Consider the following 72,089-nt stretch of genomic DNA (forward strand, 5'->3'; position numbering starts at 1 on the left):
AACCAGCCAGCTGTAAGTTATTCATGTCATCGTTCAGCCACGACTCGGTGAAACATAAGATTTTAGTTTTTAATGTCCCGTTGGTAGGATATGTGATCGTAGTTCGTCATCCAATGATTACATCAGTGCTATTAGCCAACGTACAAAGGCAGATTACCCACTCGCCGTCGGATCCTTACAAGGCACCCCGACCTATGTCCCCGATAACTCAGTCTCTTTCTCCTGCATATGATTGAGATGAGGGCCTTATCGGATGTCTGAAGTAAATCCTTAGGGTCCGACTCGTTAAAGAACAAAAATCTTCCAGTACGAGGTGAGTAATCATTGTCCTGATATCTAGCTCTTTTCGGTCATAAGAGACAATGCCAGAAACATTATGCACAAAATAAGTTACAAATAACATAAAAACAAAATAGCACAATTGTTTAGGCTACCTTAAAAACGGCAGCCATTTCCTCTGGCGCCATTGTGATAGCACTGTGAAGGTGAGTGGTGCTGTGACGTGTGAGATAATGCCGGTTCCCACTGGTCGATTATCCAGGGCGTGGACGGGAAGAGGAGAGTGGGTATGAAGACATAATCATGGAGGAGACGAGGGCCTGGTCGATGAAATTCCCCACGGCACCGTGAATCCGTTAGAGCGGTAAAAAACACCACGAGAAGGACAGCCAAACAAGGAAATGGAAACCAGGAACGATTTGGCGGCAAAAGATGGAGTACTCACGCCTAGTGGATGATGAGTACTCCCAGGAGACAGATGTTCACAGGGCCACCCCTCTGCTCTCATGGATCCTGGTTTGGGACACAAGACATCGCGGAAGCCTCTACTGACCACAATAGGCGCAGAGCCCCAACTGTCTCTAGCGATGCCGGGGAGGTGTGTGGACCCCATCTCCATGGGTTCAGGCTCTGCCTCAGGATGGCCAAAGAGGGTGGCGAGGTGGATACCAGTGCTCCCGAAGAAGGTTTTCCAGACGGATGGCCATCGCGATGAGTGCGTCCAAGGAAAGGTTGTCATCCCGACACGCCAACTCCGTCTGGACCCCTTTGCTCTGTCCTCTCCGGAATAGGGTGCGGAGCGGCGGCTCATTCCATCCGCTGGAGGCTGCCACAGTCAGAAAAGGTGAGGGAGTATTCCACAGCAGTCTGGGCACCCTGATGGAGTTGGAGAAGTCACTCACCTCCCTCTCTGGAGGATAGCCAAAGACCGCCCTGAACAGAGCCATGAACCTCTCGTAGGAACCCAGCTCCTCGTCTCCCAGACTGCCGTAGGCCACTCCAACGCCCGCCCGGTCAGCAGGGAAATGACTGTGGCAACTTTGGACCTCTGTGGTGGGGGCTCCCATCTTTTGGGCGAGAGAGAGTAGGAAGCCACAGCATTTCGATGGAGTGCCATCATATTTCTATGGAAGGGACAGTCGGGCATTCCTGACCTGGGCAGACTGCTAGACTGGCTCACTGTGTGACAACCTGTGGTATGAAGATCTTTGGTGGTGTCGAGGTGGTGGAGAATGCGGAGGACCTCCTCCATAGCCGTACCCAGTTGCACCAGCTGGTCATGGTGTTGGTGGAGTAGATGACCCTGTTTGTTGACCGCCTGGAAGATGGTTTTATCTTCTGCTGCTTCCATACGTCGAGGTAGTATTCTGTTATGTATAGGCCGGGAGTCAGGAAGCAGGTGCAGAGGGTGAGTTTAATAAGGATAAATGCAGATAAACAAGAGAAGCATACGGAACGTGAATCAAGACAAAACTACCCAGTGACTGATGGCTATGGAGGGCTAAATAAAGGGAGAGTAATCAAGGAAATAATAATGTCCAGGTGTGAGTAATAATGGGCAGCAGATGTGCGTAATTATGGTTGCCAGGGCTGGTGGTTAGTAGACTAGCGACGTTGAGTGCCGGAGTGGGAGTAGGACAAAGTGACCCAAACACTTTGTGCTGTTGCTAGGCTAGCGGTTAGGGTTAAGTTTAGGAGTGAGGTTAAAGGCTTAATCGCTTAAATTCGGTTCTAAGTGGTGATAACATAAAATGGCAAGCAGGTGGCACAATAACCAAAATAAAATGGGGTTTCAATAAACAACATTTCCATTTCCCAAATAATGTTCTATATACAAAATCATTAGATAAAACGTTTTTATTGCATAGTTGACAGGACAGACAAAGCAGTTAGACAATAAATCAATCAAGACTGATGAAAACATCTTTATGAAAGACATCAGATCAGGTGACTCATTCACATACACTTGCAATCACATGAATATCTGTAGACAAATTCAATCTTTTACGGCTTCATTAGGCACTTTTAGCGACTTATCTTTTAACAATGGCGCAGCAGTGGGTGACGAACAACAACAAATGAAGAGGAATAGAAAGGAAATTGAGAAAATGCAGTGACACTTTCCAAATCCCCAGGAAAGAAGATATGTTGAAGGAAATGTTTTGCACAGCTCACCTAATATTACCGTATTCCATGAGAGATGGCATGATTGGTGACAGTAAATGTTCACATTTGACAATGCAGAAAATGCATTGACAGACCATTATTGCGTATGCATTACGACTCCATTAAGTTACTTTCAGCATGAGGTTATGTGTAAACAAACAAAGCAGAGGAAAGCATGTCGATAGCCTAATTCCAGTATCGCGCCATCTTTGTGCGAGCCATTGCTTACTAGCGCCAGAGATAAATAAACCCAGAGACTCAACATGTGGTCACTTCCTGCAAAAGCCACAATGTAAATTTAGACCACCTTTAATGTGAGAGAGGCTTATTGGTCCAGCTCTCAGTTTCAACCTCTCTGATGTTAGCAATCAGACTCACCCGGAGATGCAGCAACAGTGGAAACCTCGATCGTCTAAATTATAAAGACAACATGTCTCTCCCTTCTCGACCCCATCACCTCACCAAGGCCCTAAGGTTTTAAAATTCCATGTTCCCATCACATTATGAAATATATTACTTTTGTTAACAGATGTTAGGATAAAATGTGTAAAAATTGGAATGTACCCCCTACCAAGCTATTTATGTCCCACACACTGCAACCTCCGAACTCCCCACACCCCATGAGACAGCCCACTCCGAAGATGGCAATCAGTCAGAGTCTTCATCATCAAGGTACTCATCGGCGTTGCTGTGTGTACGTGTGATATCTGTAGTAAAACAAAATAGGAAGGAAGAGCTGAGGCCAGTAACACTTCTGGGAGATTCAATTACATTTAATGGAATTAAAACATTTCCTCTAATGACTGCAAAGAACAACTATGTTCCAGTGTGGAATGGACAGTTCTTTATTGGGGGTTCCTCGCGTTGGCATCTTGCATTCTTAGTAGTGTTACTGAAATACAGTGCAGTCGGAAAGTCAGACCCTTTCTCCACATTTTGTTACTGCCTTATTCTAAAATGGATTAAATAAAGCATTTTCCTCATCAATCTACACACAATGACTAAGCGAAAACAGGTTTAGAAATGTTTGCTAATAAAAAACAAATACCTTATTTGCATAAGTATTCAGACCCTTTGCTATGAGACAAATAATTGATCTCAGGTGCATCCTGTTTCCATTAATCATCATTGAGATGTTTCTACAAGTCCACCTCTGGTTAATTCAATTGATTGGACATGATTTGGAAAGGCACACACCTGTCTATGTAAGGTCCCACAGTTGACAGTGCATGTCAGAGCAAAAACCAAGCCATGAGGTCGAAGGAATTGTCCGTAGAGCTCCGAGACAGGATTGTGTCGAGGCACAGTTCTGTGGAAGAAAATGTCTGCAGCATTGAAGGTCCCCAAAAACACAGTGGGCTCAGTCTAAAAGAAGTTTGGAACCATCAAGACTCTTCCTAGAGCTGGCCGCCTGGCCAAACTGAGCAATTGGGGGAGAAGGGCCTTGGTCAGAGAGGTGACCAAGAACCTGATGATGGTCACTCTGACAGGGCTCCAGAGTTCCTTTGTGGAGATGGAAGAACCTTCCAGAAGGACAACCATCTCTGCAGCACTCCACCAATCAGGCCTTCATGGTAGAGTGGCCCGACCAGAAGCCACTCCTTAGTAAAAGGCACATGATAGTCTGCTTGGAGTGTGCATTAGGTGCCTTTTGGTACTCTCAAGACTATGAGAAACAAGATTCTCTGGTCTGATGAAACCAAGATTGAACTCTTTGGCATAAATGCCAAATGTCACATATGGAGGAAACTTGGCATCATCCCTACGGTGAAGCATGGTGGTGGCAGCATCATGGTGTTAGGATGGTTTTCAGCAGCAGGGACTGGGAGACTAGTCAGGATCGAGAGGAAGATGAACAGAGCAAAGTACAGAGATCCTTGATGAAAACCTACTCCAGTGCTCAGGACCTCAGACTGGGGCAAAGGTTCACCTTCCAACAGGACAACGACCCTAAACACACAGCCAAGACAATGCAGGAGTGGATTCGGGACAAGTCTCTGAATGTCCTTGAGTGGCCCAGCCAGAGCCCGGAGTTGAACCAGATCTAACATCTCTGGAGAGACCTGAAAATAGCTGTGCAGCGACGCTCCCCATCCAACCTGTCAGAGCTTGAGAGGATCTGCAGAGAATTGGAGAAACTCCCCAAGCTTGTAGCGTCCTACCCAAGAATACTGTGGGGCGGCAGGTAGCCTAGCGGTTAAGAGTGTTGGGCCAGTAACCGAAAGGTTGCTAGATCGAATCCCAGAGCTGACAAGGTAAAAATCTGTCGTTCTGCCCCTGAACAAGGCAGTTAACCCACTGTTCCTAGGCTGTCATTGTAAATAAGAATTTGTTTTTAACTGACTTGCCTAGTTAAATAAAGGTAAAATAAAAAAATAAAAATACTAGAGGCTGTAATTGCTGCCAAAAGTGCCTCAACAAAGTACTGAGCAAAGGGTCTGAAAACTTATGTAAATGTATTATTATTTTTGCTTTTCATTGTGGGGTATGTGTAGATTGAGGGAAAAAAATATTTAAATCAATTTTAGAATAAGGCTGTAACTTAATGTGGAAAAAGTCAAGGGGTCTGAATACTTTCCGAATGCACTGTATGTATGCATGTACAGTACCAGTCAAAAGTTTGGACACACCTACTTGTTCAAGGGTGTTTCTTTTTTACCATTTTCTACATTGTAGAATAGTTAAGACATCTCAACTATGAAATAATACATATGGAATCATGTAGTAACCAAAAAAAAAGTATATATTTTATATTTGAGATTCTTCAAAGTAACCACCCTTTGCCTGGATGATAGCTTCACTATTATTCTACAATGGAGAAAAAAGTAAAAATAAATTAAAACCCCTGAATGAGTAGGTGTGTCAAAACTTTCTACTGGTATTGTGTATATATAAACGTGTCTAAATGAGAAATGCTCATTAACAGTCAATGAACCTGATCAGTCGACTGAAAATAAGGGACAGTTTTCCGGAAAAAGATTAAGCCTGGTCCTGGACTAAGAAGCATGTGCAATAGAGATTCTCCATTGAAAGTGCTTTTGAGTTCTGGGACTAGGGCTTTTATCTGTGTCCGGGAAACCGACCAAAGATGGTGTAAGGCTTCCATCTTATGGCCTAAATGACTTACTGCCTCCTTGTTTCCTCTTAATGAGAGAGGCGCACTGGGCATTGGTGGCCATCTCCAGAGCCAGCTTCTTCTCATTGTTCTTAATATCCATCCTGGCATCTGAAACACAAAGAGAAATAAACAAAGACAAAAGATGAGAAACACACAAATAACCAGATATGCTCATACCAGGGTTGTGGTCAATTTGAAATGGAAGTCAGTCAATTCCGGGAGCAAAAAAATAAATTAAATTAAAAAAAATATACAATTATTTGTATTTCAATTCTCAATCAATTGAAAAAGGTATGTGTGTCATTTTAATATTTAAAATTCACATAATTTCCTTCATTGACTGACTTTTATGTGAATTTACCCCAACCCTGGCTCATACACACAGATGGGAAATGAAACTGGTAGAGCACGAAAAAGATAACTTGAAACAGAAAGTAGATGGACTCACTCTTATTCAGTAACATCTCTACTATGTCCGAGTATCCCTTCCAGGCGGCAGCATGCAATGCAGTGTCTCCCAGTTTATTCTGCAGTAGAACAAAACAGCCCACATGTTAATCAAAGACCATACCCACATCGTAGCATAATTCTCATCATATATGGACATTTTCCCAGACACAGATTAAGCATAGTCCTGGACATAAAATGATTGCTCAATATAAAATTTCCATTAAAATACTTTTTTAAAGAAGCCACTGCACCACTCAGGAGGTCCCTAAGGCACTGCATCAGTGCTAGCTGTGCCACCTAGAGATTCTGGGTTCGAGTCCAGGCTCTGTCGCAGCCGGCCGCGACCGGGATACCCATGGGGCGACACACAATTAGCCCAGCATCGTCCGGGTTAGGTGAGGGTTTGGCTGTCAGGGATATCCTTGTCCCAACACGCACTAGTGACTCCTGTGCCGGGCCGGGCGCAGTGCACGCTGACACGGTCACCAGGTGTACGGCGTTTCCTCCGACACATTGGTGCGGCTGGCTTCTTGGTTAAATGGGCATTGTGTCAAGAAGCAGCGTGGTTGGGTGTGTTTCGAAGGACGCATGACTCTCAACCTTCGCCTCTCCCGAGTCCGTACGGGAGTTGCAGTGATGGGACAAGACTAACTACCATTTGGATACAAGGAAATTGGGGAGAAAAAAGTGGTGAAAATACAAAAAAACAACAAAAAAAAACACTTAAAGTTCAGGACTAAACTTAATCTAGTCCTAGATTTAAATGTGACGTGATACTTCATCATGATACTGTTCTTGTCACTAGAGATAAACTAATGCTTTTAAAACAATTACCTGCACTCCAGATCGCCAAATAAGCCAATAGATGTTATGGGCATACTTGTCTAGAACACATCCATCTGTCCATGTAATCATGACAAAGTATAGATTTTGTTCAAATGTCCTCAAAGTGTGCTGTCAGATTAATATCCTTTGTTCTTTCAACTAGCATGGCGCAAAAGCATTTTTCTCCTCTGCTCACCCTGCTTGCAGTGCCCTTGCCCGTTGCCATATCAACCCGACTCACACAGCTTTGAGCTAGAAATGCGATCTCAACCGGGTTGAACATGGTGATATTGTAGGCTAACTCCTAAATTGATAGTGCAGTTTGTTTCAGGGCCTTGCCAACTACCTAATTACTTCAAATGCTGATATTGACTTTCGTAGTATAGTGTGTAGCTAAATTGTCTAACTAGCTAGCTAGCCAGCCACCTAGCCTTTCTAAAGAGCATTGTATTGTGGGGTTTGTAATCGACTTGAGCGCCACAGATTTCCACAACAACTTCCTAAATTTATTATAACGACAGAATGCAAACATTTTTCACAATATATATTGTTCTCACATATTTTCATTATTTAACAATGTAAATCGTAGGAATTTTCGGTTGAGTGGATTATTCCTTTAAGAGCCTAAATAGAGCCTAGCGGGGTTTAGACTCTAAATATGCTATCAATCGCATACAGCCCAATCAGGCTTTAAAAACATTGTATCAATGTTGGCCGGCAGGTAGCCAAGCGGATAAGAGCATTGGGCCAGAAACTGAAAACTAACCAAAACAACTTCTTTGCTCGCTTTGAGGACAATACAGTGCCACAGACACGGCTCGCTACCAAAACCTGCAGGCTCTCCTTCACCGCAGCCAACGTGAGTAAAACATTTAAACGTGTTAACCCTCGCAAGGCTGCCGGCCCAGACGGCATCCCTAGCCGCATCCTCAGAGCATGCACAGACCAGCTGGCTGGTGTGTTTACGGACATATTCAATCAATCCCTATCCCAGTCTGCTGTTCCCACATGCTTCAAGAGGGCCACCATTGTTCCTGTTCCCAAGAAAGCTAAGGTAACTGAGCTAAACAACTATCACCCTGTAGCACTCATTTCCGTCATCATGAAGTGCTTTGAGAGACTAGTCAAGGATCATATCACCTCCACCCTACCTGACACCCTTGACCCACTCCAATTTGCTTACCACCCCAATAGGTCCACAGACGACACAATCACACTGCCCTAACCCATCTGGACAAGAGGAATACCTATGTAAGAATGCTGTTCGTCGACTACAGCTCAGCATTTACCACCATAGTACCCTCCAAACTCGTCATTAAGCTCAAGATCCTGGGTCTCGACCCCGCCCTGTGCAACTGGGTCCTGGACTTCCTGATGGGACGCCCCCAGGTGGTGAGGGTAGGAAACATCTCCACCCCGCTGATCCGCAACACTGGGTCCCCACAAGGGTGCGTTCTCAGCCTTCTCCTGTACTCCCTGTTCACCCATGACTGCGTGGCCATGCACGCCTCCAACTCAATCATCAAGTTTGCAGACAACACTAGTGGTAGGCTTGATTACCAACAACGACGAGACGGCCTACAGGGAGGAGGTGAAGGCCCTCGGAGTGTGGTGTCAGGAAAATAACCTCACACTCAACGTCAACAAAACAAATTAGATGATCGTGGACTTCAGGAAACAGCAGAGGGAGCACCCCCCTATCCACATCGACGGGACAGTAGTGGAGAAGGTGGAAAGTTAAGTTCCTTGGCGTACACATCACGGACAAACTGAAATGGTCCACCCACACAGACAGAGTAGTGAAGAAGGCGCAACAGCGCCTCTTCAACCTCAGGAGGCTGAAGACATTTGGCTTGTCACCAAAAACACTCACAAACTTTTACAGATGCACAATCGAGAGCACCCTGTCGGGCTGTATCACCGCCTGGTACAGCAACTGCATCACCGCCTGGTACAGCAACTGCTACGCCCACAACCGTAAAGCTCTCCAGAGGGTAGTGAGGTCTGCACAATGCATCACCAGGGACAAGCTACCTGCCCTCCAGGACCCCTACACCACCCGATGTCACAGGAAGGCCAAAAAGATCATCAAGGACAACAACCACCCGAGCCACTGCCTGTTCACCCCGCTATCATCCAGAAGGCAAGGTCAGTACAGGTGCATCAAAGCTGGGACCGAGAGACTGAAAAACAGCTTCTATCAAGGCCATCAGACTGTTAAACAGCCATCACTAACATTGAGTGGCTGCTGCCAACATACTGACTTAAATCTCTAGCTACTTTAATAATTAAAAATTGGATGTAATAAATGTATCACTAGTCACTTTAAACAATGCCACTTTATATGATGTTTACATAACCTACATTACTCATCTCATATGTATATACAGTACTCTATACCGTCTACTGCATCTTGCCTATACCGTTCGGCCATCGCTCATCCATATATTTATATGTACATATTCTTATTCATTCCTTTACACCTGTGTGTAAAAGGTAGTTGTGAAAGATATTACTGCATGGTCAGAACTAAAAGCACAAGCATTTCGCTACACTCGCATTAACATCTGCTAACCATGTGTATGTGACCAATAAAATTTGATTTGAAAAGTTGCTGTTTGGAATACCCGAGCCGATTGGTGAAGAAAAAAATAAAATAAAAGTTGTTATGCCCTTGAGCTAGGTACGTAACCTTAATTGCTCCTGTGAGTCGTTCTGGATAAGACCGTCTGCTAAATAACTCAAATGTAACCATATTTGTTTGAAACAGCCTTTTACAAATGTTAAACTGTTCTTCTCACCTGCTGGTTCAATTCAACGTTAGATTGCCCCAGCAAGATCTCCACCACATCTGTCACAAAAATGACAACACAACATTGTCATACATCTCACTGCAGTGTGTGTGGGCTGACATGCATTTGCCCTGTCATTCAAGAAAAAAAGCTGAGTGTGTGATTTTGTTGAGGCACGTGTCTGTACATTCTGTATACAGTCAATGAGAGTAGTGGTATGTGTGTCGTAGATGATCTGTGACCTTTGTGTCCTCCATGACATCCCCAGTAGAGGGCAGTATTCCCAGCTTTGTCCAGTCCATTAATTCCCACTTTGTTCTCCAGACACTCCCTCAGCCAACTCAGATTCCCTGCGTCACAAACACACACAATAATGCAAATGAACACAAAAACACCCCAATGCAAATAAAGCTAGAGTCACACCATTCATATTCATACAGGTTACAGAAAGTGTAGAGCAAACAAACAATCAATATGAAGAAAAATGTAACGTTTGTTATCGGACTATTCCATAGTTTAAGATTATTGGTTGTGCAGTGCACAGTAGTTGCTAATGGGGAAGAGTGAGCGACGCAGCAGGCTTCTTTTGGTCCCTCACCTCGTTTCGCAGCTTCATGCATTGGGTTGTCAATGGACTCCGCCTGCTCGGCCACTGTAGGTTGAGGAAGTCAGAGCAGAATGGGATTTCAACAGAGCACCATAATTCTATGAAAGCCTTAGTAAGGAGATGGAGCTATTAAAAGAGAAACTTCAATTTTTCAACTTCATATTTATCTCCAGCACCACCAACATCAACATACAGTATGAGAAAATTGTGCATTTCTATGGTTTTGTAGTAAAATTGACCGATTAAGATGTGTGTGCATCGTGTGATTTTGACAAATTGTGAGTAGACACTGCCTTCTAATTGGCTGATGTCATTGGAAACACTTTTTTTTACTAAACTCAGCAAAAAAAGTAACGTACTCTCACTGTCAACTGCGTTTATTTTCAGCAAACTTAACATGTGTAAATATTTGTATGAACATAAGATTCAACAATTGAGACAAGCTGAACAAGTTCCACAAACATGTGACTAACAGAAATTGAATAATGCATACCTTAACAAAGGGGGTCAAAATCAAAAGTAAGTCAGTACCTGGTGTGGCCACCAGCTGCATTAAATATTGCAGTGCATCTCCTCCTCATGGACTGCACCAGATTTGCCTGTTCTTGCTGTGAGATGTTACCCTACTCTTCCACAAGGCACCTGCAAGTTCCCGGACATTTCTGGGGGGAATGGCCCTAGCCCTCACACTCTGATCCAACAGGTCCCAGACATGCTCAATGGGATTGAGATCCGGGCTCTTCGCTAGCCATGGCAGAACACTGGCATTCCTGTCTTGCAGGAAATCACGCACAGAACGAGCAGTATGGCTGGTGGCATTGTCATGCTGGAGGGTCATGTCAGGATGAGCCTGCAGGAAGGGTACCACATGAGGAGGATGTCTTCCCTGTAACACAGTGTTGAGATTGCCTGCAATGACAACAAGCTCAGTCCAATGACGATGTGACACACCTCCCCAGACCATGACGGACCCTCCACCTCCAAATCGATCACGCTCCAGAGTACAGGCCTCAGTGTAACGCTCATTCCTTCGACGATAGACGCGAATCACACCATCACCCCTGGTGAGACAAAACCGCGACACGTCAGTGAAGAGCACTTTTTGCCAGTCCTGTCTGGTCCAGCGACGGTGGGTTTGGTGAGCACCTGCCTTACAACAGGCCTACAAGCCCTCAGTCCAGCCTCTCTCAGCCTATTACGGACAGTCTGAGCACTGATGGATGGATTGTGCGTTCCTGGTGTAACTCAGGAAGTTGTTGTTGCCATCCTGTACCTGTCCCGCAGGTGTGATGTTCGGATGTACCAATCCTGTGCAGGTGTTGTTACACGTGGTCTCCACCGTGAGGACGATCAGCTGTCCGTCCTGTCTCTCTGTAGCGCTGTCTTAGGCGTCTCACACTACGGACATTGCAATTTATTGCTCTGGCCACAGCTGCAGTCTTCATGCCTCCTTGCAGCATGCCTAAGGCACGTTCACACAGATGAGCAGGGACCCTGGGCATCTTTCTTTTGGTGTTTTTCAGAGTCAGTAGAAAGGCCTCCTTAGTGTCCTAAGTTTTCATAACTGTGATCTTAATTGCCTACCATCTGTAAGCTGTTAGTGTCTTAACGACCGTTCCACAGGTGCATGTTCATTAATTGTTTATGGTTCATTGAACAAGTATGGGAAACAATGTTTAAACCCTTTACAATGAAGATCTGTGAAGTTATATTTGGATTTTTACAAATTATCTTTGAAAGACAGGGTCCTGAAAATGGGACGTTTCTTTTTTTGCTGAGTTTACAAATATATAGAAAAGCTCCGTTTTCACATATGTTGATGTTGGAGTGGTGCTGGAGATCATGAATATGAAGTTGAAAAATGTTGAAGTTTCCCTTTAAGGGTTGCCTACAATGCCTACAGAGGTGGTTATGGCAACATGATCAAACACAGAGAACCTGCTTTCTCAATCTAAAGACAAGTCAATGGAATAATGTATTTAGCAACATGGATGGGCACCTATATTTTGACACAACGTCCACCTTACTGTACCAGGCACTGACATTAAGGTCTGAAAGGCACTCACCCATCGGGCAAGTCAGGAGTATTTTTTTGGTTGCCCGAGAGATTAAAAGTTAAAGTAGCACTGGCTATTTTTCACCTACACACAGAGGTGGAACCAGAAAGATCAGACTACTGGAATTCTTTGCCTTTTGCTTGTTATCAGTAAATATAACTCACTTGCCCTATAGGGCAGCCACAGAGCAGGCTCAACTTGCGTGACCACTTGCGCAGGCCACTTACCCCGGGCAATAGGGTAACCCTTAAAATGTCAAATCCCTGCATGCCACTTGCAATATCATCACATGGAGTGTTATGGTTTAGTTACTCACCATAATTGCTTGGGATGAGGCCGTTCCTTCCCCTACAGGTCCCCTTCCACCAATTGCTGTCACTCTAAGGATGATAGACAGGCAGTGAGAGCCAGTGGAAATGAATTATTGCAGCAAGCATCTCTGAGGTGAGAGAAAAGACCGACAGAGAGAAAGAAAAAAAAAGAACAGGATACGGTAAAGACAAGAGAGAAAAATTGAGGGAGATGGATGAAGAGTAAAAAAACAACAGAAACAGAACAAAACAGAGAGAGGGCAACAGAGACAGAAAGAAGAAATGATACTAGGGACTAAAAGAGAGAAAGGGAGAAAAGTGGACAAGAGGAGGGAAAGGGATGTTAACAGTAACTGACCGTATCAGAGATATACAAGATGTCTCCTTCTTCAAAGTAGAGCTCATCTGGCTGAAAATCAAAACAAACACCAACTTTAATTTGGATTGGTGTGAGGTGGAGTGGAGGGACTAGACCAACCTATAGGACAAGAAACACTCACTGTTCGAGGGTCAAAGGTGAACATGGCTCGGAACACCTTGACCTGGCCTATGAGAGAACAGAGAGGGAAACGGGCATTAGTGTGAATGTATATAACTGTGCAGTGCATCAAACGTTGCCTGTTCATTGTTGGCTATAAAGCACAAAATGAACCCTGGGACCAGACTATCAAACATTCAATCAAATTAAAAAGTTTGTCGCATACACATGCTGGTTTCTACACTGAGCAAAAATATAAAAACCACAACATGCAACAATTTCAAAGATTTTACAGTTCATAAAGGATAATGTGTCTTCTGCATTTAACCCAACCCCTCTGAATCAGAGGTGTGGAGGGCTGCCTTAAACATTAGGCCCTAATCTATGGACTAGCACATCACTGGGAATATAGATCTGCATCGGTTGGTCATAGATACTTGAAAAGAAAAGTAGAGCCGTGGATCAGAAAACCAGTCAGTATCTGGTGTGACCACCATTTGCCACATGCAGCAAGACATCTCCTTTGCATAGAGTTGATCAGGCTGTTGATTGTGGCCTGTGGAATGTTGTCCCACTCCTCTTCAATAGGTGTGCGCAGTTGCTGAATATTGGCATGAACTGGAACACAATGTCTTACACGTCGACCCAGAGCATCCCAAACATGCTCAATGGGTGACATGTCTAGTGAGTATGCAGGCCATGGAACACCTGTCACGTGGATGGATTATCTTGGCAAAGGAGAAATGATCACTAACAGGGATATAAACTAATTTGGGCACAAAATTAAAGAAATAAGCTTTTTGTGTATAGAACATTTCTTGGTCATTTTATTTCAGCTCATGAAACATGGGACCAACACTTTACATGTGGCCTTTATATTTGTGATCAATGAAGCTCCAGCAGTGCAGTAAATAACAGTACAATACTAATACACAAACAAATCACCCAAAAAATAAAGAAGAAATGAACAAGCAATGTCAGAGTCCGGTATGACTTTTTTTTAAAGGTATGTACAGTATTTATATGGATGAGCTATGCCAATAATAGTATTTAAATATAAAGCGAGTAAACAATTAGCTTAATTTCTCAGATCAAATTTCATCAAAATGATGTTGCAGAAATGCTAATCTTATCGGTTTCTAACTTCAGAAACAATTGAATTATTCAACTTTTCAGATGTTGTTCTATCGGATCCATCCTCAGTGAACAGACATTGGGCCCTCGTCCATACACCCAAGGCTACAAGATCGGAGGGCCTCTGAAGAAATACTGTACTGCCTTGTCTCAATCCCAAGGGTTGAATGTGACCAGAGTGGTGTTGAGAGAAAGCTTAACTAGTTGATAGGCACAGAGAAACCAGGGTTATGAACATTAGGCAGAAAACTGAGTGTTACAGGGAGGGGCTCCATACCTGTAGGTCTACTTAACAAAACACAGAAAAGGCTTTGAATGGGAATCAGTTGGCTACTTAAAAACACTGGGGTATGCAAGCCTTGAGGGATTTCCTCTCTTTACATACACCCTGAGCCACACACTAGTCCAGTGTTCCAGTGAGTCAGTGCAGTTTAGTTAATAGACAAACCCTGCTCTGTTCTGTGACTGTGGTCCTACATGCCCCATCCTGCCCCTGTGAAAACTCTGGGGCCTGTACTGACTAGCTCACCCACACTACTCTTAGCTAGAGGTCTTCATGGATCCACCTGTACCCGAATACCCAATCCAGGACCTGAGCGGGTCCAGATCTAGAATTCTAAATAATGTCACAGATCTCAGTTGGATCTAATATGATTGTCACGGGTATGTGCAATTTTAACTAACTTGACCGGAAGGTCCCATGCATTTCCCGAACGCAACTGCTGCAGTAAAGAGAGAAATTGTATAATTGAGGCTGCTGCTCTTGCTTTTCATGACAGTGGAGCGGGCTCTGAATACAATATGTGTAGACCTTATGGTGAAATGCTTACTTACAAGCCTTTAACCAACAGTGCAGTTCAAGAATGAGTTAAGAAAATATTTACTAAATAAACTAAAAGTTAAAAATTACAAAAAGTAACAAAATAAAAATAACGAGAATAGCACCATTCTGCACTAACTAATTTTTATTCAGACATTTGGAACACCACAAATAAATAATAACATTTAAAACTATATAAAATATATACACAAATAACTCAGAAATATCAAAAAGTAGTAACAAAAACAAATAAACAGGTTGTAGTATAGATACAAATAAAAAAAAGAGAATTGAATTATTACGCCATTACCCTATTGCTAACAAAAATACACAAAACTAAATTGCACAAATAGAATAACACTTATAAAGAGAACCTGATTATTACACTATTGCACTTCAAACAAGAAAACACAAACTAAATTGCACAACTAATTGCATTACTGATTGCATTAGTACTGTACAAAGTTAGAGGTGCGCTATTTGATTCCCCCGCTCCACCTACCTCCGGCTTCCAGTGGAGAGTCCTGAGGTCAACCTACCCCCGCCCCATCTCGTACTTCTGAGTGGGAAACCTTATCAGCCTGCTTAACTCAAACTAGAATCAGGGCGCCCACTCCGACAAGGTTAATTGACCCACAGTCCCACACGGTGACATGATATCATTGAGGTGACGTGCAAATGAGCAATAGAAAACCGATCTCGCAAATGTCACCATTCCGATTTTTTTGTGTGCCGGCACCCAGTTCCTCCCATACATACATCCGCCACTGCAACCAGATTTCGTCAGCTACTCGAAATGGGGAAGTCACATTAGTTCGCTTGTAAATTCAGACCATCGCGGCCACATACTTGCACATAACGATCGACAACAACCGCGATAAGAAGAATGCAGAGACACTGACATTTGAAATGTCCAATTATTCAATGAGAACTGGTCCAGCATATTTGCTAGCAAACGTTTGATGACTAGCTGGGTCACTCACTAGGGGGTTAGTTGGTAAATTCGCTCTGGCTATCAACTCCGATTTCAGAACACCCTCCTCTGAATGTGCCAGAGCGAAGAATAACAGGAATTTACGAACGCTCAACACCCCTTGGATGTCAGGTGTCAGTAAACATCGGCGAAAAGGCATAATTAAATTGTTGCCAGCAGCACAGTTACAGTCACCAATGATCTGGATATCATGAAAACAGCCTAACCAGCTCTGATATCTAGGGCGAGCAAAATTGTCAGAGTGAGGTGTTCTCTCATGTGTCTGGAAGTAGCTAGCCAACGTTAGCCAGTTAGTTTGGGTGCTTGACTTCCGCTGTGAGGTCAGAAGGCTCGGATCAACCCAAATCCTCGGCCAGAGCGTCCAGTCAGTGTAGCTCCGCGAGCGAAACGCTCTAAATTTACGAACAGACAATCTGAATATAAGAACGCCCAGAGCACACTCCAGATTGAATTTACGGAACACACCTTAGGTGTTTAGGTTTCACTTGCTTGATGGGACGGGAGACTAGCTATCTAATGTTAGCTAATTATCATAAAATACTTACCTGGTTTGGCTGGCTTGGGAGGCGGTTTGGACATCTTCAGACTTTTAAACCGTAGCTACGCCTTCTCTTATTCTGAAAACGTTGCTTATTGTCAAAAAAATAAATTAGGCACTTTCTTACATCCAATGAGGAAGTACTGACAGAACCAGCTAGGCGGAAAACTAGCAACGCGCATGCCTCCATACTATTTCTTGACCTTCTTCTTCGGAGTTTAACGGCGGTTGGCATCCAATATGTAGCATTACCGCCCCCAACTGGACTATAATATAAATCCATCATACTTTGTGATACAAAATGGGAAAAATAATAATAAATAAAACACTCTTCCATCTAACCCTACACTAATTAAAAACCCACTACCCCATTCCACTACTTTGACCCGTCTACTCTTGCGCCATACCAACAGCCTGAGGGGACTGGACACCACCAGTCAACACATCTTGTAACTCTTTTGAAGTCAGATCTCATGTACACAAATACTTCTCTGCAGCTGCCACCAGAACATATCTTTTCTGTGATTTACATTCCATTTCTGCAGTACATTTTATAACCATTGCAACACACTGCTGCCCTATGGTCACTTTAATAATGGAACACTGGTCACTGTATTAATGTTTACATACTGTTTTACTAATCTCACATTTTTTAATAATGTTTAGTCATTTAGCAGATGCTCTTATCCAGAGCGACTTACAGTAGTGAATACATACATTTTTTTTCTTTTTTTTCTCCATACTGGCCCCCCGTGGGAATCAAACCCACAACCCTGGCGTTGCAAACACCATGCTCTACCAACTGAGCCACAAGGAAGGCCTAATTTCATATGTATATACTGCATTATAGTAAAGGCCATCCTGTTCAACTATTGCTGTATATGTGCTATTCTATCCTATGTTGTATACAGATATACAAAATATTCTATCCACATAATGTCTATACATCCTATCACACACTGTGTGTGTGTGTGTGGTGTGTAGTGTAGTGTAGTGTATAGTGCATTTGGGCTCCTGCTTGGCACAGAGGTCTAAGGCACTGCATCTCAGTGCAAGAGGTGTCACTACAGTCCCTGGTTCAAATCCAGGCTGTATCACATCCGGCTGTGATTGGGAGTCGCGTAGAGTGCCGCACAATTGGCCAAGCGTTGTCTGGGATAGGCTGTCATTGTAAATAAGAATTTGTTCTTAACTGACTTGCCTAGTTAAATAATGTTTACATTTGGAAAGTATTCAGATCACTTGACTTTTTCCACATTTTGTATCGCTACAGCCGTATTTTAAAATGTATAAAAAAATAAATAATCATCACCAATCGACACACAATACCCCATAATGACAAATCGAAAACAAGTCTTTAGAAACGTTAGCAAATGTATAATTTTTTAAAAGAAATACTTTATTTACATAAGTATTCAGACCCTTTGCTATGAGACTCGAAATTAAGCTCAGGTGCATCCTGTTTCCATTGATCACCCTTGAGATGTTTCTACAACTTGATTGGAGTCCACCTGTGGTAAATTGAATTGATTGGACATGATTTGGAAAAGCACACACATGTCTATATAAGGACAGTGCATGGCAGAGCAAAAACCAAACCATGAGGTCAAAGGAATTGTTCGTAGAGCTCCATGACAGGATTGTGTCGAGGTACAGATCTGGGGATGGGTGCCAAAATATTTCTGCAGCGTTGAAGATCCCCAAGAACACAGTGGCCTCCGTCATTCTTAAATGGAAAAAGTTTGGAACCACCAATACTCTTCTTAGAGCTGGTCGCCCGACCAAACTGAGCAATCGGGGGAGAAGGGCCTTGGTCAGGGAGGTGACCAAGAACCCGATGGTCACTCTGACAGCACTCCAGCGTTCCTCTGTGGAGATGGGAGAACCTTCCAGAAGGACAACCATCTCTGCAGCACACCACCAATCAGGCCTTTATGGTAGAGTAGCCAGACAGAAGACACTCTTCAGTAAAAGGCACATGACAGCCCACTTGGAGTTTACCAAAAGGCTCTGACCATGAGAAACAAGATTATCTGGTCACATGAAACCAAGACAGAATTATTTGGCCTGAATGCCAAGGGTCACGTCTGGAGGAAACTTGGAACTATCCCTACAGTGAAGCGTGGTGGTGGCAGCATGATGATGTGGGGATGATTTTCAGCGGCAGGGACTGGGAGTCTAGTCAGGATCGAGGGAAAGATGAATAGAGCAAAGTACAGAGAGAACCTAGATGAAAACCTGCTCTAGAGAGTTCAGGACCTCAGTCTGGGGCGAAGGTTCACCTTCCAACAGGAAAACAACCCTAAGCACAGAGCCAAGACAACACGAGTGGCTTCGGGACAAGTCTCTGAATGTTCTTGAGTAGCCCAGCCAGAGCCTGGTCTTGAACCTGATCGAACATCTCTGGAGAGACCTGAAAACAGCTGTGCAATGACGCTCCCCATTTAACTTGACAGAGCTTGAGAGGATCTGCAGAGTAGAATGGAAGAAACTCCCCAAATATAGGTGTACCAAGCTTGTAGGGTAATACCGAAGACGACTTGAGGCTGTAATTGCTGCCAAAGATGCTTCAACAAAGTACTGAGTGACGGGTCTGTATACTTATGTAAATGTGATATATATATATATATATATATATGTATATATATATATATATATATATATATATATACACACACACACACACACACATTTGCAAAAATGTCTAACCTATTTTTGCTTTTTCATTAAGGGGTATTGTGTGTAGATTGATGAGGGGAAAAAACGACTTAAACCATTTTAGAATAAGGCTGTAATGTAACAAAATGTGGAAAAAGTCAAGGGGTCTGAATACTTTCCAAATGCATTGTATATAAACTATATGCACACTACACTGACACTCACAAAACCCACACACATTCACATACGCGCACACACACACACCCTCATCATATGCTGCTGCTACTCTGTTCATTATTCTTACTGTTATTATTATCTATTCTGATACCTAGTCACTTTACCCTGCCTTTATGTACACATCTACCTCGTACCCCTGGACATTGATCTGGTACTGGTACTCCCTGTATATACTGTAGCTTCATTCTTGTGTATTTTATTCTTCTTGTGTTACTATTTCTAAATTATAGTTTTTACTCTGGATCGCTGATTTTATTTCAGTTTTGTATCGTTTTTAGCCAGTAGTTCTGAATATAGCGCTCACGAGCCAAAAGTGGTCCCCTAAAATTGTGTACTACGTCACATACGTGCAGATATGTGCACCACGTCATTGCTCTCTGTCGCGCTCTGCTGTGTGTGCGCATCTTTCTAGCTGTCACTCAAATGGCAAGGGGCTGAAGCAGATTGGCTGGAATTTGAATTTCTATGGGGCTGGCCCACATGAGGAACATTTTTGGGAAAATGGCGCTGCACAGATCAATAAAACAGTCGCTTTCAAACTAGGGATTTTGTGGCTAATTGAGGTAAGACAGTAATACTGCTCATAGATTATACATGTATGAACTACATATTGACACATCCAGCCCAAAATGGGAGGTTTAAAAAAGATATACTAGTTGCCAAAGTTCCGGAGCATGTGTTTAATGACCATAGTAATAAATGCCATGAAGCCAACCTTACTAGCGTTAGCGCAATGAGTGGAAGTCTATGGTAATAGCATGCTAACTGTTACCAAAGACCTCTAGTCATTGCGCTAACGCTAGTTAGCAACTTCCTTCAAACTGCAAACAGAGATACAAAAATACATTAGTTTATCTGGCTCTGGGGAAGTTAATCTCGGTTACAAAATCCCGAAGAATCCTTTTAAGGCTGCATTAACACAGGCAACCCTATTCTGATATTTTTCCACTTATTGGACTTTTGACCAATCAGATCATGTCTTTTGGCAGTAATTGGTCAAAAGATCAGAATTAGGCTGCCTGTGTAAACACAGCCGAAGTAGCAGACATCTATGGATCTGGGGAGATCCTCCAAATAATTCATAAATCACCCAACAAGTCAAATGCTTCCAGTCTCCTAATTGAACATCCTAGAAGCAGAGGACTAGAGCCTGGAGTTTTTCCTGAACAGGTTTCAGACAGAAATCCTGGTTGTAATTATGTCTCACTTTGGTAAAGTAACAAGTTCACATACCCGTATGTTATGCTTTGCCATGTAATGTTAACACTCTCCAACTGTGTGATCACAACATTTCTAGATTGTGGTACTATTAAATATTGATAAAGGATCATGAGCCAATGACAACTGTATTCCATCCCACAAAATGTGCTTACTTCAGCTGCCTGGAAGTATTTATAGTTTCAAACGTTATGCTAATGTGGAATTCAAGCTGAATGTGTTAAAACAAACAAAAACATGATTACTAAGGAATGTAGAACACAGGCCAACAACTGAATCAAGGACTTGGTGAGGAACATCTTTATTCAAAAAGGTGAATGAAATCCAACCCAGCTCCTCAATTACATGACAACTCCATTGTCTCTTCCAAAGCACGTAACAGAACACAAACAGCGGTTGTACCACATCATATGGTCTATGAAAACAGAATTAGAAAAGAAAAACAGGATCTACAGGCCCCGTACTCTGTTTTCAGTTGGCAGCGTAGGTAATTAAATGTTAAGAGCATCTGGTCAGAGGACCTAAAACTACACACCATTTCACATTGCCCAGGACAGACTTGGGACTGTAGACACACTGACACTACACAATAAAGAGGGTGGAGCTGTCATCATACAGTCCCTGAAAAAACAAAAGTACCACAATGGTGATAGGGAGAAGAGGGGGTAGCTATGGTACTGTACAAACTGCGATACTGTCCCTTCGCAAAAAGGAGTCAAACCAGGTTAAAACAGGAAACGTGTACAAGGAATTAATCCCTCTCATCCATACAAACATGGTCCAAATGTGAAGACAAGCCATTGCCACATTCATCAATTCTACAGTATTCATACACAATGCATGCCATTTACAATTGATGCAAATCTACAATACATGCAATGGGATACAGAAATCTATGAAAGCCATCATTTGTTTATTCCAAATTGTCACATTCTGGTTTTAAAAAAAGAGTCTTATTCCCCCACCTTCATATCGCATTTTAAACTTGTTTAATATTTTTTTTGTAAGAACCCAAGCAAGAAAGGCACTGATTGTTGGATGTCTGTCAAATTTCCCAGCGGTCCCTTTAAGCCCTAAAAAATGAAAAGTAAAGTTCGCTGGTCGGCTCACCGTCAGGCTCTCTTCAGTCCTTCATACTGACTGAGGAAATCTGTGGGGAGACAGGAACAATAACAGAATGTTAATGCCAATCCAGACCTTATGCATTCAAACGCAGTGTTTAGTGAGATTAAACAAGTCGTCACCCATAGAGATCTATCCCTCAATGGCCACCTCAGCTGCCATCTGTCCATTCAGCACGGCCTCTGCTGGGATATCCTAAAATAACAAGAAAATTGTTTAGAACAGAGGGTGGTTGATTTTAAATACTTAAAGACTGATCACAATTGGTTGGGAGAGTTCAATACGCTATAGGTTCCTACCTTGGGGGCGGCGAGCTGCGTGTGACACTGCAGTTCTGAGATGACAGAGTCGGGGGCAGATAAATCTCCAGAGATGACGTCAAGGACCGTCTTCTCATCTATGGCATCCTTTTTAGCCTCGATTTCCATCTGGGCTTCAATTTCCTCTTTAGCCTGTGAAAGGAAACGCAGACAGTCAATGTTGTTGAGCGCCCCACTAAGTTTCAAGTTGTGACGTGCACAAGTACAGTGAAGTGCCTTTCTTGCAAGCTCTTTCCCAACAATGCTTCTTACCCCATGTGACCTACTTGTGTGTATGTACTGACATGTGTAACTGATAGATGCACACACATTACATGTTTTTAAATGTATGTAAATTGTGGTACGTTCCCCAGTTTCTGTGTTGTTGTGGATTTTTATGTGTCTGTGTGTGTATTTTAGGAAATGGCTTCCTGAAGTCCTAAGCAGCTGATTGGTCGGCCCCATCGATAATTGGAGCTCTGACCCCGCCCTCTCGTCAAAGGATACAGCTGTCTTCAATTAGACTCCTTCTGCAGCTTAAAAGCCAGAGTTCCTTTGTTAGGAGGAAATAGCTTCTGGGTATGCCACAGTATTGTTTGTTGCTCAGGGAGAGCTTCTTTGAGGTTCTGTTGGTTGTTGCTCAGACACTTTTTGTAAAGTATTTTGTAGCTGGTCCTGCGGCGGTATGTTTATGTCAAAAGGACTGTTTTGATTATTGAATTTGTTTGTATTATTCTGTTTTATTTGTTCCCAGGGGGGAAGGGGACCGCACCTTGGGAGTGCTTAGGCAAGAGGCCTGCGGGCATACATATACCCGTAGTATGTACTCTGTCTATACACACTAGCTAAGACCTGGGTGGAACACCCCCTGTATTTTGGTTAGCACGCCAGATGGCGTTAATAGATAAGTTGTGGGTATGTAAGGTAGGAGAGGGGGCTCTTTTAACTTTTACTTTCTTTGCTTTGGTTCCGTCCAGCCCCTTTTTTCCCAGAATTACCGCGTGAAGAAATAAATTCCCTGTTAACGGTAAAATTCTCTGCCTTTGTCATCCTTATCCACACCTGCAATCCCATACCTCTTTCACTCCACGGGGAGTTGGGTGTTGCGTTCCCTCTTCCAAGAGGCGTGTGTAACAATTGTAAAGTATTTTTTTGGTCTAATGTATTTTTAGTTGTGTCGGACCCCAGTAAGGTTAGCTGTCGCTAATGGGGATCCTAATTAATCAATATCCAGAGTAGTAAAAAATAAGCCAGTAGTCCCACTACAGTATTTGGCGTGCCCAACGCAACAAAACAAGCTGGAGCAGCCCACAACCAAGGGAAAGAACAGAATGTAAAAAGGAAGACCACAAGGAGAGAGTCGAGGGAGGATCGATCCACAGATGGTAGAGAGGGGAGGAATGCCACATTCCAAAATGTGCAAGAGCATTTAAAATGAGGCAAGTTATGAGAGGATAGCCTACACCCAAGTGTTTGATTATGTTAAGGCTTATTATATAGCAAGGTGATTGAGTAAAGTTGGTTGAATTCAAAATTACTGAGTGGATGAGAAGTTTAGGTTATTATGATTCAACTCTGACCAGCAGGTCCTGTAATCGGGTGGAAGTATGTCATCTCTCACCTCTTTCTCCTCACACTCTGGCTCCTGAGACCAACCAGACAACAGAGTTACAGGAGTGTGTTTTGTGTGTCACATCTGCTCTACTAAAGCATCTCTGCATAGAGAAATGTAGGAGACTCACGTCAATGACTTTATCAGCTGTGACAGGGGCGGGCTCAGTGACTAGAGTGACGTCGTTCAGCAACTCCGATAGGGCGTCAAGTGAATCCGTTGGGACTGCGGGCACCTGAACAGAGATGACACGCAGTTGGACTTGAGGAAGGGGACATCAGCAGGTGGTCATACTGTATGATTAAAGGTGTGCCAAAACAACATGTGACCACATCTACATGCACACCAATATCCTGTTATTCTGGATACTCAAGTATTCTGTTTTTTTAGTTGATGCATATAAACATCATATCCCGTTTACAATAACACGAAGAAGCTTGTATCCCGGTTATGCGAAACCCTGATATGAACCCTGGGATATGTTGATTTTTGACAGGATACTGTGGCATGCAAACATCTTATCCCGTTTACTGTTTTTCACGGTCTGTGCAGGCGCTATTTCACATATGGGTGTTGTGTGATGTTTTCATCTGATTGTCAAACAAGTCATTTAAAAAAGTATGTTATATCTGTGTAGTTTGATCCTCCATAATTTATTTGCTGATACAACAGTGGACCGTATAGCCTACTGGCTTATGCTACTTTCACCCCTAATTTGGATAGTTTTCTGCCTATAATTTCCAACATTTGGTAGGCCATTTGTCAACTATAGTTAGATACATGCAGCTTCTCTTCTTGTCATAACTTGTTGCTCAGAAGACTAAAGTAGTGTTCACCAGAATGAATGCATTAGTAATCTACAGTAGTTGTCTCTTTCGTTTAGGTAGCTGAGAAAATAATTAAACACGTTTCTGATAAGACTTCAGTTTGTCTTGGGTGCATATTTTATGTGGTTGAAATACTGTCTGCTTGCATAGGTGTCAAAGATAATGCAAATGCATGTGTAACTTGTTTTCTTAAGATGCTGAAAGAAAGAAGTATTCACCCCCTTGGCATTCTTCATATTTTGTTGCCTAACAACCTGGAATTAAAATATATTTTTTGGGGGGGGGTTTGTATCATTTGATTTACACAACATGCCTACCACTTTGAAGAAGCAAAATATTTTCTTTTGTGAAACAAGACAAAAAAAACCAGAACTTGAGCATGCATAACTATTCCCCCCCCTTGGGCTAGGTCTCTATAAGCTTGGCACATCTAGCCACTGGGATTTCTGGCCATTCTTCAAGGTAAAACTGCTCCAGCTCCTTCAAGTTGGATGGGTTCCGCTGGTGTACAGCAATCTTTAAGTCATACCACATATTCTCAATTGGATTGAGGTCTGGGCTTTGACTAGGCCATTCCAAGACGTTTAAATGTTTCCCCTTAAACCACTCGAGTGATGCTTTAGCAGTATGCTTTGGGTCATTGTCGCTAATGGGGCGGCAGCGTAGCCTAGTGGTTAGAACGTTGGACTAGTAACCTGAAAGGTTGCATGTTCGAATCCCTGAGCTGACATGGTACAACTCTGTCGTTCTGCCCCTGAACAACCCACTCTCCCGAGGCCGTCATTGAAAATAAGAATGTTCTTAACTGACTTGCCTAGTTAAATAAAGGTAAAATAAAAATAAATTGTCCTGCTGGAAGGTGAACCTCCGTCCCAGCTTAAATCTCTGGAAGACAAACAGGTTTCCCTCAAGAATTTCCCTATTTTTAGCGCATTCCTTCAATTCTGACCAGTTTCCCAGTCCCTGCCGATGGGAAAAAATATCCCCACAGAATGATGCTGCCACCACCATGCTTGACTGTGGGGATAGGGTTCTCGGTGTGATAAGAGGTGTTGGGTTTGTGCCAGACATAGCGTTTTCCTTGATGGCCAAAAAGCTCAATTTTAGTCTCATCTGACCAGAGTACTATCTTCCATATGTTTGGGGAGTCTCCCAAATCCCTTTTGACAAAAACCAAACGTGTTTGCTTATTTCTTTCTTTAAGAAATTGCTTTTTTTCTGGCCACTCTTCCATAAAGCCCAGCTTTGTGGAGTGTGCGGCTTAAAATGGTCCTATGGACAGATACTCCAATCTCCGCTGTGGAGCTTTGCAGCTCCTTCAGGGTTATCTTTGGTCTCTTTGTTGCCTATCTGATTAATGCCCTCCTTGCCTGATCTGTGAGTTTTGGTGGGAGGCCCTCTCTTCGCAGGTTTGTTGTGGTTTAATCAATTTTTTAATCATGGATTTAATGGTGCTCTGTGGGATTTTCAAAGTTTGGGATATTTTTTTATAACCCAATCCTGATCTGTACTTCTCCACAACTTTGTCCCTGACCTGTTTGGAGAGCTCCTTGGTCTTCATGGTGCCGCTTGCCTGGTGGTGCCCCTTGCTTAGTGGTGTTGCAGACTCGACGGCCCTTCAGAATAGGTGTATATATACTGAGATCATGTGACACTTAAATAAAGTCCACCTGTGTGCAATCTAACTAATTATGTGATTTCTGAAGACAATTGGTTGCACCAGATCTTATTTAGGGGCTTCATAGCAAAGGGTGTGGATACAAATCCACAACCGCTTTTCTTTTTTTTTTCCTTTTTTTTTTAAACAAGTAATTTTTTTCATTTCACTTCACCAATTTTGACTATTTTGTTATGTCCATTACATGAAATCCAACTAAAAATCAATTTAAACTTACAGGTTGTAATGCAACAAAATAAGAAAAATGCCAAGGGGATGAATACTTTTGCAAGGCACTGTATGTGCTACTATCTGGAATACTGTGTTGGGGCGAAGAGAGGGACGGAACCTACACTGTTACATTGCATCCGGGTCACGGCACCAATGTAACAGTGTAGGTTCCGTCCCTCTCTTCGCCCCAACCTGGGCTCGAACCAGGGACCCTTGCACACATCAACAACTGACACCCACGAAGCATCGTTACCCATCGCGCCACAAAAGCCGCGGCCCTTGCAACGCAAGGGGAACAACCACTTCAGGTCTCAGAGCGAGTGACGTCACCGATTGAAACGCTATTAGCGCGCACCACCGCTAACTAACTAGCCATTTCACATCGGTTACCCACTCTTGTATGTGTCAAGAGTGGGTATGATTGGAGCATGAGTTTCACCTGTTCAGCCATGGCTGCCTCCGCAACGGGAACAGATTCTGTGATGGCAAAGTCAGCCATTATGTTGATGACAGGGTCTACTGGGGCCTGGAGAGAGTGGACAGAGTTACACATGAGCCCAATGTTCAGATATACAAACTCCAACCTCACTTCCATTTCTACTTTCTTACATAGAAAAGTGAAAGGACTGAGAATGCCATATCTTGGTAAGCCATACCTCTACAAGGAGCTCTGCTGGAGCGACCTCGGCTACGGGGGCTTCTTCGACCGGTGCTTCCACGGGCTTCCACAGCTTTTCTGGGATAATTTCTGTCTCCTGGGAGGTGAGAGGTTGGGGCATGTGTCAGTTTAACATCAAAGCAAAAATTAGGTGACAATCTACCATTGCTTCCTGTTTGTATTAAGCAAACACAGAAGTGGCAACTTTGTGAAGTGCTCCAGCTATGCTTCCTAATAGGAACGATCACTAGTTCAAAAGCCCAGCCTACGTTGAACTGATACGAACGCATCTAGATAATATATGTCCCGTGCGCTCCCTCTCCAGCCTCTAGGTCAACAGGCTGCTCATTATGGCACACACCTGTCACCATCACTCACCTGGACTCCCTCGATTACCTGCCCTATATATATATATATATGTATGTGTGTCACTCCCTTTGGTTCCTTCCCCAGGCGTCATTGTTTCTGTTTCCTGTCTGTGCTTCTTGTTTAATGTTCACTTTATTTTTATTTTTTTTCCTTTAACTAGGCAAGTCAGTTAAGAACAAATTCTTATTTTCAATGACGGTCTAGGAACAGTGGGTTAACTGCCTTGTTCAGGGGCAGAACAACAGATTTTTACCTTGTCAGCTCAGGGATTCGATCTTGCAAACTTTCAGTTACTAGTCCAATGCTCTAACCACTAGGGTACCTGCCGCCGCATTTTATGTTCCGACTCTCAGCACACATTGCTACAATGTATAAGAAGTTGCACAATTAAAAAAAAGATACTGAACAAAAATATAAAGTGCTGTAAAGTGTTGGTCCCATGTTTCATGAGCTGAAATAAAATACCCCAGAAGTTTCCCATACGGACAAAAAGCTAATTTCTGTCATATTTTGTGCACAAATTTATTTACATCCCTGTTAGTGAGCATTTATCCTTTGCCAAGATAATCCATCCACCTGACAGGTGTGACATATTAAGAAGCTTATTAAACAGCATGATCATTACACAGGTGCACCGTGTGCTGGGGACAATAAAAGGCCACTAAGACGTGCAATTTTGTCACACTAAACACAATGCCACAGATGTCAAGTTTTGAGGGAGCTTGCAATTGACATAATGACTGCAGGAATGTCCACTAGAACTGTTGCCAGATAATTGAATGTTCATTTCTCTACCATAAGCCGCCTCAAGTCGTTTTAGAGAATTTGTCAGTATGTCCAATCGGCCTCACAACCACAGACCACGTGTAACCACGCCAGTCCAGGATGAAACTGTGGGTTTGCACAACTGAAGAATCTCTGCACAAACTGTCAGAAACCTTCTCAGGGAAGCTCATCTGCGTGCTCATCGTCCTCACCAGGGTCTTGACCTGGCAGCAGTTTGGCGTCGTAATCGACTTCAGTTGGCAAATGCTCACCATCGATGGCCACTGGCATGCTGGAAAAGTGTGCTCTTCACAGATGAATCCCAGTTTCAACTGTACTGGACAGATCTGTACACAATTCCTGGAAGCTGAAAATGGCTCAGTTCTTCCATGGCCTGCATACTTACCAGACAAGTCACCCATTGAGCATGTGGGATGAACTGGATCGACGTGTACAACAGCGTGTTCCAGCTCCCGCCAATATCCAGCAACACTCCACAGGCCACAATCAACAGCCTAATCAACTCTATGCGAAGGAGTTGTGTCACGCTGCATGATGCAAATTTTGGTCCCACCAGATACTGACTGGTTCTGATCCATGACCCTACCTTTTTTTAAGGTATCTGTGACCAACAGATGCATATCTGTATTCCTAGTCATGTGAAATCCATCGATTAGGGCCTAATTAATTAATTTCAATTTCCTGATATCCTTATATGAACTGTAACTCAGTAAATTCTTTGAGATTCTTGCATGTTGCGTTTATATTTTTGTTCAATGTAGTAAGAAATGTCAGCTTACCACTGGAACCTCTTCAGGTGCCTCTGTCATAACAGTCTCATGCTGAAAAGAGGAGAAATTAGAAGAAAAACATCTAAAAGAAAAAAAATGATCAGATGCTTTCTGAATGCTGTTTAAGAGAAAAGGGAAGGAACAGAGCAAACCACACACTACATGCACATTCACACAAGACAACATCACGTAACAGAACACAAAGGGCTGGAGTTGAGTTTTCAACAGAGGCAGAGAGATGTAGCACCTTTTCTACATCAATATCTTCAGGAATGGCTTCAGCTTTGACGATAGGATTGTCTCCGTCTTTGATTCCCGACTCTTCAAGTTCAGCTTCTACAACTGGGGCAGCTTCGGCCTTGACCACGGGATCGGGCTCTGGTTCTTCCTCAACTACTGCCTCTACTTTCGCTTGGACCTCGTCAACTATTTCAGCCTCCACTTCAGCCTCGAGCCACGGCTCGTCATGAGTCTAAACATGCAGTGGAACACCGTCAAACGCCACATCAATATCTGCAAGGGCAGTATGGCTGATATACACACAGTAGGCTACTACTGAAACACCTTAGATTAACTGCAGATTCTACCTTGCACCTGGGCCCGGTTTCCCGATAGCGATGGAACTTAGGCTTGCGAGTGTTTTAACGATGCATCTTTCTTACAACGGCCGAAGATGCATTTCCCAAAACACCCCTCAGAGAGAGCGGTCGCTAAGTGCATCGTTGGAGCATGTGCCAATACTGATAGGATCAAAAGAGAGCGCTGCTCTCAGATCAGCTTTCTCTATTCAAATCTTACCATAACATTATAATTATTTCACACTACAGATGACTGATCAGCTCCTAGAGCAATATTACCACCTACGGGTGTAAATATTGAGGTGGCTAATTCTAATGCTTACCCAATAAAAATCCATGAATTCATCATTGCGCACATTAGGCTACACATCATGAAATATATTGAGAAATTACAGACAGTAGTCTAGAAGTAGATAAATAGAACTCAACAGAGATGGATAAACCCTGTGATTGTATGTTTAGTGGAGATCTTCTGTGTAAAGTGACACCGGAGGGGGGAAAAAGCATCCTACGATGCACTTAGCTGTTCTACGAGTGGTCTGAGGCAGGCATTAAATTACTAACGTTTTCAAGTGCAACATTAATAACGATGGTTTTGGGAAACAGGGCCCAGTGTCACTTGGACTAAAATGGCATGCACTATACTATTTTAATATTGAACAGTGACAGACTAGTGACAAAGGTAATATTTTACCTGTGCGATCTCTGTGGTAATGGCTACGTAGTTTTCGACCTGGACCTGAATAGGGACAACAAGGAGTTAGTGTACATATTTATAAAATAAAGAGTACCGTTAATGGTCCAACTTAATGCAGAAGGAGAGGAAGTTGTTGAACACACTGGTAGTGAAAAGGTGGGAGGAATGCGTCATACTAGTAGGAACACCTTTTTTTATTTAAGGGTGTGGATCAGATTTAATAATGCAAATAGATTGTGGCTTCTGTCAATGCAATTGTGTATATATCTATATATATCTTTATATATATATATATATATATATATATATATATATATATATATATTTGTACTTTATTATTTTTCCCTAACCCTACCACCCCTCCCCTAATTGGACTAAGCTAATGGATTCAACTTCCAGCTTTACATACTATATACATTTTATGGACACAGTATATTATACATTAGTTATTTTTGTTTGTTTTTAGTCTCATGCTTCAGCTACCCTCAACCCCTCCCATCTATCTCTGAACACCATCCAGTTTTGATTTTTTATTTGCCATATACAGTGCATTCGGAAAGTATTCAGAACCCTTGAATTTTTCCACATTTTACGTTACAGCTTTATTCTAAAATATATTAAATCAGTCACAGTCTTCATTGTCAAGGTACTCATCGGCGTTGCTGTGTGTACATGTGATATCTGTAATAAACAAAATAGGAAGGAAGAGCTGAGGCCAGTAACACTTCTGGGAGATTCAATTACATTTAATGGAATTAAAACATTTCCTCTAATGACTGCAAAGAACAACTATGTTCCAGTGTGGAATGGGCAGTTCTTTATTGGGGGTTCCTCGCGTTGGCATCTTGCATTCTTAGTAGTGTTACTGAAATACAGTGCATTCGGGAAGTATTCAGACCCTTTCTCCACATTTTGTTACTGCCTTATTCTAAAATGGATTAAATAAAGCATTTTCCTCATCAATCTACACACAATGCCCCGTAATGACTAAGCGAAAACAGGTTTAGAAATGTTTGCTAATAAAAAACAAATACCTTATTTGCATAAGTATTCAGACCCTTTGCTATGAGACAAATAATTGATCTCAGGTCCATCCTGTTTCCATTGATCATCCTTGAGATGTTTCTACAAGTCCACCTCCGGTTAATTCAATTGATTGGACATGATTTGGAAAGGCACACACCTGTCTATGTAAGGTTCCACAGTTGACAGTGCATGTCAGAGCAAAAACCAAGCCATGAGGTCGAAGGAATTGTCCATAGAGCTCAGAGACAGGATTGTGTCGAGGCACAGATATGGGGAAAGGTACCAAAAGATGTCGGCAGAATTGAAGGTCTCCAAAAACAGTGGCCTCCATCGTTCTTAAATGGAAGAAGTCTGGAACCACCAAGACTCTTCCTAGAGCTGGCCGCCCGGACAAACAGAGAAATCGGGGGAGAAGTGCCTTGGTCAGGTAGGTGACCAAGAATCCGATGGTCCCTCTGGCAGAGCTGCAGAGTTCCTCTGTGGAGATCGGAGAACCTTCCAGAAGGACAACCATCTCTGCAGAACTCCAACAATCAGGCTTTTATGGGAGAGTGGCCAGACAGAAGCCACTCCTCAGTAAAAGGTACATGACAGCCCAGCTGGAGTTTGCCAAAAGGCAACTAAAGACTCTCAGACTGAGAAACAAGATTCTCTAGTCTGATGAAACGAAGATTGAACTCTTTGTTCTGAATGCCAAGCATCACATCTGGAGGAAACCTGGCACCATCCCTATGGTGAAGCATGGTGGTGGCAGCATGCTGTGGGGATGTTTTTCAGCGGCAGGGACTGGGAGAGTAGTAAAGATGAACAGAGCAAAGTACAGAGAGATCCTTGGTGAAAACCTGCTCCAGAGTGCTCAGGACTTCAGACTGGGGCAAAGAGATTCATCTTCCAGCAGGACAACAACTCTAAACACACAGCCAAGACAACGCAGGAGTGGCTTCGGGACAAGTCTCTGAATGTGCTTGAGTGGCCCAGCCAGAGCCCGGACTTGAACCCGATCTAATATCTCTAGAGAGACCTGAAAATAGCTGTACAGCGACGCTCTCCATCCAACCTGACAGAGCTTGAGAGGATCTGCAGAGATGAATGGGAGAAACTCCCCAAATAAAGTGTGCCAATCTTATACCCAAGAAGACTCAAGGCTGTAATCGCTGCCAAAGGTGCTTCAACAAAGTACTGAGTAAAGGGTCTGAATACTGATGTAAATGTGGAAAAAGTCAAGGGGCCTGAATACTTTCAGAATTTTTCAACTGTGCTGTGATGTTTCTTTCTATTCTCATACTGTAGTTTAGAGATTGTCAATTAAAGATAAACACTTTTGCTATGAGTGTATTTATATTATTGATCGATTGACTATTACTTTCCAGACCACCCAGCAGTGCTATTTGCAGAGTTAACTCCAGGTAAATGTTGCAATTCTTCAGCCATTCCTGAACCTGCAACCAAAAACAAACTACATATGGACAGTACCAAATCAAAATTATCTAATGATTCTGTCTCTTCGCAGAAAGATCTGCAAAGCTGGGATGGTTGTATCCCCCATATATATAACATTATATTGGTTGCAAGAATTTTGTATAATAATTAACATTTTGCATCCGGCGTCGTTTTGTGTATCTGTTTATAAACCAAGTGTGATGGAATCGGTACATCAAAAATCTCTTCCCAACTATTTTGCAATCTGTATGTCACATCTGTACATTTTTTGGTCCTTACATAAAACTGCTATACTTATTTTTTATAGAACAATTTTCTTTATCTAATGTTGGTCTTTAACGCAGGGCTAACAGACAAGTTCCTTACTTGCCTCTTCCATTTTTGTGGTAATGCTGCAATAAGTTGGTTGTAATTTTGGACAGAGCAGACATTTCCATGTATTTTTGCTAGCTGCATGTAGGAACACCTTTCTGTAGACAGGCTTGTTCTTTGTTCAGACCCTGCTGCTCAACCAGAGCCATGTTTGAGCAACAGCAGATGACTTGTGGGAGAATTTCAGGGTGCCCAGAGGCTCCATGACTGGTTCAGCGAGTTGAGGAACAGAGTTCAGTGAGTTGATTGGAGGGGGGGTAAGGGGGGGGGGGTTACCTTAAATTCAGCAAGAGCTGACACAGGGGCCTCAGGAATGGGTATGGCCTGGAAGAAGTAGAGAGAAAGGAGTTGTTATGAATATACATTTCACTGACTGCTATAGTCAAATGGATATAAAGTTAAACTAGCCCGATACTGGAGTGGCAGAGCAGCAGTCATCCGGTTTGGAACATCAGGTTAGGATTAAGCAATTCAGATTTAAATTCTGTATTAAATAATTAATACAACTACATGATGGCATTTTATTTTAGAAACAGTGGTGGGTGCCCAATTGTTATGTTTTTCATTCATGTGTAAAAAATGCAAGGTTTTGCTAAATATACTTTCAGAGATCATAAACCTTTCCTTAGAAAATACACTAGGGGTGCACTACACACACACCTCCCTCAGTCCTGGCTTTGTCTCGGCTACATAGGAGTCTGTGTGTGGGGGGGTATGGAACACGAAGTAACGTTAGAGCCAATTACATAATGCCAGAGATCTGCCACGCCCCCCTCCTCTCTCCCTCTCTCCATAGCAGGCAGAGAAAAGAGAACAAATATCTATTGATGGCTCAAGATGGAGGTTACGAGGAAACCATCTTTGCCCTCACCCCCTCCCCTCTGCCAAGCCTTTGTCTTCTGTGCCACATGGTCCATCTCTCCACCTCGGTGTGTAATTCACAGCATGCACACTTGGTACTGAACACACACACTGTGCTATCAGGTGTGTTGACCAATACTGACACGGTCTACAGCACATCATTTGTGCAGAGATTGTAAATTATTTACCATTTCTGGGACTGGAGCATACCCTCCTACATAAAGTCTATATGCTACTTTACAAATGACACTAACCAGGCCAGAAAAAAGCCTGTCTAAAATGGGTACCCTATTGGAGGGAGATAGATAGTGTTCCATTAGCAAGTGAACAAGAATAACACGTTAACAAAACACCCCTACTCATTTCCAACACAGCAGATGACACTAATACACGACCTCCACATTGACCAATCCTCAGAGAACATGGTCAAACACCGAAATTATACCTCTATTCAAATGGGCAGTTAAATGTTTTTATTTTATTTCATCTTTAATTAACTAGGCAAGTCACTTAACAACAAATTCTTATTTACAATGACGGCCTAACAAAAGGCCTCCTGCGGGGACAGGGGCCTGGGATTAAAAAATATATATAATAATAATAATAATATATAAATATAGGACAAAACACATCACGACAAGAGAGACAACACAACATAAAGAGAGACCTAAGACAACAACATAGCAAGGCAGCAACACATGACAACACAGCATGGTAGCAGCACAACATGACAACAACATGATAGCAACACAAAACATGGTAAAAACATTATTGGGAACAGACAACAGCACAAAGGGCAAGAAGGTAGAGACAATAATATATCACGCAAAGCAGCCACAACTGTCAGTAACAGTGTCCATGATTGAGTCTTTGAATGAAGAGATTGAGATAAAACTGTCCAGTTTGAGTGTTCGTTGCAGCTCGTTCCAGTCGCTAGCTGCAGCGAACTGAAAAGACGAGCATCCCAGGGATGTGTGTGTTTTGGGGACCTTTAACAGAAAAAGTCAGCAGCATTTTTCTAGCACGTTATGTTACTAAGGGGTCTAAAAGTGATCCGTTGAAGGGACCTTTAAAGGAGCCACCATAACTATACTGAACAAGCACGTAGCCTATAGCTCCAGGTAAGTAAATATATAGCTCGGGTAGAGCTGTGTAGAGGGAGGAAGAGACTGTGGGCTACAGGCCTTCCACTGGCAGCCTATATTCACATAGCCACAGCCGCTACTACCATCCCTAGCTGTTGTGGAACACTGTGTACCAAACTGGTCTGATCGCAGCTCTGTCGCACTAAAATGTACAAAACTGATCCTAGTGCAGCCCTTTCTATCAGACAGACCACAGTTTAACCCCTTCAGAGAACATTATGGACATAATGTTCCTAGTACACACCCCCTTCCTCCTCCTCCTTCCTAGCAGCCAAGTTCCTGTTTTTGCTGTAGAAGCTAGGGAACAATATACCCACAATGTAAAAAAATGAAACAATGACATTTACTACAGAAATCCGGACAGAGCTAAATGGCACTCCAATTCCAATGGAGGGGAACTTTTGGAGAACAAAATAGAGAAATGATTCAGCACATATAGGAGAGCTAGCCTCGTGTTATATTCTGGAGAAGCTTCCTATGTGGTAAATGCTTCCACATGTGAGAGACAGAGAGAGATGGGTGAAGCGGAGAAGATAAATGGTCACCTTTCATAACAAATGCCTTGTTTCAGTCAGCCCAGGAAGGCAGGCACTAGAAAGGTGGAGGGCTCAAGGGTGGGGGGACATCATGCAGAGGCACTAGGTGACAACAGGTGCCAGACAGAAAGTGCACCTCTCTAGGGGCCCCATAAGTGGGCACACGAGAGGGGAAGAGCAGGAAAGAGGAGGAGCCAAGAGAGAAAGCTGCCTGGTACAAAATGTTTGGTCTCAGATGCCCCACCCCTCCCTCCAGGATAAGATTACCACACCCCCCATCAGAGAGGGGCTCACCTGTGTCTCTACGGTGACGTCCAGTAGGGGTGTGGAGTCTAGGGGCCTTGGCCCCCTCAGCCAGCTGAATATGAGCCCCATCGTGAAGAAACCGCAACCGACTGACTGACCAGAGCCACCAACTGTCAAGCCTTTCTCTACCAGCACCTATGGCTTATGGATTTGGGCGAGTGCAGTGTCTCAGTGCTCCTATGTTAAGAGTTCAAGGATGTGCAAATCTTACCAACTAAATAAAACTATCCGGATACCGAGTGTGTATAACACACCCACTATGTGTGCGCGTGAGTCCAAAGTACTTTTATGAAAGTGTGTGTGTGTGTGTGTGTGTCTAAGGCGTTTCTGGCATGTCTACGGTGAGCACAGCAGCATAGGGCTGAGGAAAAGAGGGCTGAGGAAAAGAGGGCTGGGTGGGCGGGGATCCAAGGGCTGAACACCGCCTGGGCCCTCAGAGCCTGCAAGGGGAGTGAGGGGCTGGTACTTTACTGTGGAGCTCTATCGGCTGACCGTGAGTCCATCATCATATATAACCACCCCCTTATCCCTCGCTACAGACTCACATACATGTGAGAGCACGTCAGCACACACGTCATATGTGGTCATAGCTACAGCATCGGAGGAACTTTAGAAAATATAGCAACTGAACTAACGCCAGTCATGTGTAGGGGAAAGCGTTAGCTAACCTGGTTCATTAGAAAACCTTAAAACAGCTTTAGAAGAAAGTAATCTCATGTTATTAAGTTACTCTTACCACAATCTTCTGGAAAACACAAGTGAAATCAGTTTTAGAACAGACAAATCCATCCAAGACAAATTACAGTAGACAAGGTTAATGTATAGTGACTGCAACAGGGGCTTGCCCACACTCCTGTACATGTACAGCCTCTGTTAAATAGAACATGCTGTTCTCCTACTGCCCCCCCATCTCCTTTCAACACCACGCTCACGCTACTTCATCTCATTTCCATAGAAAGCAACCAAGGCAACCATTTTGCACAGCAAATCAACCAGGGAACCATTTTGCACAGCAAAGACAGAACTTTACTCAAGTGTTGGGTGCAGGTTTAATGTTAAGTACAGAAACTATGTCACTTGTGAAAAGAAATGTAAAAAAAATCCCAGTCCATGCCCAACACGTCAGAAACCACCTGAACCCATATCCTTCCCAAACAAATTCAAAATGGGAGAGCGGGTTCTTACCTCAGTTACTGGCTCAGTCTCTGGAATGATGCTTTCTTCAACTTCCTGCCCTGCTGCAGTTTCATCTGTAGGGGGCTCAACTGGGGCCTCGACTGGGACTTCTTCTGGAGCCTCGACTGGGACTTCTTCTGGAGCCTCGACTGGGACTTCTTCTGGGGCCTCGACTGGGACTTCTTCTGGGGCCTCGACTGGGACTTCTTCTGGGGCCTCGACTGGAACTTCTTCTGGGGCCTCGACTGGGACTTCTTCTGGGGCCTTGACTGGGACTTCTTCTGGGGCCTCGACTGGGACTTCTTCTGGGACTTCTTCTGGGGCCTCGACTTCAACCTCCACTGGAGCTTCGACTGGGGTCTCAACTTCAACCTCAGCTGCTACCACTTCAGGCTCTACCACCACCACCACAGGCTCAGGCTCTGGTACTTTGACTGGGGCCGGTGGCTGTACGAATGGGACCTTTACTACTATAGTGGGGGGAATAAGGGGGTGACAATTGGATATTTCAGGGGGCTTTACGACTGGAACCTTTACTACTGGAGGGGGTGGGAGAAGGGGGGGACAATTTAATATTTCAGGGGGTGCCACGGCAGCCACTCCTGGGGTTCCTTTGCCTGCGCCAGTAGAATGCTGCTCCTCAAGGACTCTCCTCTGGGCCTGCTGCTCAACACAAAGACAGAGAGAGAAGTGTGTCTGATGAACTTTACTATGAATCCCTCTGCTTTGATTAAACAGTGAGAGATGGAGAGAAAAAAGATGAGTAGAGGTTGCTGAAGGTAATCCAGCCAGAGGGCTGTTTGTTATTGAATTACTTGTCTAGTTTGGAGTTTAGGGGAGAGGGCCTATTCTATTCGATGAAATACCAGGAATATCAAACTAGGACAAACATGTTTTCCCAGAGAGGACAGAGGACTAAACCTTTGGGCTATGGTGCCAATCAATGTGGCGGAGAGGGGGGGGAGGGGGGGCAAAACGTGTTGGATAATGGTGGTAAATTGTCTGACTCCGAGTGATTCTGACACGTCAAGTCAGGCGGGACCGAAACCTGCGAGTCAGCAGGGCTCAGGGCTAGGGATGGGGCCCCGCAGGGCAGACTGAACTAATCACATCAATCTTATTATAATCATGTTATAATCACACCCTATGCCTCGTTAGCTGCGAGAGAGGCCCGGCCAGCCAGCAGAGTTTACAGAGCCACCAAGCGCATAAGCCCAGTAAGTGTACATAAAAAAAACAGCTCTGCCTTTTGGTCTGTCAGTCAAAACAACACCTCCCGCCCCTTCGCACTGGTACGATTTAGAGTTGAGCCAGTCAATAGAAGTAGTCTTAAAACCATTTACCAAACATCGTCATCCTTTGGAAAGAAACTAGAGAGACTTGTTTGAAGGGGCAGGGGAGCACATGTAAAAAGCACAAGTTAAGAAAAGCACTGAAGCAGAACATGTGCCCTAGTTAGTGATCGGAGCGTCAATCAGCAAGAGAGTCCCCTGCTGTCTTGTTTTTGTTAAAAAAAGATCTTTATTGAAGTTTCACATTTTAATTTTACTATCAAATCATTCACATAAATACACATCAACAATACATTTAGGTTCATAATTACATAACATGATACAGATTTCAGTGTGCATGGAAGTTATATATATATATATATATATATATATATATATATATATATATATATATTTTTCTTATAGACATCTTGTCTTCCAAATTTTACTGTACACAATATTTATTTAGTAATGTCAATGCATATTATACATTACTGTTCACCATACTTCTTTAGTAATATCATCCATGTAAATATCAAAGACACCCATGCCCATCTATGGATATCTTGAGCATGCAAAGGTGATAAGGATTTGGGATAAGTTTTTATCTGGGCTTCTGTGACAGGTTTCAAAGATTGCACAGGCCCATGGCATGCATAAAATTCATTACCCAATACAGCCTTGGTTTGAGTTAGGGGGGAGGGTGCTTCTCACCATACTGAGAAGTATTTGCAAGGGATCTTAAGTGTAGTGCATGTACAATGTTAACTGACTTACGGCAGACCTATGAAAGAGCCTTGGATAACATCTAAATGATTTGTTGAATATACATGCTAATTAATTAATGTTAATTGAAGAATACACATTGCGAGGTGGTAACATTGGAGAAATGTGGCCCTTTGTTGCATAAGGTGATCATGGTATAAATGGAGGGGGGGCACATGTTCTCGGGCCCTTCCCATCGACCCCCCCCCCATGAAGGAAAGGCTCTGCCGCCCTCCACCCAAACCCCAGGTACAGAGTGTGCAGAGCAAGATATGTGCTTGTGTAAAATAGTAAATTATTGCCATTCCACCTCTGAATATACAATTAAGATGTTATACTAATCCGACCAGTACGTTAAATGCTATAACTCCGCTCACGACAATTCAATGAATAGGTGACAGTTTATGCCCAATGACTGACCAAGCAATTGCAACCACAAACTTCGAGCGCAACCACTGCATATGAGCGCAATTTGCGCCGATGTTGCGTGCTTGTGATAAACCGTTCATTCAATTGACAAACTCTACGAACCAGCATGACCACGTCATTGATTGTTTATAACAATTTATAGATAACCTACTTGGCCGAGAAGCATACACAGCGAGATCAAACTTTATGCACGGCCCTTATCAAACATTGCCAACAGCGCGCTGTGTTACCGCGCCGCATAGAGAGGAACGGAAAGCCAGCAAGGAGAGGAACGGCGAGCCACAACCAATGTGTGCCCGTCATGTAGTTGGGTGGACTGGAATGGATGGATTGGAAATTATGTTAGGCATGTATGACGGACATTTTGGCAGTGGTTTCTTCACATGCATCCACTCGGCTTAAAAATGCATGACTGAAGTAATTTAGGTTTGAAAAACAATTTAGTTAGCATACAATGAGGTTTGTTCATCCATGGTACCGATCCTTCATCCATTCCATATACACACACATAAACACACGCACACACACACATAGTAATCGAAGTGCATTGAACATTTCATCCATTGAAATTGCATAATTTTAATGGATGAAATGTTCAATGAACTTCAATTACCTGAGTGGATGTGAACATGGAGCGCAAATTCCATCCAAACATCGCAGGTGATCATAGCCTAATTCAGTGGTTCCCAACCCATTTCAGTTACTGTGCCACCAACTGAAGTTTGCTCTGCCCAGAGTACCCCTGAAGTACTCCTCATGTGCATTTTAACAGTTGGCCAATAGTCTCATGAGTCTTCTCAATTACCCCCTGTTGATAGGCCAAGTACCCCCAGGTCCTAGTACCCCTGGTTGTGAACCACTGGCCTGATTAGCTACAACACTGAGACACTGAACGAGCCCAGGTGGTCCGCACTTACCACCCTTCTCATGCGGCGCTTGTTCTTCTTCCTCTTGCTGGGCATGTTCGCGTTGTGGGTTCACGCAAGAAAAAACTATAAACTTTGATTTCTGTCCTCCCCGGAGATGGAGGAGAATAAAAAATGCGCCGGAAAACAGGAGAATGTAGCCACAGTACCCCGGTTGGATGACCAGATGTTACTGATGGACGGAACAATGTGGATGTTTTTAAAGCCCTTGTTGTTGTTTTTTTCATCTCTGCCTGGACCTATCGGGGAGGGAGATCGTGGAGGGGGCGTTGACGATAGAGGGGTGTGTGTGCCCCTTGGTTGATTAGCATCGAGTGGGCTTGCCTTGCCCACAAACTGGCGTTGTTTTCTGAAGTTATGTAACTCCATCGTTTTGGACGGGTTCAGAAAACGTACCCTGCCCCCTTTTCGAGTTCGAATGTTTGAATTTTGAAATTGTGACCAAATGTTGTCTCACTCACGGTTGGCTTGGCTGCCTAGTCTTCCTCACGTTGTGTCCTATTTATGCGTCTCTATTTAGAAAATGTGTAAACTACTGCTCATGACAGGATTTTAGCTCCGGAGAAATAGAGTAGGCATATATTGTGAAGTGTGTTTGTCTCCGAGTTCAGTAATGAAAATCGATTGCAATAATCTGAGCAACATCATAGATGAGCATGCGTGCGTTATGTTCTCCGTGCTCCACTTCCGCGCGCTTCAGAAGCTCCTGTAGTCCAGCGCGATAGAGTGGTTTCGTGGCTGTAGCACATTCAGAGTTCGATTCATACCCAGTAATCTAAAACAATTCATGAATTTAAAACAAAAAAACACTTTGTTTGTCATAGACGGACAAGATTCATATGAGATGAAAGGCGAGTTCCTAATGAGTTCAGAAAGAAAGGCTAGAGCTATGTGTGAGGTTCACAACGATGGGGGGGAGAGGTTTTGATCAAGAGAGACAGACCTTTAGAAAATATGCACATTTACTCTAACACTAAATATACAAATATGTATTTTACAGTTATAAAGAAGGTGAAATCTTAGTTATTTTTTCTAAATATCTATTTATAAAACGACTAAGTATTTTTCATAGTTTTGTTGAATAGGAAATACATAATATCAAATATTTCATATTTTTATGATATTTGTACTGTGTACTTGAGCTTGTTTCCTCAAAAGTGACTGCACCTCAGTAATATTTTTTTTTTTAAATGACCAGAAAGGTGAGATTTTAACATTTCTTGAAGTATGCAACATTACTAGTTATTGTTTAGGACCCTCTCATGATAAATAATTACTTTTGGGGTTTATGTAGATATTTGTTAATTACATTTAGTTACATTCAAGAGGTTAAAGAGCGCATGGTGGGTGGAGGAATTGACCAACAAATCTATGGATATAACAGCCTATAGCCTAATTTTGTCTGTCAAACAGGTAGGTCTACCTCTTATTTCTTAAATAGGCTCCAACACAAAGTCCTCTTGTTAGTAAAGTCGAATTAAAATGAAGACAGTTTAAATGAATTATGCCCACTCAAATTTACTTACTTTCAGCACCATGACCTGTAAATTTTAGATTGATCTGCTTCAAGTTTCAGTACCACAATGCAAGTTACTTGAATCTGGCTTATTGTGAGGTCAATAACTCTGATAAATACATAATGGGCAAGAAATATATTGTTTTTAATCAAATTAATTATAGTAGTAGCAAGCTATCAAAGTTGATCTCTGGTCCTCCTCATCTTAACGCTCTCCTTCTCAAAGTGAACAGAACATAGGCTATAGGTTAGTCCATGTGTAAGATCAAAAATTATTTTCCGAAGAAGCCTTTGCCTCTCCTCCTGAACTGCCACTATAGGCTTACACAGCACAGCATTGGTTAGGCAGCAGCACACAAAACAGGTTTTGATCAGCAAGAGCGGAGCAGGCCGGGGCTCAGGGTTGGAATATCCATTGCAGTGTGTAATGCAGCCTAGTTTATTTACACCATCCCAGCAGATATCTCAGAAATATAACTTTGCTCTCTTCTTCTCCGAGCATTCACTTCGTAGCCTATTGGCTATGGATAATTTGATTGAGACCACACTAAATAGCATATAGGCACACTTGATATTGTGTGCCCAGCAGCATTGGGCACATATCGATATATAGCCTAATAAGCAACTCATTCTAAAACACTAAGAAATATAGAAATTTCATCAATTACAAATTACATGACCCTCCCCTGGACCAGATAAAAAAAATAATACTAAACCCTCCTTGACTGATAAAAAGCACTCATGCCCTCAAACACGCCATCTTAATGCTTGTGTGACACTTTTGATATTCTGGATTTCCCCTGATTATCTATGCAATTTAAAATGTGGGTTAAAAGGGAAATACATGTATTGAGACTTTTGGGGGGGGGGGCTAAGGACACTGTCTACTGGTGTCCTAGCTAGCTGCCGGTGTCGCCACAGCCTACCGCCTGCTGTGTACCGGAGTCCTTCTAGCTAGCTAGCACACAGTGTCCTTCGCTCCCGCTTGCCAAACACCTGCCCTTGCTGTCGTTAACAGAACTGAGGGAAAGCAGTGCACGACAGGTGGGAGCGAACAACACTGTTTATCGGTGTCCTAGCTAGCTAGCTAGCTACCTATTCCACAACCCGCCTGCTGTGTACATGAGTCTTACCTAGCTAACCACTGTCTACCGGTGTCCATGCTAGCTAGCTACCGTTGTCGCCCCCACCTCCTCTTCTGTGGGGTTTATCGGCGGTTGGCATCCAAAGTTATGGTGCATTACCGCCACTTACTGTACTGGAGTGCCCCCTGCCTCCCGCCTGTGTAACGGAGCTTAAAAGGGGGTCAATAGAAGTATAAAGAGGGGTTATTGCAGATGCAGGAATACCCACATGAAGGATCACCCCAAATTGCAGGCCGCAATTGGACCCTTCTCGCCAGATCAGCGGCGGTGGGGATGACCACGTCTTCTCTTGATAAGTGCATGAAATGGAACATTTTCAATAAACTATTAGCGTCCGTTGCTATATCAATGGGGTGATGACCTAATGATTAGAATTTTGGAGATCATTACAGCCTAAATTACATTATTTTCATCATCGCTATGCAAACAAGGCTGATTTCCACGACAATTTCCCTGTTTAAACAAGTTTTGTTTAGCTAATAAATTGAAAACACTAATTCAAACTACTTTTGGGTACCTTGTTAACATTACAACATGAAATCCATGTCTTAAACATTCCTACGTTTCGGAAATGGCAAAGTAAGCTGTTTATCTGCTTGACACAGTTACTTATCTTATTACCTTAAAGTTGAAGCTAAAACTCATTGAATCCCATTGTGACGTAGAGGGGGACACTATTTGGCCGTGGGACACTCTTTGGCTACATGGGTAACATGGACATGCGGAGGCGGCGTGTCGCATGTCGGTCTGTCAAGCTGTTTGGTTTAGTGAGCACCGAGTAGACTCACTTTATTACGACCCCATATCCTAGCCTAGTTGTGTGCCACACTACAATAGCCTATATCACTAAGTATTTCTTCCTGGTAATATGTATATTTTGGACATAAATGACTGTAAAATAACCACGAAAAAGCTCAAAGTGATTTTAATTTAGGAAATCTGCTCCCAAGTATTCCCACACATAAATAGAGACATATCACATATGTGATCATATTCCAATGTAATCAAGGATTGAAATGATTATGTTTGAGTCAAAAAGGTCATTCCACTAATTTTGAGTTGTGTAACTTGTTTTGTAACAGTATTTTTATTGGAGTTTCACAATTTTCACCCATATTAAGAGATACAACAACAAGGACAAGGCAAAAAAAAAAACGCACTCACTTACACATATCCGTATGTATGCATGCACCCACACACACACACACACACACACACACACACACACACACACACACCCACACACACACACCATTTTCCTCTCCCCGCTCAGCGCTTCTCTCACCCCATCCCCCCCATTGCGTCTCTCAATACATACATTTAATCAAACATGAACAGGAAAAAAATAAAAAATTATAATAATAATTAAAAAATAAAAAATAAAATTAAATAATGAAAATAAAAAGCTCAGTTTAAACCAAGAAGTTGAGTTCCCCACATGGAACGTACAGTGTAATTCTGAAATGCATAGATCACCATTCTAAGAGAATCCTTGCAGCATAATAGCTGATACTTCAGGTTCTAGGTAATTTAGGTAAGGTTCCCATACTTTGTAGAACTGATCTGTCTTAGAATGCAATGTACATGTCAGATATTCCAGCGGTACCCATTCAAATAGTATCTTATGCCAATCTTTAATAGAGGGAACCTTATCACTAATCCACTGTAAAAGTATGTTTTTCCTTGCTGCGAAGGTGAGGATGTTGTAAAGCCTCCTCTTACCCACAGAAGTTACATGCCTACTAGGTAGACCTAACAGTAGAGAGACTGGGTCCAATTCTAGATCGACCCCTAGGATCTTTTCCATTTCTTGCAGAACACCAGACCAATATCTTTGTATTTTGGTACATGACCATAAACAATGTGTTAGGGTGCCTGTATCAGTTTTACATTTAAGACACTGAGGAGAGGAGGAAGAGGGGCTAAAAGCATGTCTGCGATTTGGGGATATATGCAATCTGTGTATTATTCTTAATTGAATTGCTCTAGTACGATTACATATAGATATTGTTTTTGCATATTTCCAAATGTCCTCCCACATCTCTTCATCAATAGTAACAGACAGTTCTTTCTCCCACACTTGTTTCACCCTCTGTGTATCGACAGCGGAAAAGGACCTTAAAGCATCATAAAGCAGACTTAAGCATTCTTTCAATGACAGACATATCAGGGTTGCCAATTAAGGTGGTGCTCTTCAGAATATAATGCCTCACTTGTAGGAAACGGAAAAAGTCCTGCTTTGGGAGTTGATATTTCTCGACCATCTGCTCAAATGACAATAAAATCTTATCTGCAAATAAGTCATTTAGTCTGCGTATGCCCTTATTAAGCCAAACGTTAAAGCCAGCATCCAGCAATCCTGGGGCAAAATCTGGGTTGTTAAGAATTGGGGTAAGAGCAGAGGTTAGTTTGGACCTTCCCAGGAAACGTTGAACTGACTTCCATACTTTGAGTGTGTTAAGTGTAATGGGGTTGTTACAATGATCTTTTACAGACTTGAAACTTGTGAAAAACAGAAGATCCTGTAAAGGGTATTTTGAAAGAGAAGTCTCAATGTCTAACCAAATAGAGGAGTCATCGTTTGTGATCCAGTCTGAAATATAACATAGGTGGGCACACCACTGATAGAACCTGATATTGGGCAGATCCAAGCCACCCATAGAATTTGGCAGCTGCAATATTGCCATCTTAAGTCTTGGCTTGCGTTTACTCCATATAAAGGAACTTAGCCATCCATTTACATCCTTTATTACCTTATTGGAGAGTAATACTGGGATCATTTGGATTGGGTAGAGTAGCCTAGGTAAAATGTTCATTTTCAAGAGGCATATTCTAACCAACCATGAAATTGGAAGAGAGTTCCAGCGCTCCAGATCCTGTCTTATTGTGTCGAACAAGGGAACAAAATTGGCTTTGTACATTTGTTGGAATTTAGGAGTTACAGATATACCCAGATATGTAAAACCTGAGGGAGACCATTTAAAAGGGAAGGGGGGAGAAGTATTAGGTACAGAGTGAAGGTTACCAAGTGGCATAGCCTCCGATTTAGTTAGGTTAATCTTGTAGCCCGAGAATTCGCTGAATAACTCAATAATATTAATAAGAGATGTGATTGAAGTCACGGGATTAGAAATGAATATCAGGACATCATCAGCATACAAGCTTATTTTATGGTGAACATCGCCAATGAGCAGCCCCTGTATAGCAGGCGTTGCCCTGATGGCCTCGGCCAGTGGTTCCATAACAAGTGCGAATAGGAGGGGGGGACAAAGGACAGCCCTGTCTGGTACCTCTGTGTATAGGGAAGCTATTTGACCGTAGTCCATTAGTAAGGACAGCAGCCTGAGGGTCATCATATAAAACTTTCACCCATTTTATAAAGTTGTCCCCCAGTCCGAATTTATTTAGAGCAAAGAATAGGTAAGACCACTCCACACGATCAAATGCTTTCTCAGCATCTAGGGAGAGCACAAGACCATCCATAGCACTTCGTTGGTAGACTTCAATTACATTAAGAAGCCGTCTGACATTGTTACATGACCTACGTCCCTTAATGAAGCCAGTTTGGTCTCCTTTCACAATTAGCGGCAGTGAGTCCTCTAATCTTGTGGCTAGAATTTTAGAAAGCAATTTTCTATCCACATTCAGAAGGGAAATTGGTCTGTACGAGGAACAAGACTCCGGGCATTTTCCCTTTTTGAGAATAAGTGATATGTTGGCTTCTCGCAGCGTTTGGGGGAGCTGGTCATTTGAAAATGAGTGGTTAAACATATCACGCAATGGCTCAAGTATCAGGCCATGGAATTCTTTATAGAACTCACTACAAAACCCGTCCGGTCCTGGGGCCTTACCATTTTGCAGATTCTTAATTGCGGACATTATCTCTTCCTCAGTAATAGGAGCATTAAGGAGAGACCTCTGTTCTTCGGAGATAGTAGGGAGCTCAATCTTAGAAAAGAAGTTCTCCATTAACTTGGGTGCGTCATTTGGCAGTTCTGAGGCATAATGATTTGCATAGAATTTCTTAAATGAGTCATTTATCAATTTATTTTCATATAAATGATTGCCATCAGAATCAGTAATAGCTGCAATTGACTGTGAGTCAGCTCTCTTTTTAGCTAGGTACGCCAAGTACTTTCCTGGCTTATCGCCATGTTCATATAGCTTTTGCTTGACAAATCTCATTTTCTTTTCAGCGTCCTGTGTTAGGAGGGAGTCCAACGTTGATCTAATGACTGATATTTCCTTTAATAGGGCAGGAGTAGGAGTTTCAATGTAGTCCTTCTCTTTAGTTCCTAATTCACCCTCTAGTGTTTTTTGCTTTTCACGCTTTTTCCGCCTCTTAGTGGCTGCGTATGACATAATCAGACCCCTGGCGTACGCTTTACAGGTTTCCCAAAGGAGTGAGGGGTTATCTGTTGATTGAGAGTTAATAGAGAAAAATGCCTTAAACTCTGTAATAAAATATGATGTGAATGTATGGTCTTTAAGAATGGTTGTATTCAACCTCCAGTGTCTTGACTGATTGAATGCCCCGTTGAGTTTTATGTCCAGGATCACCTCCGCATGATCAGATATGACTATGCTTCCTATCCTAGCGGATAAAACCGACTGCAGTGACGTCCTGGGCATAAAAAAGTAATCTATTCTAGTCTGACATCCATGAGGTGCAGAGAAAAAAGTGAACTCTCTGTTGGAGGGATGAAAAGCTCTCCAAACATCAGCATACCCCAGATCGTCACAAATAGCTGTAAGTGACTTAGCTTGAGGAGAGAGTGAGGCTATACCACTGGGAAGCTTATCAATAAGGGGGTTCAACAAACAGTTAAAATCTCCTCCAACCACTGCAGTGTCTGAGTTTAATTCTGAAAAGTCTAGAAATACCTTAGTGAGGAAGTCAGGGGGGTGGGCAGGGGGAAGTAAATATTCATTATGGAAATGCTCTGCCCTTGTAAAGTACCATTAATTATAACAAAGCGACCCAATTTATCTTTCACACACTTCAAGACCTTAAGTGGTAGGTTCTTTTTCACAAGAATTGCTACACCTCTACTTCTGGATGTAAATGATGAGAAAAACACTTGACCATACCCCCCTTGTTGTAATTTCAGATGCTCCTTATCATTCAAATGAGTTTCTTGTAATAGGGCAATATCAATATTTTCTTTTTTCAAAAAGGACAGTATCTTCTTCCTTTTAATGGGGTTATGGCTCCCTCTAATGTTCCATGTACATATACGTAATATGTTACCTGCCATTGCGCGTTGACCATTCAATATCCAGACTGAATCCTACTGTAAAAATGGGGTGGTACCTTTTTCCATGTGTTGAACTCTCCTCTATCTCACTGAGCATAAACAAACGATATGAACCCTGAACTCGAACTATACTAAACCCAAAAATTAAACATGAAAAGATCCAAAAGGGGGTTTTCCCACTAGCTAACATGCAGGGGATTTCAACTTTCAAATGTAGACTCTTAAGTCCGCATTGCCACACAATAGCCTCATCCTTTATATATGTGGAAATTAAAATCAATAGAAGATTGAGGCTATTCCACCTAAAACCAAGCCTGGGCACCAATATAGGTTCACACATATCTCAGTCTGAGCTAAGGCGGCAGTTACTTTAGCAAGAAAAATAATAACGATACGAATGTCACTGAACAGGAGCACATGAGAACTTACACCCCTGTTTCATGATCAGATTAAAAATAAAATAAGACGTTATCCAATGCTGCGGAGGTGCAGCTTAAGGTTATTTACCCGAGAGAGTCAATAAACGCAGCAGCCTCTTCAGATGTGTAGAGTTTTTTAGGCGATCCGTTGACCATAATCTTCAATGTGGCCGGGTACGGCAGTGCGTAGTCGATCTTCATTCTCTTGAGTCGGCCTTCACCTCATCAAACGCTTTGCGCCTTCGTACAACTGCTGTGGAATAATCATTGAAGAATGAGACCTTTGGACCTTTACGTTGACTACCATCAGAACCGATGTTTCTAGCCGCATCCATGACGCGCTGCTTGTCGGTAAAGTTGTGGAACTTTATAACCACTGGTTAGGGTTAGGGTTAGGGTTAGGGGACCAGGTATCGGTGCTTGAGAGCGATGTGCTCTGTCTAGCTTCACCCGACCAGCCTTAGTGTCCATTTGTAGGTAGCCAGGGATCCATTCCTCAAAAAAATTTACTGAACGTGTCCCTTCAGAATTTTCCGGGAGTCCCACAACACGTATATTGCATCTGCGTCCTCGATTATCCAAGTCGTCAATGTGCTCCGCCATTTCGCGCACCTGTTTCTCAAGTGCTTTTATCTTAGTGTCCATGGATGTAGTTGAAGTTTCCACAGTAGCAATTCTTCCTTCCGCCTCATCAACACGTTTGACAACCCTCTGCAGTTCAGCTGAATGGCCTGCTATTGCTTCCAGGACCGTTCCTATCTTAACATCGATCACTTTAGTAATGTTATCCGTCATCCTTTGAATCACCAGGTCCATTGTGCCTGGATCCGCAATGTTGTTAGATTCGCTAACGTTAGCTAGCTCCTCCTGCACATCTACATGGATGGCGGTTTTGGTCGACTTCTTAGTAGCTCTGTTGGGCATGTTGTCGGAGATTTTTGAGAAATAGTCGCCAAGACTCATTGTAGGGTAACTTATTTAGCCAATTCTACCACTTTTTCAAGCTAGGAGATTAATGAAAGAATATAAATTTACGCTGAAACACCGTGTTCTCTCTACGGCGCCATTTTGTTCCCCCGAGTTGTGTAACTTGTTAAAAAAAAAACACTGAAACATGCATGAGGGCATCAGCTGTTCCGGATGACTGTGTGATCACGCTCTCTGCAGCCGATGTGAGTAAGACCTTTAAAAAGGTCAACATTCACAAGGCCGCTGGGCCAGACGGATTACCAGGACGTGTACTCCAAGCATGCGCTGACCAACTGGCAAGTGTCTTCACTGACATTTTCAACCTCTCCTTGTTTGAGTCTGTAATACCAACATGTTTCAAGCAGAGCACCATAGTCCTTGTACCCAAGAACACTAAGGTAACCTGCCTAAAATAACTTAATTTGACTCTATGTAAACTGGAAACCACATATCCTGAGGCTGCATTTATTGTATCTGGGGATTTTAACAAGGCTAATCTGAAAACAAGGCTCCCTAAATTTTATCAGCATATCGAATGCGCAACCCGGGCTGGCAAAACCCTGGATCATTGTTATTCTAACTTCCGCAACGCATATAAAGCCCTCCCCCGTCCTCCTTTCGGAAAATCTGACCACGACTCCATTTTGTTGTTCCCAGCCTATAGACAGAAACTAAAACAGGAAGCACCCGTGCTCAGGTCTGTTCAAGGCTGGTCCGACCAATCGGATTCCACGCTTCAAGATTGGTTCGATCACGTGGACTGGGATATGTTCCGCATAGCGTCAGACAATAACATTGATGACTACAATGATTCGGTGAGCGAGTTTATTAGCAAGTGCATCGGTGATGTTGAACCCACAGCGTCTATTAAAACATTCCCCAACCAGAAACCGTGGATTGATGGCAGCATTCGCACAAAACTGAAAGCACGAACCACGGCTTTTAATCAGGGCAAGGTGACCGGAAACATGACCGAATACAAACAGTGTAGCTATTCCCTCTGCAAGGCAATCAAACAAGCTAAGCGTCAGTATAGAGACAAAGTAGAGTCGCAATTCAATGGCTCAGACACGAGAAGTATGTGGCAGGGTCTACAGTCAATCACAGACTACAAAAGGAAAACCAGCCCCGTCGCGGACAACAATGTCTTGCTCCCAGACAAACTAAACAACTTCTTTGCTCGCTTTGACGACAACACAGTGGCACTGACACGGCCCAATACCAAAACCTGCGGGCTCTCCATCACTGCAGCCAACGTGAGTAAAACATTTAAACGTGTTAACCCTCGCAAGGCTGCCGGCCCAGACGGCATTCCCAGCCGCGTCCTCAGAGCATGCGCAGACCAGCTAGCTGGTGTGTTTACGAACATATCCAATCAATCCCTATCCCAGTCTGCTGTTCCCACATGCTTCAAGAGGGCCACCATTGTTCCTGTTCCCAAGAAACAACGAGACGGCCTACAGGGAGGAGGTGAGGGCCCCCGGAGTGTGGTGTCAGGAAAATAACCTCACATTCAATGTCAACAAAACAAAGGACATGATGGTGGACTTCAGGAAACAGCAGAGGGAGCAGCCCCCTATCCACATCGATGGGACAGTAGTGGAGATGGTGGAAAGTTTTAAGTTCTTCAGCGTACACATCACGGACAAACTGAAATGGTCCACCCACACAGACAGCGTGGTGAAGAAGGCACATCAGCGCCTCTTCAACCTCAGGAGGCTGAAGAAATTCGGCTTGTCACCAAAAACACTCAAACTATTACAGATGCACAATCGAGAGCATCCTGTCGAGCTGTATCACCGCCTGGTACGGCAACTGCTCTGCCCACAACCGTAAAGCTCTCCAGAGGGTAGTGTGGTCTGCACAACGCATCACCGGGGGCAAACTACCTGCCCTCCAGGACACCTACACCACCCGATGTCACAGGAAGGCCAAAAGGATCATCAAGGACAACAACCACCCGAGCCACTGCCTGTTCACCCCGCTATCATCCAGAAGGCGAGGTCAGTACAGGTGCATCAAAGCGGGGACCGAGAGACTGAAAAACAGCTTCTATCTCAAGGCCATCAGACTGTTAAACAGCCATCACTAACATTGAGTGGCTGCTGCCAACATACTGACTCATCTCTAGCCACTTTAATAATGAAAAAATTGATGTAATAAATGTATCACTAGCCACTTTAAAACAATGCCACTTTATATAATGTTTACATAACCTACATTACTCATCCCATGTGTATATACTGTACTCTATACCATCTACTGCATCTTGCCTATGCCGTTCGGCCATTGCTCATTCATATATTTTTATGAACATTTTCTTATTCATCCCTTTACACTTGTGTGTATAAGGTAGTTGTTGTGAAATTGTTAGGTTAGGTTACTTGTTAGATATTACTGCATGGTCGGAACTAGAAGCACAAGCATTTTGCTACACTCGCATCAACACCTGCTAACCATGTGTATGTGAAAAAAAAATAAAATAAAATTTGATTTTATATGAATACCGACCTGTAGCACTCACGTCTGTAGCCATGAAATGCTTTGAAAGGCTGGTCATGGCTCAAATCAACACCATTATCCCAGAAACCCTAGACCCACTCCAATTTGCATACCGCACCAACAGATCCACAGATGATGCAATCTCTATTGCTCTCCACACTGCCCTTTCCCACCTGGACAAAAGGAACACCTATGTGAGAATGCTATTCATTGACTACAGCTCAGCGTTCAACACCATAGTGCCCTCAAAACTCATCAATAAGCTAAGGACCCTGGGTCTAAACACCTCCCTCTGCAACTGGATCCTAGACTTCTTGACGGGCCGCCCCAGGTGGTAAGGGTAGGTAACAACACATCCGCCACGCTGATCCTCAACACGGGGGCCCCTCAAGGGTGCGTGCTCAGTCCCCTCCTGTACTCCCTGTTCACTCATGACTGCATGGCCAGCCACAACTCCAAAACCATCATTAAGTTTGCTGTTAACACAACAGTGGTAGGCCTGACCACCAACAACGATGAGACAGCCTATAGGGAGGTCAGAGACCTGACCATGTGGTGCAAGGACAACATCCTCTCCCTCAATGTGATCAAGACTAAGGAGATGATTGTGGACTACAGGAAAAGGAGGAACGAGCACGCCCCCATTCTCCTTGACGGGGCTGTAGTGGAACAGGTTGAGAGCTTCAAGTTCCTTGGCGTCCAAATCACCAACAAACTAACATGGTCCAAGCACACCAAGACAGTCGTGAAGAGGGCACGACAAAACCTATTTCCCCTCAGGAGACTGAACATTTTTGGCCCATTCCTCCTGACAGGGCTGGTGTAACTGAGTCAGGTTTGTAGGCCTTGCTCATACACGCTTTTACAGTTCTGCCCACAAATATGTATAGGATTGAGGTCAGGGCTTTGTGATGGCCTCCCCAATACCTTGACTTTGTTGTCCTTAGTTAAGACATTTTGACACAACTTTGGAAGTATGCTTGGGTCATTGTCCATTTGGAAGACCCATTTGTGACCAAGCTTTAACTTCCTGACTGATGTCTTGAGATGTTGCTTCAATATATCCACATCATTTTTCTCCCTCATGATGCCATCTATTTTGTGAAGTGCACCTATCCCTCCTGCAGCAAAGCACCCCCACAACATGATGCTGCCACCCCCGTGCTTCACGGTTTGGATGGTGTTCTTCGGCTTGCAAGCCTCCCCCTTTTTCCCTCCAAACATAACAATGGTCATTATGGCCAAACAGTTCTATTTTTGTTTCATCAGATGAGAACACATTTCTCCAAAAAGTACGAGCTTTGTCCCCACCCATGTGCAGTTGCAAACCATAGTCTGGCTTTTTTATGGCGGTTTTGGAACAGTGGCTTCTTCCTTGCTGAGCGGCCTTTCAGGTTATGTCAATATAGGACTCGTTTTACTGTGGATATAGATACTTTTGTACCAGTTTCCTCCAGCATATTCACAAGGTCCTTTGCTGTTGTTATGGGATTGATTTGCATTTTTCACACCAAAGTACGTTCATCTCCAGGAGACAGAATGCATCTCCTTCCTGAGCGGTATGACGGCTGCGTGGTCCCATGGTGTTTATACTTGCGTACTATTGTTTGTACAGTTGAACGTGGTACCTTCAGGCATTTGGAAATTGCTCCCAAGGATGAACCAGACTTGTGGAGGTCTACAATGTTTTTTCTGATGTCTTGGCTGATTTCTCTTGATTTTCCCATGATGTCAAGCAAAGAGGCACTGAGTTTGAAGGTAGGCCTTGAAATACATCCACAGGTACACCTCCAATTGATTCAAATGATGTCAATTAGCCTATCAGAAACTTCTAAAGCCATGACATCATTTTCTGGAATTTTCCAAGCTGTTTAAAGGAACAGTCAATTTAATGTATGTAAACTTCTGACCCACTGGAATATTGATACAGTGAATTATAAGTGAAATAATCTGTCTGTAAACAATTGTTGCATAAATTACTTGTGTCATGCACAAAGTAGATGTCCTAACCAACTTGCCAAACCCATAGCTTGTTAACAAGACATTTGTGGAGTGGTTGAAAAATGAGTTTTAATGACTCCAACCTAAGTGTATGTAAACTTACGACTTCAACTGTAGGTCCTGGATGGCAGGAAGCTTGGCCCCAGTGATGTACTGGGCCATACCCACTACCCTCTGTAGCGCCTTAAGGTCGGGTGTCGAGCAGTTGCCATACCAACCGGTGATGCACCCGATCAGGATGCTCTCAATGGTGCAGCTGTGTAAATTTTTTAAGATCTGGGGACCCATGTCAAATCTTTTCAGTCTCGTGAGGGGAAAGGGTGTTGTCATGCCCTCTTCACAACTGTCTTGGTGTGTTTCATCTGTGGATCTATTGGGGCGGTATGCGAATTGGAGTGGGCCTGGGATGATGGTCTGGAGTGTCTGGGATGATGGTGTTGAAATGAGCCATGACCAGCCTTTTAAAGCATTTCATGGCTACAGATGTGAGTGCTAACCAAGCGATAGTCATTTAGACAGGTTACCTTGGCATTCTTGTGCACACGTACTATGGTGGTCTGCTTGAAACATGTAGGTATTACAGACTGGGTAAGGAAGAGGTTGAAAATGTGAGTGAAGACACTTGCCAGCTGGTCAGCGCATACTCCGAGTACGCGTCTTGGTAATCCGTCTGGTCCTGCAGTTGTGTGAATGTTTAAGACCTTTAAACAGGTTCACATCGGCTATGGAGAGTGTGATCACAGTCTTCCAAAACAGCTGGTGCTCTCATGCAAGGTTCAATGTTACTTGCCTCGAAGCGAGCATAGACGTATTTAGCTCATCTGGTAGGCACGCGTCACTGGACATCTCGCGGCTGGGTTTCTCTTTGCAATCCATGATAGTTTGCAAGCCCTGCCACATCCGATGAGCATCAGAGCCGGTGTAGTAGGATTCGAGCTTGGTCCTGTATTGATGCTTTGCCTGTTTGATGGTTTGTCAGTAAATTCCTCAATACCATCGGATTAATCCGGGAACATATTCCAGTCTCTGCTAGTGAAACAATCCTGAAGCTTAGCATCTGCTTCATTGGACCACTTCCGTTTTAAGCGCATCACCGGTACTTCCTGTTTGAGTTTTTGCTTGTAAGCAGGAATCAGGAGGATAGAGTATTGGTCAGATTTTCCAAATGGAGGGCGAGGGTAAGCTTTGTATGCGTCTCTGTGTGTGAAGTAAAGGTGATCTAGAGTTTTTTTTTCACCTCTAGTTGCACAGGTGACATGCTGGTAGAAATTAGGTAAACCGGATTTCAGTTTTCCTGCATTAAAATTACTGGCCACTAGGATGGATGAGAATTTTCTTCTTTGCTTATGAGAGAACTCCTTCAAGACTGTTGGAAAAGCATTCCAGGTGAAGCTGGTTGAGAGAATGCCAAGAGTGTGCAAAGCTGTCATCAAGGCAAAGGGTGTCTACTTTGAAAAATCTAAAATATATATTGATTTGTTTAACAATGTTTTGGTTACTACATGATTCCATATGTGTTATTTCATAGTTTTGATTTCTTCACTATTATTCTAGAATGTAGAAAATAGTAAAAATAAAGAAAAACCCTTGAATGAGTAGGTGTGTCCAAACTTTTGACTGGTACTTTCCATGTCCTTGTTCAGCCACGCCTCTGAGAAACATAGGATATTGCAGTTCTTTAGATCACGTTGATAGGATAGTCTCGAGCGGAGCTCATCCAATTTATTCTCCAGTGATTGCACATTCGCCAATAGAACGGAGCGTAGGGGCTGTTTATCTACTCTCCAATTAGTCTCTTCAGGTATCCTGCACGCCGGGCTCTATAGCGCCTCCTTCTCTGAGTGTCGGGGATTTGGGCCTGGTCCGGGTTATGCAATATGTCCTTCGCATCTGACTCATTGAAGTAGAAGTCCTCATCCAAATCAAGGTTAGTGATAGCTGTTCTGATGTCCAGAAGCTCTTTCGGTCATTGGAAATGATGGTGGAAACATTATGTACAAAAAAGTAAAAAAATACACAACATAGTACAATTGGTCAGGAGCCCGTAAAACGGCTGCTATTCCCTCCAGCGCCATTTCTGTGAATTTGTGTGCTATTCCCTCCAGCGCCATTTCTGTGAATTTGTGTGCTATTCCCTCCAGCGCCATTTCTGTGAATTTGTGTGCTATTCCCTCCAGCGCCATTTCTGTGAATTTGTGTGCTATTCCCTCCAGCGCCATTTCTGTGAATTTGTGTGCTATTCCCTCCAGCTCCATTTCTGTGAATTTGTGGTGTTATGTTCAATAGTGTATCTGTGTAATATGGTTGTTATGAGGTTGTGGTATAACGTGTTGGAATTGTTTGACACTCAATGCATGGGCAGGAAAATATTCACACGCTCATGATTGAAATCAAAAACAGGGGTGAAGTATGTGGTGTACATGGCTGTGTGTGATTGTGCACAAACGATCCTATACATATCAGTGGAGGCTGGTGGGAGGAGCAATAGGAAGACGGGCTCATTGTAATGACTGGAAAAGTGGATAAGTGGTATGGTATCAAATACATAAAACACATGGTTTCCAGGTATTTGATGCCATTCCATTTGCGCCGTTCCGGACATTATGACCCGTTCTCCCCTCAGCAGCCTACTGAGATGTGTACATACAGGACTAACCTAAATACATATGTACACATATCTAAAACTCGCTCAGTCATATTTGTACTGTGAATGCATGCACACACAAAGATCCATATCCGGTACATGCAAAAGGACAATTTTAGACCCGCATGCAGCAGCATGCATTCTCCCTAAGCCACACTATAAGGAAGTAGATACACACGTGTGCAGCTGCACACAGAATGCCAACGTGGTTATCATGTTCTCCATGAACCATGCCTCATGTTTATCTCCCACAGCCTGTACTCTATCCCAATGAGGGAACAGATTGTTTAAAGCCTCAACCGCCTATAGGCCCACCAGAGAGAATGAGAAAGAGTGAGAGAGTGAAAAAATTTATAAAATGAGTGATTGTGAGTGTGTCACTGCACTAAGGGATGCAGCAATTGAGGAATACATCCTGGGTTGGTGTCAGGGTGGTGGACTTCGGACCCAGTAGGGTCCTGGGGTGAGATATCAATCTCTCTACTATTATGTTTTCCTTACTCTCCCACACACAATCCCTCATACAAGCACATATTTAGTCACACATAGGCATACACAAAATATGCACAATATACTTTACATACACATTTTCCCAACCAAAAGAAAAACCCTGGCTGCCTAAAGTTGATCTCCCACACTGTCCCATTGCCCCTATATACTATCTCCTATAGCTATATTCCCCCACCCCCTAGTCTCCATGCATGTGAGCAGACTCCAATGGGCTGCCGACCAGCCAGTGTGGGATTACATAACAAGTGGAAAAACGGGAAAGGGATTAGCGCTTACACTGCATTTGAGGGACTTCCTCCCCCCTCGACATTTTCACACACAACAGACTAGGGTTCAAATAGTGCATGTGCTTGAGCCTGCCTGGAGTGCCAGGTGGACAGGGGTTCTATTCATCCACTAAGCCTGACAGGCTAACTAGTGCTAAGTTTCAAATACTGTTTGAACCCTTAACCCAGGTCTGGCATGGGCAATTCCATGGTAACAGTGATGCTGAGAATCAGATTTTTCACTTTAAAAATGTACAGCATAGAGCCCCACAGTGGATGTGTCATAATACCCATAAAACCTAGCAGTCAAACAGGGAAATGGTTCCAATTGTTTTTCCACCATTCATTTTTCCCATAGGGGATTTTAAAACACTTAAAATAAGGGCTGTGTTTTGTGCAGGCTTACCCTGGTGTGACGTTTTGTCAACTATGTAAATCTCTCTCGGACAAGGTGACTTTTATGAATATAATTAATCAATGAATCAATGCCTGAAAGCCAATCAGCTCTTTGTTTATTATTTTCTTTGTAAAAATACCTTTTTTCCACGTGCGTGTGTGGGGGGAATTAGTGGTTAGGTTTAGGGGTTAAGAGTTAGGTTTAGGGATTAGGTTAGGGTAAGAATTAGGTTTGGTGTTAAGGAATATAGGATTTTGAATGGAAATAAATTTGAGGTCCCCACGAGGATAGAAGAACAAAACGTGTGCGTGCACGCGCATCTCAGTCTACATATCTCAACAGTTGCTCCACATAGTAGTAAAACAGGTATGCCAGGTTGCAACAGAAAGGAACATAAGAAGTACTAATTCTTATCTAAAAAGGTACTAGCACAGTCTTCAGGAGAGCAGGACAACGTCACCACAAATAGCAACTTCTACAAAGCACTCTACTATCAAGGCATAACTTGTTAGATTTTACCCACTGAGCACAAGATGTTGAAAGGACGTATTTTCCAAAATATGGATTTCAACGTCCTGTGCTCAGTGGGTTATGTCTAACAAGTTGTCTTCAACTCATCAGCCTTCAATGTAGTACACAAATAACATTCTCAAACACACATTAAAATAATGGGCATAATTAGCATATAGTCTGTGTTTATGGTGAGTGAATAGAAGAATCTAGGAGATGTTTCCTGTGACAAGCAGTGGTCTTTGGTCACCAAATATAGCGTGCGCTCTGGCTAGTCTGTCAGGAATGACAATGTCTGATTCCAGTTTTACTGGCCAAAACGACCTATAGGTCCAGCATAAGCGGCTAGTGGCAGGTTAATTGGGGAGAACGAGCTCATGGTAATGTCTGAAACGAAATAAATGGAATGGTATCAAACACCTGGTTTCCATATGTTTGATACCATTCCATTCACTCCATTCCATAATTTGTTATTAGCCGTCCTCACCTCACTAGTCTCCTGTGAATTCCACATATGCCATGGACAGTCTAGAAGACTGAAATTAAACTGATTACCAGGAGTAACAAGATCGAGGAACACAGTGGGGAGTTGACTGCTCAGTAGGACACAGGATGGGTACAGTAAACAGAAGGGGCAGATATGGTGTGTTAGAAGTGCTGTTTAGTTTGAAAATACAAGGAGTGAGAAGAGCCTGTGCCATATGTGTGTGATGTGGTTAGTTAGCATGTCTTCTCTGTATTCCTGTCCTGACCCCAACCTCTGCTCATATCATCAATACAATCACCAACATACCTGACCCTCTTCACCTCCCTTTCCCTGCCAGGCTACCACCCACTCACCATGAACCTACCACACCAGTGATAATAATCAGAGGCGTCACAGGGGAACGTGCCCCCACAGATTTGTTCTGTAAAAATAAAAACAGATTAATTTATAGATTTTTGTTGTTTCTCTGTAATACTACTAGCCAGCTAGCAATTTTATGAAGTTGGCTTTAGCTAGCCCAGATTGGGAACCTATCTCCCAACCTCATAACTAGCTACAAAGAAGCCTTTTCAGGCTATCAATCAAGTTAGAGTAACTAGCTTGTCTAACTATCTTAGCTAGAATGTGTGCTGGCAATGTTGGTATACATTAGAAAAGCAGGCAACTACTAAATGTACTGAATAAGACTCACATTCCTTTCAATCTTTTACACGGATTTTAGCAGAGATTCAAAGAAGAATATTTAGCTTCTTTAAAAAAATAACCACCAGTCAGGAGGATACAGACAGCTCAAGAGGTATGCTTAGATATGCAGAAAATATATACTTAAACATATTATTATTTTTTACATAGAATCAAGCATAATGATTATGGCTCTAGATTGCAGGAACAAGCTGTTTCAGGTGTTTGAATGCAAAATTCTCCCAAAACCCCCACAGCCATCCTTGCGGATGTTTTTGCCCCTTCAGTTTTTTGGGGTGCATGACACCCCTGATAAAAATGCAGCAGTACATCCGTTGGCCTGTCGCTCAATCCCCCCCTAAAGGGAGCAGCAACTGCTGTGGCCAGTCATCAGTCAACAGTGAGCATGAAGACACACATGCACATGTGCTCTCTCTTCCCTCCCTCACCACTTTTTCTGTCTGTCTTTCATCCCTCTTTTTAAGTCAGTCCCCCAGGCATATTGCTGGAGCTTATTTCCGCCATGCCAAAGTCCCAGATGTGGTGGTCAGATCAACATACCGTAAGCAAAATGCAGCAGTTTAGTCCCAGGGGCTAGGATTGGGGATGGAGGTGGCGTGAGAGAGCGAGGTGGTAGATGGTGAAAGGAAACGGAAGGAGTTTTTCATTGGAGTGCTATTGGCCTCAATGGCCTGCCTCCTTGATCTGTGTGCAAATGTGTGCAAACTGCATAAGGAAGACCTTGAAAAAGCCTAACTTGGTAAACTTGTTTAATTAAAATGGTGACTAGCATCATTAGGTATAATGTGAGCTTTCTGTGTTCTATCAACATGAACCTAAAATGCACACTGGGTTCCCTACTCTCTTGGTCAACTGTAAAGTCAAACTCTTATGCTTAGCATATTCTTTTCTCAGTTGGACTGTAGGGGTTGCAGGTAGCCTAGCGTTTAAGAGCATTGGGCCAGTAACCAGGTTACTGTTTCGAATCCCTGAGCTGTTCGGCCCTTGAGCATGGCAGTTAACCCCCAACAATTACCCCCCCCCCATACTGAAGATTTAATCTTAAATCAATGATTTACAACCAGATTTAGACAAATACAATGGACATCTGTTGCCCTAAGAGTTGTGCAAAGTTGGTAGAATATTATTCAAAATGAATCACAGCTGTAATGGATGCCAAAGGTGATTTCACCAAGTATCAACGCCGAGGTGGGAAGACTCACGCAATCAAGAAATGATATATTATTTTCTTTCACTTTGAAAATGTGGATAAGGTTGTGTAGATCTGTAGAATAATAAATAAGAAATAAAAAAAATTAAATAATGTAGCAAAATGTGAGGACTGTACACTGAATAGAAATACACAAATGGAAAAGGCTACAGGACTACAGAGTACTGTACTCATTTCAACAGTAAGATCGCTCCCTGGTGCATTGCTCGTGTCATGACACCTAATTCACCATCTAAACTTCACTTACTCACTCATAAAGAAAACTGCCTGACAAAAGTAATACTTTTCTTCAAAACTTAACTTCCTCTAAATCCTTTCTCGGTGACCTCTAATTAGTACTACTGGCTTCTAGTCCCTCGTCACACACCAGTTGCTGTCACACATCCAGCCTCTGTCTAAAAGACGAGCGCAGGAGAGATGTGTGAACTATATTCTGGGCAATTCTATGACATTTGCTGCCCTTCCTGAGCAAGTGAGACATACTGAGGTGTTCCCCTCAACGAACTGAAAAACACCAAACCCTTGTACGAAGAGGAAAATAGCCTCTGTCATTATATTGTTTTACATGATGGTGAACCTGCCATGTAGACAACATGGTACCTTATCTTGTCATCTTTTGAATTGTGTGTTGTATTATCAGTCCAATGATATGTATTATAGACATCATTTTAGTGTTTAATACACTACAGTAGAAGTTGGGGTTGGACTGGACACTCCTAAGGTTCTCTCATGTTTTTTTGTAAGGGATCAGGGAAAGGAAGAGGTGGAAAGAGGCAGCCACACTGCAATACATGACATGATACATGAAGACTGCCTGTGTCGTGATGCCATTTTCCTGGAAGGAGACAGCTGTGGCCACAGCATGCCCTGTTTCATCAGTTAATACAATACCCTCTTGTTCACTAGAGACACTAAATCAACAGATTATCTGTGTGTGAAAAGCACATCTATTCAATTTGAATGGACTCCACACCATGTATTTGGTTACAGTGTTATTGTGTGTGGGTATTTTTACACTTTAGCAGACGCTCTGCTCCAGAGCGATTAGGGTTAAGTGCCTTGCTTAAGGGTACAGACAGATTTTTCACCTAGTTGGCTCGGGGATTCAAACCAGTGACCTTTCAGTTACTGGCCCAGTGCTCTAAACCACGAAGCTACCTGATATATGTAAAGACAATGCTGTATGGCTTTATTGCATAGGTTTCCTACTTCTGGTGTGTGAGGAGGCATAAACTGAGAGCATTTCCTTTAACAGCTCTTGTCTCGACACCGATCTACTCGTTCTTGACTCTGTCTCGAAACAATATGTTAATTGATGTATAATCTGTGATTGCAGACTGCGGATGGCCAGAAGACATTTTGGCAAAATTGGTGTTGGAAAAAAACTTTTCAGAATCCCCAAATATTTATTGGTTTGGAATTTGTCTTGGTCTCGACCCTTCCAGTCTTAGTCTAGAATCGTAGTCGAATAAGGTGGTCTAGACTAGGCCTACAACTATTACTACACTTCATCCTTTCGTTGGGTAAGGGCAGACTCAACTGGACAAAAGTGAAAATTAATACTGATGGGGGGATTATTTATGTTTATTCAAATTATTTTTATTACCCAGAACAAGTAACACTTTCTTCAACAAAGAATAGGTCTAATGCGCATCTCACCACTTGGACTGTGAATTTTTTCACGCACCCCATAAAATCGAATACAATTTTGTACAACTGATTAGAAGGTGTTTTATAATACTCAGTTCTGTATGGATCTCATGTACAATTTTGACAGATTGAAATTTGAGTTGACGTGCTTTACGGGATAATGGGACAATTTTTTCTCACTACAAAGCTTTTCTCATCCCTATATTGAGATACGTTTTCTGAGTCACATTTTGCGCTGGCTCCACAGTGTCTTAATCTAAACAGGAAGCCTGTCCGACCCCAGTGCAGCTGTAAACAAGAGTAAGGTTGGAATCTATTCTGGCTATGGTTTCGCCAACTCTCTCTCAATTTCAATCATAAATATTTCCAATCTGTTGGATCACTCTATTCATAACGCAGCGGCTCTCTAAATAGCAACATGGCTCAGGAATTCGTTACGGCCAGAATTAAAGGGGACAAAGTAGTCGTGTTTCTAAAACCGTTATGCCCATATTGCGTAATGGCAAAAGATGTTTTGTCAAAGTATGGATTCAAATCTGGACACTTGGAATTCATAGACATCACTGGACGAGATGACATGAGTGAAATCCAGGATTACCTAAATAAAATAACAGGTGAACGAACGGTGAGTGAATGCATGTTTGTTTCGCTTTGTTATCCAGCCATTTCTAGACTTTTACTAGCCTGTTTTTTTACTTTTGTACCAACCGACAGTTTTTTCCCCCAGGAGCCATATAAAACATTTATTTCGTATATGGCAACCCTTCAAAGTACATAGAAGTAGCCTAATTTTGATAGTGTATTCATACTTTAATTTTAGTCTTGCCACTGTTAGTCACAGTGACTCAGCAAATGAGCCATGTTCAGAAAGGCGGGCAGAAGTTGCGCAAAAGGGGTTTGAAGCGCGCAGGTTGCATCATTACATTGCTGTACGGTAAATGTTAAGTAGTCTTCGCAATTTATGTACTGCATCAGAACAAAAATAATCATGCTACACATTAGACATTTATTCGGTGGTTTATCTATTTCTGTGTCTGATACCGCACAGAAAAGCAACGCACAAATTGGACGAATCCAAAACACTGTGCTAGTCTGCATAGTCTGGCAGATGAGTTGCAGTGGTGCGGATTGCCTCCCATTGAAATGAATGGCCATCCACTGGAAAGCATACAGTTCGACACAACCCTGTGTACAAGGCTTAAATCCATTCATTTCAGTGGGCTACTGTAGCCCCACTGATTTCCCATTGAATTGTCAGCAAAACAGTACATTAGGGAAATTAAAACAATCTACATTAATTGAAAAACATAATATTGCTGCTGCCTAATAATCCATATGAATGCGTGTGTGTGAAGGTGCCACGGGTGTTCATCGGTAAGAAGTGTGTTGGTGGGGGCAGTGACGTTAAAGCCCTGGATAAGAGTGGGAAACTGGAGGGAATGCTGAAGTCAATCGGATCGCTGCAATGATCTTCAGGTACTGCGATGAACAACATTTAACACTATTCTGTGCAAGGTTTCTTCTTGATACTGTGACTGTGTAGGGTATCAGTGCTAGCTCACCTGTTTTTCCACACAGCCTCTCATCTCTCTGTCCTTCTCTTTTTGGCAACAGACAGCTGTGAATATCTGCACCACCTGGAAAACGCCTTGCCTTCGGTCTGTCTGCTGAACTGAGACCAAACATTGTGTGTCATCTATAGCTCTGATGTTAGAGGAAGTTTCTTCGTTTGTCACCAGTCTATCTTCATGACTGTAGACCTGTCTCTGTTCCTCCAGTAATATTCCTCCAGTGATGTTTACATCCAAACATCATTAAATCACTTAACCAGTATCTTTTGTATAAAATAAAAAAGACACACCAATGTTAACTAGTTCTGCTTTCGTTCTTGAAGTCGTTTGCTGTATAGACGCAGACATTACAAGTCAAACAAAACTGAAGAAATATAGGAAGACTGCACCTGTACAAAAACAGAAAATCTTCAAACACATATTTAAAAGTGTGTACAAGTTTGAAAACTTGGAAAAGATTGAGATTGAGGTCAGTTAGTGCACTGGAGGATACGAAAGGATAACCCAGAGATTACGCTTTGAGTTGCTGATAGGGAAGTACTTAGTTAGTCTTATACCTGCACCACCCGTTTACTATTCCACGGCGCTAACGAAAGACACATTTAGTATCACATGGGGTTTTTCCCCAACCAAAATGGCCCAAATCCTTACACTTTCCTGCTCGTCACCTTCTCGTGTAATTTCTTAGTCTTGGGCTGGGCCATATTCATAGTGGCCCTGTATCTCTCTGTCTGGTAGAAGTCAGAGTCAATGGTGTCAGGCGAGTCGTTAAATGTGACATACACATCCCGGTTGACCTCTGTGACCTGGTGAACCCTCTGTTTGACCCCTTTGGAGCGCCAGGTGGGTTTAGGGGGTGTAGCCGAGGGGTTCACCGCCTGGTACAGCCCCTCGCCTTCCGCCAGAGTGATCTTGTACTTGTGCCACGGACACACGATGCACATCCGCCCGTCAAACTCCTGGGCACATCAGAGAAATGAATGAATGAACAAACAAACAAACAAACAAAAAAACACAAAAGATTGTTTAGCTATGAGAATGAGCTGTAGGAAGGAGAGAGAAGAGTGGGGCTCTTCTCAACTGTCTGTCCTAGCTCCCTTTTCAAAATGCAATGGAGAAGATCCCTCCCGTCTGACACTTTCCTCCACTGCGTTTTGATGAGGCAAGGAAAGAGGACGCAAGGAATAGAGGAGAGACAATGGAGAATGAGCCTGGGATTCCTGGTAAAGCACAGGATTGATGAGGACAGTGTGGAACAAGTAGTAGGTCAAAGAGAAATCAGACGACTGACCTCGATATCTCCCTCCTTCAGTGGTCCACCGGTATCTGGCAAAATAAGACAGACAGTACAACACCACTGGAATTCAGTGTCAGGGATAGATAGTATAGCCTATTCATAGACGCTAACATCTAACAACCTACATCACTATACTGAGAGCACGTCCGTTTCTAAAAAGGACCTATTTGGGTGTTTTTGGAGCTTGTTCATGTCTTTTGCGTGGCCTGATACCACACAAAGAGCAATGAAGTGAATCGCGGCTGAGGTAAGTTTCTTAAAAACAAGCCAAAATCACAAAAAACTAAATATCTGGACCCTTCTACAACATTCTATTTACATTTTTAAAAATTATTTAATTCAGAAATAGGAAAATTCTTCTTTAAGATCCCCAACGCTTGCTCTAAAACGTTAACACATTATTTGCGGTACGGTTTTGGAAACATAAGGAACATATATTTTATGTCACAATAAATAATAATAATTTAAAAAAAAAGGTTAAATTACAACACACTTTTTACCATAGGGTTAGGGTTCCCACACGGCCATATTTTTTTGTTACTGCGCTTGTTTACGGAAAACAGACGGGAGACAGTCGACTACCTAAACTAATTAGCTATCGCCGAACACCTGTGTGTAAGCTAAATGGGAGACGGACACCACAAACATGTTGTCACTGAAAAATACTGTTGGCTGCAACTGTTAACTGTATATTTTGCACTTGTGAAATTCTTTTTTTTGTGATATGAAAGTAGAGGGTTTTATGTTTCTAGAACCGTACCGCAATTGAGAATCGATTCACGTTTAAATGGAGTATCTGGCTGTTTTGGCTACCAGAGCCAATTCACCTCTAAACAGAACATGTAAGGTCCTTGGACTATAAGGAGTAAGGTTAGGCTCCTTCACTCCATTATTGGGCGAATCCTAAAATGACTTTATTGTGCTGCTTTTAAAGGTCAACTGATATGCTGTCCATCGTAAAACATGGGGAATGTTGGTTTGGAGGAGTGGAATTTTCTAGCCCCAATCTATTCCTTTTCCCAACCAGGGGTGTAGTTCTGCCAGAGCGCGGAGGAGCGGTGCTCCCTCACTTTTTTCAATATGAGAATACACAGAGCTGGTAAAACTATTTCTGGAAAATGTATTCAGATAAATTATAAATAAATTCTATTTAATTACCACTAAAATGAAAAACAATAGAATGACAAACCAAATAAATATGTTCAGCAGCCTATAGGTAGATACATGGTGGTTTCTTCCTTGTCTTCTCTGGCGGTGGTAAGAATGATGAAGAACTATAAGCTACATGTGTGTGTAACCAATGTGAAATGGCTAGCTAGTTAGCGGGGTGCGCACTAATAGCGTTTCAATCGGTGATGTCACTCGCTCTGAGACCTTGAAGTAGTTGTTCCCCTTGCTCTGCAAAGGCTGTGGCTTTTGTGGAGCGATGGGTAACGATGCTTCGTGGGAGGCAGTTGTTGATGTGTGCAGAGGATCCCTGGTTCGAGCACAGGTAGGGGCGAGGAGAGGGACGGAAGCTATACTGTTACATGTGCACTGCAGAGGCCCATTGGAGGCTTGACCACTTTGGCCAATCAGAATGGCCAAAGTGGGCGACACCATCCTGCCGAGGACACCCAAACCACAGGGGTCACCATAAAGCCCAAGGAGCCTGACCCTCTCAAGAAGTTGCTGTACCCCTGCTTGGGATATTTAGCCTGCATGGGCTATTGGTTGAGACTAGGGTTGCACATTTTAGGGTATATTCAGAGGTGGAAACTTTCCGTGGGAATTAACGGGAATATATGGGAATTAATATTAATACCATTTAAATGTAGATGTTTTTTGCATTGGATATATTTACCATATCATATGGAGACAGAAACAAACCTTTTACCTTATCATAAGTAGACAATTGCAAATGATTAAATCCTTCCAATAGAAATGAAAAAAACGATGTAGTTATGAATTGAACTTTAATTAAATTAATTGACTCTTCACATGGGATGATTTCACTGAACAACAAAAAGGGAATATTGAATGATCCCCAATGATCCATCGCATCTCCCAAAAACATTTTCAACATACATCTGTAAAATGATGAAACTAAAGCTTTTAGTTGTCTTCCTCTCAGGCTTCCATTTCTTCTCCCTCGAACTCCTCAATGTCCACCTCTTGAACATCAGACTCTGAGGCCTCATCTTCAATGTCACTTTTCAACCTTGTTGAGTATGGCTCGTTGTCATGCTCAAAAAGCCTCAAATTTGCCTGGATGGCAGCCAATTTTTCAACCCTTGTATTGGTTAGCCTGTTGCGTGCTTTGGTGTGTGTGTTCCCAAACAAGGACCAGTTGCACTCTGAGGCGGCTGATGTTGGTGGGATTTGGAGGATGATGGAGGCAACGGGAAAGAGCCTCAGATCCACAAAGTCCCTTCCACCAGGTGGCTGATGAGATATGCCATATTGCATCTCCATCCCAAAGCCCTTGCTTGGAAGTGTACTTCGCCAGACTGTCATGAACCTTGCCCTCATGCAGGCCAAGGTGGCGAGACACGGTAGTGCTCTTGCCAGCATACTTGGGGTCCAACATGTACGCTGCGGCGTGTATGAGCTTCAGGCAGAAGTCTTCACGCTTTTTGATGTATTTCAGAACTGCAGTTTCCTCTGCTTGGAGCAACAGTGAAGTGGGCAGTGCATTACGGATTTCTTCTCTTACATCTATAAGCAGAGTCTGAACATCAGACAGGATGGCATTGTCTCCCTCAATCCGTGCAATGGCTACTGCTATAGGTTTCAGGCTGCTTACCACTCTCTCCCAAAATACAGCATCCAGGAGGATCCTCTTGATGGAGCTGTCCATATCGGCAGACTGTGATATGGTCATTTCTTGGAGAGACTCCTTCCCCTCCAGGAGACAGTCAAACATGATGACACCACCATCCCAACCGGTGTTGCTGGGCAGCTTCAATGTGATGCTCTTATTCTTCTCACTTTGCTTGGTGAGGTAGATTGCTGCTATAACTTGATGACCCTTCACATACCTAACCATTTCCTTGGCTCTCTTGTAGTGTATCCATTGTTTTCAGTGCCATGATGTCCTTAAGGAGCAGATTCAATGCATGTGCAGCACGCCAATGGGTTTGATGTGAGGGTAGGTCTCCTCCACTTCAGACCAAGCAGCCTTCATGTTCACAGCATTGTCTGTCACCATTGCAAATACCTTCTGTGGTCCAAGGTCATTGATGACTGCCTTCAGCTCATCTGCAATGTAGAGACCGGTGTGTCTGTTGTCGAATACTGGTTGAGGGGTGAAGATGATGTAGTTAATTATTCCTTGCCCATGAACATTTGACCACCCATCAGAGATTATTGTAATACAGTCTACTTTCTCTATGATTTGCTTGATCTACAGCATGTCTGGTTGGAGGGTTGTATGCTGGGCAAAGAACATTCAGAAATCTCTTCCAATACACATTGCCTGTGAGCATCGGCGGTGAGCCAGTGGCATACACAGCTCGGGCAAGACATTCATCAACATTTCTCTGACTACGTTCCTCCATGGAGTCAAAAAAACCTTCTGATTCCAGGAGGACCATGAGCTGTCGCTATCGATAAGGTGTCTGATTCATCATTTTCACCTCGAATAGAAGTAGAGGGACTTTTGTCAGAGGTTGCCTGTTGTGAGCGCTGAGGGAACTTCATGCAGAAGTTAGATCAAAGCTGAATCAATATCTTACAAGATCACATAATGATTGCATAAGAGAACTGAATATACAGTAATACCATAGCATAGTAGGCCTATAACATTACTGTTACACCTAAAACACCTCATTTCGAATGATATTTTAGGATGGATAGCTGAAGAGTCATTTTTTTTCTCATGTGCCAAAACTCAACAGAACGCACCACTCGGCAAGATATGTTTGTATTGAAACAAAATGGAAGAAAGGCTATTAGTTTGTTAACACCATCTGCTCTAGTTCGCTCATGAAACAGTAATTCAAGAAGATCTAAATGTATATTACCATGAAACTGATTGAGAATAACCAAATGATTGGCACGGAGATGCAGTTTGGACGTTTCACTGGTAAAATATGAAGAATTATCATTCACTATTGACAGTGATGATGGCCTATTTTGAAATTAGGTAGCCTATGCCTAACTTGGTATTTGAGGATATTAAAAATATAAAATTTTCCTTTGACAACATGTGTGGGCATAGGCAGATGTTGCAATTGGAGGATGCATTTTATGCATATTAGGCTATTCAATTGGCTACATCTGTTGGTACAAACTTTGATTGAGGAAATTACGACATCATGAAAAAATTGTCGCTCCCTCACCCAAAAAATAAATACACCACTATCCCCAACATCCATTTTGCACACACCCATGACCCGATCCTTACGGTAGCAGCGCATGTCCATGGCGTGGAGCTTGCCCTGGTGGCAGAGAACCAGCACATCCCTCCCGCCCACCAGCTTGGTGACACGCTTGGCCTGGATAACGTCTTCTTTCCTCCCGATGAAATGGGAGGATGGAGGTGGCGATGAAGAGGAGGATGTAGGGGATGTCTGCTCTTCCTCAGAGAACATGTTGACAACTTCCAAATGTAGATGCACTCCTGAGAGAGAGAGAGAAACATTTAGTAGTTTGTGTGTGTGTATGTTTTAACATCAACCTGAACTAGGTTTAAACTAAAGGGGCAGCAGGTAGCCTAGTGGTTAGGGCGTTGGACTAGTAACCAAAAGGCTGCAAGATTGAATCCCCGAGCTGACAAGGTAAAAATCTGTCATTCTGCCCCTGAACAAGGCAGTAAACCCACTGTTCCTAGGCCATCATTGAAAATAAGAATTTGTTCTTAACTGACTTGCCTAGTTAAATAAAGATTCAAAAAATAAAATAAATAAAGATCACTGTAATCTCACATTTTTTAAGCACAAACATGCATCTAATCTCTCGTAGACAGATTCACATATAAATGGCTAAATAACAATTTTCACAAGGATTTTACTTATGGGTAACTGAGATTAGCATTCATCAAGCACTCTGGCAGGCTCCACAATTTGTGTTGCATGTTAAGCCTTGTTCACGTTACCCATTAGCACGTTATGTTCTGCCGGATATAATGCATTTCAATGACCATGTCAATACCCCCTTGCGGTTGAAGGCTCCGGATCTCCGAGAAAGACAGACTCTCCTCCATCTTGCGTTACAAACACTACACTCAGGTTTGCCAGGGCAAGCTAAAAAAATATAGCCCAATGGCCTCTCAAAACAGCCCACAAGGCTTGAAAACTAGCCCAAAACCTTTTTTTTGTAGCAAGAGAACAGTTAGCACATTTAAACCAATAAACCCTTTTCCGCAAAGTTATTGAGCAAATTAAGAAGGAATATTGCCGTACATATTTGCATATGTTATGATCTTGTGACGACTATCTGAATTCCTGGAAAGAGTATGATCTTTTATCGCAGCATGTATACAGATGATCCCTTATCCCTGTTTTTGTTTGCTAGAAATGTTTATACTGGAGACTTATCAGAACAAACTGTGTAACCTAGCATTTATAGCGTCTAAGAAATGCATTGCCATTTAATTGGAAGGTTGATTATCCTGTCACAATGGATGGCAAAAATGTCAAGTTATGTATCACTAGATTTAATTTATTACAAGACTAAGGGTAAACTGTGCAACTTTCATAAGGTCGGGGTGCCTTATATGGAATACCCTACTGTATGACAAAAGAGGTCTGTACTGAAAACATAAAACATTTTAGTCGAGCAGTCGCATATACTTTTTTTTTTTCATGGCACACAAGACACCTGTATGATTTGCGCCTGTCTCAGTGGACTAATCCATTGAAGAGCCTACGGGGATGCCACGGTCCAAGAATTTGGGGACTGTGGCAGATGCAAAAGACACGTCTCTCTCCAAAATGCATTCTATCCCGCTATTTTGTGGGTATTCATTGTTTCAAAACTTAATTGTGTGCCGTCTATCAATTCCCAATTACATACATCACCAGTAGTAGCCTACATTTACCATTAATTCCAATAATTTCTAATCTGCAATGTTGTTTGGTTATGGTAATTTATGTTAATTCATTCAATATATTATTATAGTAATTTACTGTTCATTCTCATTGTTGGAGTGGACATATGTTTTGCAGAACTCTCAACAAGGTTTCGTTCATTTCATTACATTTATTGTCTTTTGTTTGAAACGCTCCTGTCAATGTTGAGTAAGGACGCGCACCTGATTACACATATAGAAATAGGACTAGTCTACCTGGCCTGCTTGCAAATGTAGGCCTATAAATGTGCCCATCTGGGGATGTCTGAAGTGCTATAGTACTTCAGGAGCATAATGGTAGAATCTGCAAAGGCCAGCAGCAGCGGGAATAGGAGGGTTGGGAACAGTTTTTTTCTTCTGGTGAGGCCATCTTGATCTCTGGCTCCCTTGAATCATCTGTGTGTCTTCATTATTTAATCAAACAGTGTGCTTAAAGCATCAG

General features: G+C 42.8%; 4 protein-coding genes across 8 annotated transcripts in view; 1 reads left to right on the top strand and 3 right to left on the bottom strand.

The window, feature by feature from the left end:
- Positions 1–2,192: 2,192 nt before the first annotated feature.
- Positions 2,193–16,635, bottom strand: ostf1 (osteoclast stimulating factor 1). The gene is given in 10 exon segments (NM_001140928.1): positions 2,193–3,152; positions 5,573–5,671; positions 6,012–6,090; positions 9,640–9,689; positions 9,873–9,980; positions 10,229–10,282; positions 12,611–12,674; positions 12,964–13,014; positions 13,106–13,152; positions 16,577–16,635. Coding segments are annotated over 10 exon segments (645 nt in total). The 5' UTR covers positions 16,611–16,635; the 3' UTR covers positions 2,193–3,093.
- A 4,331-nt stretch (positions 16,636–20,966) lies between these two features.
- Positions 20,967–40,774, bottom strand: LOC106585698 (fibrous sheath CABYR-binding protein). 4 transcript variants are annotated; one of them, XM_014172205.2, is made up of 13 exons: positions 40,533–40,774; positions 37,160–37,813; positions 33,403–33,450; positions 30,286–30,330; positions 29,261–29,485; positions 29,023–29,064; positions 27,087–27,185; positions 26,870–26,956; positions 23,846–23,950; positions 23,725–23,748; positions 22,104–22,256; positions 21,927–21,999; positions 20,967–21,832 (listed from the first exon to the last, which is right to left on the bottom strand). In XM_014172205.2, the coding sequence occupies exons 1-12, from the start codon at positions 40,575–40,577 to the stop codon at positions 21,937–21,939; spliced, it is 1,590 nt and encodes a 529-aa protein (XP_014027680.1). In that variant the 5' UTR covers positions 40,578–40,774; the 3' UTR covers positions 20,967–21,832; positions 21,927–21,936. The 4 variants fall into 4 exon arrangements, with proteins under 4 accessions (XP_014027680.1, XP_014027681.1, XP_014027682.1 ...); XM_014172206.2 differs by lacking the exon at positions 23,725–23,748; XM_014172207.2 differs by lacking the exon at positions 37,160–37,813 and having other exon boundaries at positions 40,533–40,747.
- A 22,207-nt stretch (positions 40,775–62,981) lies between these two features.
- On the top strand, positions 62,982–64,599 carry glrx1 (Glutaredoxin-1). The gene is given in 3 exon segments (NM_001141247.1): positions 62,982–63,352; positions 64,083–64,203; positions 64,342–64,599. Coding segments are annotated over 2 exon segments (321 nt in total). The 5' UTR covers positions 62,982–63,145; the 3' UTR covers positions 64,197–64,203; positions 64,342–64,599.
- LOC106585697 (Rieske domain-containing protein) overlaps positions 63,720–72,089 on the bottom strand; it is a 16,262-nt gene continuing 7,892 nt past the window's right edge. For both annotated transcript variants that reach the window (XM_014172203.2, XM_014172204.2), the window contains exons 2-4: positions 69,983–70,198; positions 65,590–65,624; positions 63,720–65,257 (exon numbers count right to left, since the gene is read on the bottom strand). In XM_014172203.2, coding sequence (XP_014027678.1) covers positions 64,946–65,257; positions 65,590–65,624; positions 69,983–70,169 — 534 coding nt within the window. In that variant the 5' untranslated portion in view covers positions 70,170–70,198 and the 3' untranslated portion in view covers positions 63,720–64,945. The remainder of the gene's footprint in view (positions 65,258–65,589; positions 65,625–69,982; positions 70,199–72,089) is intronic.

Source organism: Salmo salar, chromosome ssa24 (genome assembly GCF_905237065.1).
Source record: "Salmo salar chromosome ssa24, Ssal_v3.1, whole genome shotgun sequence".
In the NCBI taxonomy this organism is placed as follows: Eukaryota; Metazoa; Chordata; class Actinopteri; order Salmoniformes; family Salmonidae; genus Salmo; species Salmo salar.

Bases quoted from the DNA above. Each gene is read 5' to 3' on its own strand.
- LOC106585698 (XM_014172205.2), bottom strand. From the start codon at position 40,577: ATGCCCAGCAAGAGGAAGAAGAACAAGCGCCGCATGAGAAGGGTG. The intron at 27,186-29,022 runs GTAAGCTGACAT...CTCACCTCCCAG, and splicing joins CACCTGAAGAGGTTCCAGTG to GAGACAGAAATTATCCCAGA. The intron at 23,749-23,845 runs GTGAGTCTCCTA...GGTTGGTCTCAG, and splicing joins CAGCTGATAAAGTCATTGAC to GAGCCAGAGTGTGAGGAGAA.